The sequence below is a fragment of the Sturnus vulgaris genome, chromosome 5 (assembly GCF_052056855.1).
Source record: "Sturnus vulgaris isolate bStuVul1 chromosome 5, bStuVul1.hap1, whole genome shotgun sequence".
NCBI lineage: Eukaryota > Metazoa > Chordata > Aves > Passeriformes > Sturnidae > Sturnus > Sturnus vulgaris.
The window spans coordinates 56,487,294-56,553,005 of record NC_142247.1 but is presented as its reverse complement, the minus strand read 5'-3'; the positions used below and the strand labels follow the sequence as shown (position 1 = coordinate 56,553,005).

At 38.3% G+C, this 65,712-nt stretch overlaps 1 long non-coding RNA gene across 3 annotated transcripts; it reads left to right on the top strand.

Annotated features, from left to right (window-relative positions):
- The first annotated feature begins 14,355 nt into the window (after positions 1-14,355).
- On the top strand, positions 14,356-28,437 carry LOC148223725 (uncharacterized). 3 transcript variants are annotated; one of them, XR_015804051.1, is made up of 3 exons: positions 14,356-19,079; positions 25,856-26,019; positions 26,501-28,437. It is a non-coding gene; the product is annotated as an uncharacterized LOC148223725 (long non-coding RNA). The 3 variants fall into 3 exon arrangements; XR_015804052.1 differs by lacking the exon at positions 14,356-19,079 and adding an exon at positions 23,264-24,065; XR_015804050.1 differs by lacking the exon at positions 14,356-19,079 and having other exon boundaries at positions 23,264-26,019.
- The last annotated feature ends 37,275 nt before the right edge of the window (positions 28,438-65,712 follow it).

Genomic DNA, 65,712 nt, shown 5'->3' with positions numbered 1-65,712 from the left:
GAAAATGGAAAGATTTTTTTTCCCTTCATATTTACTTCTTTCTGATTTTCTTTTCCTTTGGACAATGAACTAAAAAAACCCCACAGAGAATGCAAATAAAATCTATAAGCCAAATATTTAATTTATGTTATACTGCCTGGTTATTGCACCTTCTCATAAACTGCTGAAAGAACCATAAACTGTATCCTCCCCCTCTTATGCTCCATTCTGAATAATAGTGTAGAGAGTAGAGTACCTTAATTATGACTTGGGTTTTAACCTAGTGATACAGCAAAGGTATTAGTTTACAGATCAGATTTATATTCTGTTCCATCATAGGGCATTTATCTGAGAACGTTTTTTTACCTCAAATTTCAGGTTATTCCACATGAAAATACTGTGGACAAGTAGGTACTCCTTGCCAGCAAAATATTTTGCAGCGTTGCGCACTGGTTCAATCTGTTTTTGTAGAAGGTTACCTCCATAATGTGAAATTGTAGGTTTAATATTTTGCTTCCTTTTAGGCAGATGACTAAGGTCTCAGATAGAATATTTTCAGGCAACAGTGTAGGAGAGAGGTTAATTAAAATGAACAATATTTTGTCAGTTGTAAAAGCCTACAATTATGCAGAGCCTTTTTCTATTTTTAAGCTACTCTCAGACATAGTGATTTTTGTTTATAGTCTGAAGAACAAGATGATCTGACACTTCCTGCACTTGCAGACATTCTGGAGCTCATACGCTGGAGTCATTCTTCCATAAAAGTTGGAGAATCAGATTTAATTCTACAATGTTATTGTAGAAGTGAGTAACTATAGATTCCAAAAACTAAAATGTTCTGTCAGGATTGCTCACTGTAGCCCAACTTGCACCTACACCTGGTTTCACCTCCGATAAAGACAACAGATATACTTGTCTCTTTACTGACCTTATATTATTATAGGAGAAGGCAAAAAAAAATTCCCCTGTTCTATGCACCATTTAAAATATTCTTCTACCCCTTTTTAAATTCCATTCTGATCCATAGATCTTTCAGCTATTCAGGGATACGCTTGGGGGAAATAGTGAGTCCAATTTCAATAATGGTGAGAGCTCCATAAAAATCACCAGAGCAATAGTAGTAGGCTCCAGCTGCTGCTTTATCATAGTAATGATCTGGAAGCAAAATAAAACCAAACAAACTCAGACACAGACATTTCTTATGGTACAGTCTACTGTAGCTGTCTATTTCTACCCAGCAGATCAGCCACATATTTTATGAAGAGAGTTCTTGCAAGACCTTGTTTTAGAAAAAAATTCTGAAGGAGAGAGTACCAACATAACACCACATTCTTAATAATATAATTAATTGACAAGTAAATTTCTGCTTGCAACTGAAAGATCTGTCTGATACTAAGGATTACTGAAAATCTACCTTGTGAAGCTTTTTTCATGCTCATATTTCCAGTGAAGTTATCAGCACTAAACAGTTTGGCAATGTTCATCTACCATGCAAAAGTTTTTGAGCATTTAAGAATTTTTAAGTTTTTTTTTTTTTTCAAAGATCAGGAAGTTTCCAGGTATGGAAGCAGATGTGCCTCTGTAATGTGTGACATTACCTCAGAGGTTTGGAAGATGGCAATGTAATTTTTTTAGACTGAAAGTTTTGCAGATGAACTAGGTTTTCAGTTGAATCAGAAGTTAAATTTTCCTTGCACTAGACAGTCATTATATACTGGTGGGTGGTTGTTCTAGAGAAAACAGGTAATATTGATATATTTTTGTTTCAGTATGCATTGCCATATTTACACAATTCTGCTTATAAAAGATATTTTAAAAATTATATGTTATAGTCAGATAATATCAATTATCTGTTTTATTAGTATTCTAGGCATGATATAAATCAGAAGATTTACACGACATTTAAGCAGCTTGAAATCCTAGTGAGACTGAACTACAAATACAAAATTATGTTGTGTTTCTGTTTTTAAAATGCTACTTGCTAAGAATTAAACTATTTCTCTTGTATTGGGAAATTCAACATCTACCGAAGGAAATGACAGAAAAAATCCAGTCTCTCTGATGTGGGCTGGGGTAAGACAAGCTGTCTTAGGAAAACTGAAACTTGCAGACAGGAAAAAAGGGATATATGTTTCAATAACTTTATAAAGACACTTCATTTCTTTGAGATAAAATTATGGGCTTAAAGCCAGAAAAGCCTCCTCACTTAATCTTCAGGAACTGACAGTCCTATAATACAAAGCTTGACCTCATTTTAATTAGATATTTCTGAGATGCGGCCATTGTGCCAGTCTGATCAGGTTTTTTCCACACACCTGAGGTTAGTTGGTGCACTGCTGGTTGTTGTGGGATCTGCCTCAGAAAAATGCTATGAATGAGAAGGGCTGCAGTGAAAGGAGTGAAATGTTCCCACTTACCCCACAATCCCCTTATGCTCACCTACAGTTTCACTTTTATTCATAGTTTTAACAACCTCTACCTCCACATCCCATAAGGAATCCACTGATTGATAGTTGTTTTAATTTCCAATGATAAAAATCCTCACTGATTCCCTTTGGGGAAGAAACCTGACCACCACAGCCAGCTTCCCAGAGCTCTGCCTAGGTGGTTTTTTACTATCTGCAGGGTGAGAGACTTCAACCTCCTCAGGCAATCTGTGCCAGTGCTTGGTCACCTGCACAGTGCACAAGTGTTCCTGTGCTCAAATGGCCCCTTCTCTGTTTCAGTTTGTGCCCATTGCCTCTGTCCTGTCACCAGGCACCACTGACAAGTGCCTAAGTCATTCTTCCTTGTAGCCTTCAGATATTTTTTCATTGACAGGTGAAAAAAAGAACTAATAAGCAATTGGTGAGGCAAGATGTAAATTTCCAGGCCAGCAGTGTAAGACAGAAAAACTGGGCAAAAGAACAGCTACTGGAAAAATCAGTGGCCAGCTGAGACACAGTTCAGAGATATACAGAAATTCCTGTATTCAGAAGGAAGGAGGAACCACAGAGGCAGGAAGTAATTCTTCACTGTAGCTACTGGACATAGGCATAGGAATAACATGCAACAAAATGCAAACTTATTTGTCCTGTTCTGCTGCTGCTGCACTAAGTATGTTGTTTCATTGCTGATGGTGGTGTGAAACAAGCATGAGCAAATGCTCCAAAATGGGCGTATTAGGAAATTAAAAGAACATTGCAAAATAAAACCTAGATTGTGGGTTCTGTAAGTCGATTGTATGGATATGAAATTTGTGAGAACGTGTTTTTGAATTCTTTTAGGAAAAATATATCGTAATATCTCTGGAGGGGCTGGTTTAATTGCAGTTGAGTATCTGATGCTTCATTAGGTTAAGGTCAGTCCACTTGAAAAAGAGTGATGAGCTGTCTGGATGAGATGAAATGTCATAATGCTGAGGTCACTCAAAACTGCTCAACAGCCAGTACAGAGGTGGTGTGAGATTGTACATTAAAAAGCTATATTCTGTTTGCTTAACTGTTTTAAACCAGCTGAAGAAGGCGTGAATATATACATTTTATTTAGCTCTTTACAAGACTAAATCAGTTGTTAAACTATGATACATAATGTGATTTTCCAGTAAAAACATACTGTGGTTAACTACATAAAAATCTGAAATAAATCACTACGCTTTGAATTTATTCCATAAAAATGCTGGTTTCTGATTCTATCAGAAAAGAAGTTGCACGCAGTCACAGCACATGAAAACTTACTTTGTGTAACATGGTGCATAACGCATCTCAGGGAAAGCTGACCTCAATGCACCCTTAGGCATGGTTACAAAGGATACTTAAAGGAGCATTTCTAGCAAAAATCACAAGCATCAGATTTAGGACAAAAATTGCCATGTGATAGCACCTAATTCTCCAAGTGTGAACTGGCCAGTAACATTTGTTTTGTAGTCATTTTCTTTGTACAAATAAGGTGAACTTCTAGCTTTATAGTCAGCCCTGTTTTGAAATTTAATACAGATTCAACACAACAATTTACACATAAACCTCAGAAGAGAAGTTAACTAGAACCAGATGTTGAGCAAGATGCCACATTTGGAGAAACCCATTTTAAACAACCACCTTACTGTAGTGACTTGAGTCAGCTCAGTTTATGGCAAGCAGAAAGGAGCTTTTCTTAGCTGCTATAAACTGGTGCACACACTTCAGCACGTGAAACCAACACCCCCTTAAAAGGCACCGTGATTGGCTGTAGGATTTAGAGCTTTGTAATTTGTATCCCGGGTGACCAACTCTGGATGACACAAAAGCAAAAGCCTGGACAATATTACAGCTTCACATGACAAGAATTGTGTTTTTGTTTCTCTTTAATCTGAATCTGAAAGATTATACCTTTGTTGTGTACATTCCAAATCAAAGTCTCTGATACTGTTAGGGAAAAAAAATAAACTTGAGAGATGCCAACTTCAAAGGTACACTTCAGCCTGAATTTTTATCTGCTATTACTACATGCAAACAAATTAGCTGAAAGAGACTTCAGGAGGAAAATATTTTTCCAGTTGCTTTTGCTTTTTTTCTCTTTTTTCAAGTACCTGGGTTTCTGAGAACAGGTTGGATCCAATGTTATTTTTGTCTAATTTTTGTCTGGATGTGCTTTACACAATACACCAGCTACTGCCTTTAGGAAGGAAAGCAGGAAAGACCAAAGAGAAAGCCTGAAATCCAGCATGGCTATGGCAGGCTGTGGAATGGGGGCCAGACAGAGCCATGGCAGTTCTTTGTCTGATGCCCTCTGTGCCCCCATCTGGGGTGTGATTCCATGAGAAGGACAGTCCTGTACCCAGGTCCAAGGAGTGCAGCCACGGCACAGAGGGACGAGCTCCCTGTGCTCAGGGAGGCTGAATCCCACACCGTGGGACACCAGAGGTGTCTGCTGGCCTCTCCCACTGCTCTCAGTGCCTCTGCTGCTCCCATGGACCCTGTCTGTTACAGCCTTCCAAACCTAAACTGTGGAAATCAGCTCCTCACCTGAAATACGGTGATTAGTTTGTTCTGGAGGATTCCATGAGGCTGCAAAACCAGATACCTGGGAGTGAACTTATTCTACTTGAATCACATCCTTTATGGCTCTTCCTTCCTCAGCTTTTCTTCTGTGGTCTGCAAGGCCAGTTTCTGCTCATCCATCAAGTGGGAAAATCCCCTAACTATCGGAGGAAACACAGCTTCTCCAGGATGTTTTAGGATAGATGTGTTACAGGCATTTTTATACTATAGAGCTTCAGAAATGATAAAAATCTGAAAGACAGTGCAGGTTTTGCTTTCTCTCCAAAAAGATGGACTCACAGTTTCCCATAATTAGATATTTCCAAGCCAAATTGTCATACCATGCTGCATAAATGTTTGAATTCACAGTCTTTAAGGACTTTCTGAAGAAAGCAAATGAAATCCATAAAAATGTTTAAAGTGACCACTTCAAGACATAGTGAGACCATCACTTCCCATAATGAACTGGTTACAGGTCAAATTAAACATTTTGCTTGCTTGTGACTTTTTAGGCATATGATTGAGATTATTCTTTTACAGTGATTTGTCTCTCCAGTTATATATTACCTCTAGAAATATTGCATCTTCTAGATAGGCCAGAAAAGGCAATTGATCCCTGTTTACATCGCTGGTAAAAGAGCACAGGACCAAAAAGTAATATCTGGAGGACTTTGCTAGAAAATGTCCTACTCCTCAATGACTTCACACTGACTGTGATCTAAGATTTCTCAGTTAGCCAGTGCTTTTAGTGTCTCAAACATAGGCCTTGCCAGTGCCATGTACAGTAAATGTTTTTTAAGTCAAATGTCCAGGTACTAAGTCAATTAACTCAGAAAAATCCAGGGTTAAAATAAGAACTCAGTTACACGTTCTAGCTAGATTTAAAATGTTTCCAGAAAATATAACAAGATTTTTGGGTCAGGCAGACACAGAAATAAATAAACTAACTGTTCTTGCTTATATTTATCATCTTAAATTCTTTGCTGAATCTCCAATCGGCCACTTAACAATTCCACATAGATCAATCCAGAGCTAATAAATACCCTTATTCTTTTCAAATATTGGAAGAATATTATTGATTTCTGACTGTCAAATTTTGTCTGAATTTGTTTAAGCCAGTTTATAGTGCTTCTCAGACATTTTGCCAAATATTTGGTGGAAGTACAAATACAATGTTCCAAACCTCCTTAAATGTTTCTTAACAGCCTATTATTTTTCAAAGACAAACTTTCTATTCCACTGAGATGATGCTTTTATTATCTCTTGTTTTCAGAAATAGTAGAATTTTTTTCCACTGGCTGCATGAAGTTTGAAATGTCCATTACATTATGGCTATTCATAACAGCTTTTTCTTTTCCTCCATGTTGTTGGTAAGTATTTATTGAAACATTCATATGACTGTTTCCTGAGATGTAAGCAATCTGTCTGGCACCACAGTGTATATCATTGACCTGTTACCCTGGAGGAACTGATGCCTTAAGCTTCAGTCTGGGCTTCTTGGGCTGTCTTTACACTTCTGCAACACCTTCCTCACCAGGTCTGCCACTTTCAAGGAGGGATTTAGAGTGAAAGGCAGTATGGCAGATATTGGCTTAAAGGAAATTTGGGCCATAGCGAACAACATGTACAAATAATCAAGAAAAAATTTGCATAGCAATTAAGAATGGGGATCAGATCATGTAGCTTCCAACTTTATTATTGACCCTAGGACTCTCTGTTATTTGGAGAAGAAAGAGGAAGAGAATGAAAAAGAGACTTGTTGGACAATAAAGAGCTTTTCCTTCTGATCTCTCTCGTTCATAGGAGAGTATTATCATGTAATATCCACACGCATACATCATGATCTATACCAAATTTTGAGATTTTTCATAATTTATACAGTGTCTGAAGAAAATTAATAAATCTATAACCCTAAAATGGAAACTCATGTAAAATTTTAGACAAGAAGAAACTGTTTACTGAATGCACTTCTCACTTCAAATTAATTAATTGTGCATTTTACTTGAATAATACTTGACACTCCTAATTTTGAGGATTACTGGCAGCAATGCCCTGAGAATGATGAGAAAGCTACCTCTGTTCTTGCAGATTTCAGTATCACATACTTACCCACATGTACAATTGTCATAGTCATTTTAATCTGTGATCTAGGTACTGCTGAGTGGTTGATTAAGAAACTGTGTTTAACCCATCAGTTTTAAAGGACATATCTAAAAGGAAAAACTGCTTACATATCAAACAGTGACAAACAGAAAAAAAGTAGTTTGCTTAGTAGGGAAAAACTCTCTTTTATATTATTTTCTCTGTTTTCCAAAATCAGCACTCATCACCTACCATCTGTTCTTGCTTTCTGCGTGGATCTTCTTGATTTGATTGACGTTCTTCCCAATGGCAGAACTTTCAGTGCATGTTAAGTTACACAAGAGAACCAATTTAAGCATCTCTTGTGTATAAATTAGCTAGAGAGTCTTAGAGATATACTGCTTATCTGATGGCATAATTGAGCCCAAAGCTCTATCATTGATCTTTCACAACTTGGCTGTCAAATATAAAAAAGTTAAAAGAAAGGTAAGGGAGGGAAATCTTTTCATCAGAATTATAACTTTCTCAGCTTCTCATAGAATTGCATTTCTTTTGCAGAGAAATTGAGAGAAATTTAAATGTAACAGTAAAGCTCATGGTATACTTCTGACAGAAAAGATGGGCCATTGAAGTAAATGCTAGGAAACTCTGTATGTGGAAAGGTTGGTGTATCACCCATAGTCCTCAAATGTCATTAGAATTTTCTTTTTCAATGTTTTGGTGTTGCAAACACATTTGTGACAAAATTTACTCTTACTCAAAGCTGTTATCTAAACAGTTAGGAGGACACTTCTAAGTATGTCCTTAGACAAAAAACTCATGAAAGTTCCCAATTTTGAAACAAGATTTGAGATACAGCTATATTAACCTTTGACTGTATTGCAAGAAGATCAGTCTGGTAAAATACCTGGAAAAAAAATTGTGATCATATTCCTTTCTCTCCATCCTGTCACATAATTCAACATTTTTGAATGCATCACTGTGTCCATTGTAAATGGTTTATCCTCCGAATGCTTCCATAACTTAAAATCTATGCTCTTGTCAGGACTTCTGACAATACTGTGTTGTTTATATTATTTCAAATGCACTGAATCAGGGAATAATCCAGTAACAGATATGTTATAAAACCACTATGGCCAAGTTTCTTCCGAATATGTAGTGCATATGAAAATAATAATAAAAATGCATATATATATATATATATATACACATACATACATACATACATACATATATATATATATATATGTATGTATATATAATTTCTGTTGTCCACAGTGTGGAATCTCTACCCAAAGGATCAGCTAGAGAGCAAGCATGTGACCCTTTTATAGGAAGTTAAAATAATAAGTGATGAGACAATGGTGCTGCTGTTGCATAAATGTGCCTCATCTTGCAAGGTAGTAATTTTCTGTAGGGTTTGAACCTATCATGGGGCTCAGAATGGTGTGACCACTCCTATTTTCCTACAAACTGACCTCAAATTAACAATAAAATGTACACACACACAGAGGAAAACATGCACATACCAGGGCATTGAAATCTTACAAATAAAATTAATTTGCCACCGCAAAATACAACAGATAATGAGATGATAGAAAAATTCAGATAAACATATAAGATACATTGGTACTATATTGCTAAAACTCTTGACATTTACCAGCAAACTTCCAGCATTTAATTCTTCTGGCCCCACACACCTATCCTCTAGGTCTGAATTTTCCCAGCACTTTATGAGTGAATGGTTGGATTCCAGAAGTGGATGACTATGGAGTTACACATAGTATATTGGGCATATCTCAAGTAATAACCTTTACAGATCACTCCAGAAATTTGTATTTAATGAATTATGGTGTCATTGACCTTATGCATGTCATATTTAAAATAAATCTAGCATCCAGTTTTGTCTTCTTTCATTGCATCCCCTTTCTACTACTTCCGAAAAAAAATCTAAGAGCTACATATTCTAGCTGTGACTGGGACAGATGGAGAAAGCCACCTCTGAACTCTGCTGGCTGGGTACATCTGCTGTCTTCAGCCACTGGAATACAGGAATCTATGCAGGACTTATCATCTGTGTAGCAGATGAACTCTGCTGCATGGGGTAATGTGCAGCAAAATAAAATGGAAGGTAACTCCTGCTCTCAGCAGATTTGGCATGTACTACCCTCTCACCCCATTTCTCCTCAATAATTCTGCCCTAATTGCCTTTTATTGGTGAACTTGCAATTTAATGTAGTTGTGCTTAGTTCCCCATGGAAAATGAATTATCTTTTTCAGTCTTTCTGCAGGACAGATTTTGCAAGTGTTGTTAATTGATGTTTGTTTTTTATTGTGGTGACTCCAAAACCCCTGCACTGTTTATTTTGAACTAAATTAATTTGAGGTAGTAGCAATTTTTTTCAGCCAGTGTTTGAATAATCTTGACATCAGAGAACACTTTCTTAATGTTCAAACTGATCACCTTTCCAGGCATCACAATTACTTCAAAATATTCTTCAAAATATAAAATAATATAATTCTTTGATATTTTTATCTGGTCTATTGTAAGGTGTCCATGTCCGTGGCAGGAGGATTAGAACTTGATAATCTGTAAGGTCCCTACCAAATCAAACCTTTCTAAGATCACTTTGTTTTTGCATGCCCTGTGTTCACCATACCTTATATAGCAGTGCAGAATGGCTTCTTTCTGCAGATCTAGACTGGGTTTTCATCTAGGTCCCTTCTCACTTCTATGGTCTGTAACAAGACAGATCTGATTTCACTTTAACAAATCAAAGAGGTTAAGTTACTAAAAAAAGAAATGAAAGGAGACAGAGCACTAAGGCTGAGACTAGGTTTGGTCAGAGGATGGAATTTCAGAAAGTGATGCATTTCCAGAGGACAGCAAAACAACCTGAGTGCTGGCTACATGCTATGCTGGCAGCCAAACCTCAAAATCCCCACTGACTCACACTGGTCTTAGAAGGTGCAGGTTTTTGTTAGCCATGGGCTGGTGATTGGAAATACGGGTGTCTGTCCTCTTCAGAGGCAGTAAACCCCGCATTTGTTGATGTCCTGACAGCTGTCTGTCTGTTCTGCCTTGTGTTTTCCTCCTCCAGCCAGAGCTCGTGGCTGTCAAAGTGTCAGAATCCTAATTTCTCAAGATATTAAGCCTGGAACTGGCCCTGCACCTATCCTGGAGAGATTTTATATATTATCTGTAAATCTGTTGACATTATTAGTTACAAGCATGTAAGGTCCTATTTCACAGAAGAATCTTTGACAGAAGTTCCCAGATTTCCTTCAGTCTTTCTGTCAGTCGTTCCTTAAACAAGGTCTTGTCTCTGCATCTCTCTGGCTTTGCCTCCCTCACTCAGAGTTCAACAGTTACTCCCCTTGAAGGTAGCAGAAAAATCTTTAAGCTCCACTGGCATTCATAGTATTAAGCACAGCCAGCTTTACAGTATGCCTTTGTACAATTTTGGAAGAAACAGGATTGTTCAGAAACCTTCATTTTTCCATCGTTCTTTAAAGAGAGCTGATAGCCGCACCCACTCTGAGGCCACTCTTGGACATATTTGGATGTGAGGAAGAATGAAGACAGTCTGTAGCAAATCTGAGGCAGATATGGAATGGGATGGGAGAATGTGCTGCACCCATTTGAAGTATGTTATATGAGTTTCCAAGAGGCCTCGGTAGAGCTCATCACTGTCCCTCCTGGAAAAACTAGCTTTTGCACTGTTCTTTGTGCCAGAAAGCCTGAACAGACACACAAACAGGCAATCTCATCTTGGACCCTTTGATGCGCATGATGCTACTAGCCAATACATCTGTTTATCATAGCTGTGTCTCCAGGTAAATTGTGAGGAAGGAGAGGAAGGAATTGAATAAATGGAAGGATCCTGTTCATGGGAAAACTCAGCTAAAGCTCCTCTCCTCAGTGAATCTAAATACATTTTACATCCTTCCTTAAAATCTTGATGCAAGCTTGTTTCTGCTGAAGTTTCCTGTGTGACAATCTGCTGGAGTCAGAATCCAATCCATGTAATTTGGACATTTGGGCACAGTTGCATCTCATGTACATCTGGGTGCATATGTACATATGCACACCATATGTACATATGGTGTCCCATAATTTTATGGGACATAAAATTAGAAGCAGAGTCACCTTGGCTTCCTCAACAGCAGGTGGGGAGAGACGCACACAATGAAAACATTTGCTCACTTACATCACTTGGCTTTCATTGACTCATCCATTAAATCAGGTCAGGTGAATCCAGGAATAATTGGGCTAATTTTCAAAGCAGGTAGCTACCAACAGATAGATACACCATAAAGTATCTGCCTAGGCAACTGATCATAAAGGATATAGCTCTGAGCACAGAATCGTGATCAACCATATGTTCTTGGGACAGGTACTTTTGTTTCCCATATTCATACAGCACATTTTTATCACACAAATTTCTTTTGGTTTCAGCTTAACCCTTCTGTTTGAAAAATTATCTTCTTATGAAACATATTTAAGAAATAAGAAAAAGTTGGTAAAGTGAATTGGATGGAGAGGTAAATCCAAAACTTGTATGCTCTCTTGGGCTCACAGAACATGAATCTTCTTAAGCTAGTTGAAAACCTAATTTTGGTCTTTTCTACAGAATGTTTTTCTACTTTCATATTTGTCTTGAAAAAAGGAAAATTTTTCATTGTGCACCATTAGCTAAGGAAAAAACCTACGGGCATGGGTATTCTTGCTTCTTCCTACTATCTCCTACTATTAGTTATCAAAGAATTTCCACACTGTAATGTGATAAATAGAAGGACTGTGCCTCAGGACTCTGGCCAAATGGGATTCTGCTTTTGCCACTGATCCTGACAGATATGTTTCCTTGGGAGGTCACTTTGCCTTGCTGTACTCTACTGCTTTCATGTGTAGCAAAGCCCAATTTCCTGAGAAGATTATAATGAGGTGAATGAAGTAGAAGTCCTGTGTCACAACAGATTTGTATTTATCACTCTTTGGCAAAAGAATTGTGCTTATTATGCAAGTTCATTGTAAAAGGAGAGACATTTCCCTTACAGGTTTAAAACACAATCTACATTACTCTTTCACTAAATGCTGGGTGTCCTCTTTTCTTGAAACATAGGAAGACTAACATTATGTGTTTATCTGATAATAAACAACATGCTGTTCCCAGCAACTACCAAGAACCTGCTCCTACAACAGCAGCATTATTGGGAATGACCTCACTCATTTACAATCCTGATCCTATTCTGACAACAAATCCCATCTGCATGTGTTTGTTTTCTAAAGAATGGTATTATCCCAGAGTGAGGTGTTTGGATAGAAGCAGCTCACTGATATTCACTGGTGTTATATTTACAGGACTGAAACTGTAGTACTTGATGACTCTATTGTTTGTTAGTTGGAGAGTGAGTTCATTACCATCAGGTTCTCAAATGTTTACAACTAGTTGCTACTAGAAACTATTTTGATTCTGTATTGGAAACCACAATCACATAGACAACCGTTAAGTCAGTAGCCCAGGGAGACCTGGATTTTCCGTTTCTCCCTTGTAATCCCTCTGTTCCCTCTGCTGCAGGCTGGGGGCGGGGTGGGAGGTGGGACTGTTTACTACTTTAGTCCTTATTTTTTGCCTTCACCATGCAAAGGAGGTTAAGGAGTACTAATTGTTTCTGGAACTGTTGTATTTTTTCTCATGTTAGCAGCTACTTTACAGGTGACAAAGTCTGCTTTGCTCTGTGTGGGAGCAAGACTGTCAACCATGTGCTTTTTCTGCCTCTGGACAGCTTTCACCCCTGCCGCTTACAGAGCGCATAGGAATGCATGGAATCATTTGTTTATGTTATTTCCTATAATTTATCTTAGAGGCATTAAAGCTGCCATAAATTGCTGTAAACCTGGTGGTCTGAAGCCATAAGGAGGATGAGCTTATTCTTAATACCCAACATTGTTGTAGGAGAAAAGCAGCCCAGCATGCCTGGAGAGGTACAGAGGTTTCTGCCAGGCTGATGAATGCTCTGCCTGCATCTACTTTTGAAAAAGAGAGAATTACTGGATGGGCCAGGCCTCTGTTGCATGTCAGTTAGGCAACAGTTTATAAATTTTCTGTTTAAAAATAAGCTATGAAATGTTAATGTTGAAGTGAATATAAGGTTGGCATTCATGTTTAGAAGTGTACAGGCAAACATGCCCAGGGTATGGGAGGCCCTGGGTGTGCTTGATGGCTTTTGAGGAAAAAAATGACATTTGACTAGGAAACTGTTTCTGTTGTAGGCAGAGGGCTTACTAAGGACCTTTAATTCTATTCTGAAAAACATCTGAAACCTTGGAGGGTGTGTGAGAGATGTGTCCAGCAGTTCAGGGTCTGAACAAGAACAGCTAGCAGGCCAGAGCAGAGTACACCTGTACGAGATGTATCACTGAATTTGTGTCACTTCAGCTGAAATCACCCATGGAGCCCTATAAAATGATCCACAGGGAAACCTGTCAACCTAGACACTGAATGAGGGGAAGAGAGCAGTTAGCTAACTTGGCTGTGGAGAGAGGGCTGGAAAATTAGGGTAGAAAATGGTAATCTTGCATGCTGTCGTCTAGTTCTTTCCTGGAGCCACTATGTTATCATGTTTTCCTCTTGTCCCCAATAAACTGTGTTGGTTTAAATCGTTATTAAATGTAGGGAAATGTCAAGTGCTGAGTTATAGGTTTAAGACAGTTATTCAAGTTTCTAACGATGTTCACAAGAGGCCTGTTGGAATGTTTGTAGAAACCCTTAAAAATTGAACACCATGACACAAACTTGGCACCATTTTTTCCATTGAGAATGACACAATCCCTTTCTTTCACTTTTATTCAGGAGAGTGTAGCACTGCAGAAATGAACCTCCCTCATGTTAAATGGTGTTTTTCTCCCTGACATTTCAGACAAGTTTTGGGGTGACAAAAATATATATTAAAAAAAAAAAGTGAAAAGAAAAAGTAGGTTATCTAGAAGGTAGAAACAGTGCAAGCTTCTGGCCATATTTCAGACTGAAAACTCTTTTGCCAATTAAAAGTGTCTTTTGATGTCTCTAGTTAACATCATCACCCCAATAACTCAAGGAATTGCTATGCAACCACTTTATGGACTGTGCAAGCACCATGTGCACCCTCCCCTTGCTCATGCCAGTAAAGTCTACTGTGTTGGCTCTGACGTCTCATCTGAACAGCATTGGAACTTGTTCTGCAAAATAATGATTCTACAGCCCGTTAGGGGAGGCAGCTGCTTCTTCCCTTAATTCTTCTGCTTCCCCCACACTGGGAGAGGTAAAATGTATTTCCCTTCACTAATAAAGATTGCATTAAGGAGTACATGGATGTAGCAAAAAAAAAAAAGTCAGTTTTCTGACAAAGTTTTGGAAAAAAACCCACCCTTTTCTAGAACTTTTGCAACATAAACCAATTAGTAGGAAAATTATTGTCATCTTTGCCTAGCAATTTTTGTATTGTAGGCAATCCTATCATGAATGGGTGCATATTTGTAGTTCTCCATTTACACTGTGACCAGTATCAGTCATTTAATTTCCAAACTGAACTGTCTGTTGTATTTGAGCTTGCTATTGTTCCAGCTGGTGTGGAAACACAAGTCTTTGAGCCAGAGGTTTCCAAGGATAAAAATGTCCATTTGAAGCCCAAAACAGATGTTAGATATAGGTCACACAAATCTCTTTATGAAACTTGAACAGGTCAGAGGAATTACATTTTGATATTGTAAGTGAAATAAATATTTTTTCTCTCACATTCTATCTTTGATCCTCAAAGTATGTGTATCAATAGGAAGAACCTGATGGATATACTGTTAAAAGACGTGGAACTGATTTACTCTCTCTCATGGAAAAGTATGCTGGAGGAAAGAGACTCGTGCATCCAGATAGATTCCTGATATTTTCACACAGAGTAGAATTGACATATTTTCACGGGAAATGAGTTTGCACACTTCCCACCCCGGAACAAACCTTGTGATAGAACCATCTGGAGCGAGCTGAGACCTGACGCTCCTCACTGGAGGAGACACTTCTCAGAACACTGGTTTAGCTGTAATCTGATTAATAGGGACACCAGAATTAGAGAAAAATAGTGGAAGTTTAAATCAGTCTGCCTGTGTGAATGTTTGTTTTTGGTTTTTTTGTTTCTGTTTTTTGACTACCTATTTGTTATTTTTGAAGCTGACAATTGCTGGTCTTCTGTTTCTTTCTGACAGTTTGTTGCTTTGTCTTATTTGTTTGGATTTTACATATTTTTCATGTTCCTTTTACAACTTTTATCTGTCGAATTTCCTTCAAGTCTCAGCTGAGTCCTCCTTTCCCATTGAGACACATATTAGCAAAGCATCTTGAACTTTAAAAGGCTCCATTGCCTAAATATTTGTTTACTTCTGAATCCTCCCTCTCCTTCCATGTGTGCCATTGGTTAACTCTGAGGATTGCTCATGCCAGTGCCACACTGACTCATTCCAGCAAGAAGTGAAGGTCTGCTCAGGTTACATAAGGTCAGTGCTGACATTCCTGCTCCTGAAGTCCACTGCCTATGCTGCTGCATGATCTCAGTCAGATGTGCCACGCAAAACCTGCCCCAGATTGGACATGGACTCAGGTGGGATGGTGTACAGAGATTGTAATTATGAGAAAAAAACAGAGATAACATAATGGAATCACAGAATCATCTAGGTTGGAAAAGTTCTCCAAGATCATCAAGTCCAAGCTTTGACTGATGCCTTGAGGAGCTGAAACAGAGGCTACACACAGAGTTAAGGAGAATAAAATGGGTATTTATTGTGAGGCCTATGAAAGACCTACAAAAGCCACACCCCAGCAATATAAGTGCCACAGTCGTGGCCCCTGCCTGGATGGCTCCAAGATGGAAGGAAAGGAGGGGGTTGGTCACAAAATCTTACACTTTTATAGGTTCTGGTTAATTTGCATGAACCCACCCTCCACCTTTCCACATAGTTTGTGCTTAGGGCCTGAAGTTTGGAGAAACTGTCCTTGAGTTCTTAACTAGAATAGGACTCTTTTGTCTTCATCACCCTAGCATATCAGAAAAACACTTCCAAGGAGAATAGGAAAACTTAAAACTAAAGGCATCAGACCAATCACCACCCAGACAACTAGACCCAAGCACTAAGTGCCACATCCAGTTTCTTGGACACAACCAGGGATGGTGACTTGCCACCTCCCTGGGCAGCCTGTTCCAATGCTTGACGACACTTTCAGTAAAGAAATTCTTCCTCATGTCCAACATTAAACTCCCCTGATGCAGCTTGAAGCCACTTCTCCTCACCCTATCACTTGTTTCTTGGGAGAAGAGACTGACCACCACCTGGCTACACCCTCCTTTGAGGCACTTGTAGAGAGAGATAAAGTCTCACCTGAGCCTCCTTTCTCCAGACTAATCAGTCCCAGCTTCTCAGCCACTCCTCATCAGACTTGTACTCCAGACCCTTTACCAGCTTTTTTGCCCTTCCCTGGACTTGCTCCAGCACCTCAATTTCCTTCTTGAATTGAGGGGCCTGGAACTAAGCACATCACTCGAAGCGCAGCCTTACTGGTGCTGAGTACAGGGAGTCAATAATTTCCCTGTTTCTGCTGGCCACACTATTTTTGAGAAAAGCCAGGATGCCATTGGCCTTCTTGGCCACCTGGGCACACGCTGGCTCATATTCAGCTGCAGTCAACCAGCACCTCCAGGTCCTTTTCCAGTGGGGAGCTTTCCAGCCACTCTTCCCCTAGGCTGTAGCTCTGCATGGGGTTATTGTGATTGAAGTGCAGAACCTGGCACTTGATCTTGTTGAACATCATACCACTGGCCTTGGGCCATCCACCCTGTTCAAATCCCTCTGCAGAGCCTCCAACCCTCCAGCAGATCAATGCCTAATTTAGTGTCATCTGCAAACTTAGCAAGAGTGCACTTAGTGGATGGAGATCAGCACACCTACAGGACACGTCCCCATGTCACAGCTGGAGGCTGTGAACCCCTTCCACCCAGTAGAGGGGAAAGAGTTGCCTGTGCTTTCCTAAGGTAATATACAACACAGGAAAAGATATACGTCTGTCCTCCCAGTTTTTTAAACTTTGTTTCAGTTAAGGTCTTTGAGGGAAATAATTTTTCTCTTATTATTCTTGGATTGTAGCTCTTGTAGAACAAGACCTTCTTGTGCTTGTGTAGGGCAAAATGTGGTGGGATCCTCTAGCCCTGGTTAGACTACTACAGATTCTATAACAGTGCTCCTCCTCCTAAATCATCCAAAGATTGGCAATTTTGGGGGCTATATTGGAAGCTATTGAACCTGGTGCTTCAAGGCATCTGGGAGACAGTGATGTGGGAACAGAAGAATGTGTGCTGACTCGATAAGGTTTTCTAAGAAGGTTTTTCTGCCTCTTGATTCAGTGGCTGGAAGAATGCCCACTCCGGAAAGTAAGGAAAAAACTGAAGCTTTTCCAAATGTTTTCCTGGGAGCTGCCACACACTTTAGAAAGAGTTTTTAACTTAATTAAATTAACCAGTTAACCCTCTTCCTTAATTATGTGCTTTGGAGAATTTAGAAGAAAAATTACCCAAAGCAGAATGTTAAAATGAACATCAGACAAATACCACCCCAAACAGGAAACCATGTGAGCACCCTGGTGTACACCTACTCGCTCCCATTTCAGAACAACACAGAGACTATGTGCTGTCTGCCCTGAAAACACTGAGGACATTTTGTTCAGCTGCCTGGGATTTGAGCACAATGATACTTTCTAAAGCAGAAGTATTCACCTGGGACATCTTTGCGCATAAGAGCAGGCATTCATTTAGGCCACTGTAGTTACAGTTGCAAAACAGTTTCCACTATTACCTTCAGCTTTCTCATGTTCATAGCTTTCCAAAGCAAGAGAAATTTTGACTGATTTTTGCTATGATGAATGTTTTCTGGATCAGAGGTTTTCTTAGGAGAGACAACAAAATTAGACAACTTAGTTTCACAAAGCAAAAAAAAATAAAAATTCCATGATGGAACAAGGCAAATATAGTTCTCACTTCTCTACTCAATACATTATTAAAACTATGCAGTAAAAATAATAGGATGTCAGAAAACAATAATTCCAATAATCACATTGGACATGCACCTTTTTCTTTTTCTATTCTCGTGATGAATATAATTTTGATGTTGATCTGGACACCTTTTTCTTTTCTCTTTGTGTCTCCTGAATGCTGTATTTTATTATACTTAAATTATTTAATTATTATATTTATTATACTTAGAAGTAATTCCTTTATTACTCAAGACGAATATCAGAAGAAATTGAGTGAATGTGCCACTAGCACCCTAGTTCTGATTAGATCAATGTCTTTTATTGCTTACTATTCTTGCACTACATTGGTGTCCTCTGTGATTGCAAGGGGTTGACCTTGAATGGGGGTCAGACACCCACTCATCCAAGCTCATATTTCCATCTGCAACAGGACAAGAGGAGAGAATAGAATGAAAAGCATGTGAGTCAAGGCAAGGACAGGAAGAACTGTTGGCAGCTATCATCATGGACAAAATGAAAATTAATTTAATTTGGTCCAAATTAAAATAGTTTAGATGGTCAGAAAAAAAGGAAAGTTAAACAATTTCCTCCCATCTCCCCATGTTTTCTCAAGCTTTGCTTCTTCATTGTTGACTTCTTTTAGAGGAGAAGAAGCTAAATCACTTCTTGTCTCCTCTTTTCTTGTGTCTTGTCAGCTGTAGACAATGCAAGAGAGAGAAGGATCTTAATTCATGACAGCATAATGCTCTCTAGACTCACTAGGTTTTCCTTCAGCCATGTTTACCACAGCAGACATATCCTTTGCACAGTCCTTTCTGCTGGCTAATATGCTCTTCCTCATACATCTGTGTTTATTTCCAACTGAGAAACGGAGAACCTTTCAGCTAATCTTTCAGCTACAGATGACAGAAAATCAGATGCCGAGTTTTAGCTACAAAGAAGGCTGATCCTGAAGCTAAGCATTTTGGATATGGTATGTGAATAAATGTTTCATATTCTAATGATTAAGATAGTCACTAAAAACTGCCTTACTAGTATTTTCTAATTCTGCATTATTTTCAAATAAATGCATTTTGATTTTCCTTTAAAATTGTTCATTAAAATGTTGTATATGATTATCCCTAATTATTCTATTATTTATTTGTTTTTTTCTCATTCATTGATATTTCTTAATTAGAAGGGTTATTTTGCTCCCTTGATAGGTGCTTCAAGATGTAAAATTTATTTCCCATTTCAGCCAAAATGTTTATTATTTACTATAGAATTGATTCTAATCAGCGTCTCAGCATCTGTTTTTTCCGACAATATGTTTAAAAAGCTTTGCAGTATGCAAAAATTTCTAGAAAAAAGTATAAAGTTAGACGAGTAAATAAATGGAACTCTGATTGAGGATTTTCTCAGCTGTAGTTTAATACTGTGGCAATAAACATTGTGTAAAAAATCTAGTCATTATTCCCTTGAATAAACAGAAACACCTGTTCTTATAAACAAAGAAAATCAAGCTATTTTTAGTAGTTGCATTTATTTATCCTTTACTACTGGACTGTGCCACTTCCTAGAATCTGAGTCTCACAATGATATTCTATACTTTATAAAAGGGTTTCCATTTATTTTCAAGTTTCACATAAACTCTATCCAGGAATGCTTTTTTTGACACTTAAGATGTTCTTTCCAAATATATAACAAAGCCACAGAAGAGGAATCATTAAAGAAAAGTACCCGAACAAACCAAACAAATTAAATAAAAAAAATAAAATCCCACTACCCCCAAACCTCAAGTTATTTGGGAAAATATTTATTTCTGAGTTGTACCCACTATGGGTACTATGTCAAAATTCACCATCTTATTTACTCAAAGTTAAGGTGAAATCCAAGTGAAAGTTGTAATATGTAACATATTTTGTGTGCCTTATCTTCATATTGTAACAATGAATAGATTATTAAAAAAGTAATTTTAAAAAGAGTTTTTTCTGTAGCCTTTTTCTGTGGCCACTAAAAAAGCTGCGTAATTTATCTTTTCTAGAAAGAAGACTGTACATGCAAAACTTTGCATTTTGGTTAAACAACCTGACAGAAAAAGTAGCAAAGAGCCCTCTCTCTTATGACCAACACTCTATATTTGCAGTGAATCTTTTTTGGTAGCTCTTTCTTCCTGGTGGTGAAACAAGGACCTGCCTCACAGCACCACTCTTGCCTGAGATAGGGAGGGACTTAAGCTATGAAGTAAACCCAAGGTGGGTTTAGTGGTTTTTGACACTAAAGTGTTTAGGTGCTTTTGCTATGAAGTAAAAATAAGGTGGAACAACATGGTCCACATGCCCATGAAAATACACCCTAGTCACAGAAAAATTTAAGTTGGCAAGGACCTCTGGAAGTTGTCTGGTCTAACTTTGAAAGGCAGAAGTGCTAACATCAAAACTAGATCAGATTGCACGGGGAGTGTCCAACCTTCAGCTTCTCATTGTACACCATGCCTGTGCCTCTGGCTGTCTTAGTAAACTTCTGCTGTGCTCTTTTCAGTTATCAGTGCCACTCCTCTACGAATACAACGATTTAACAAGATATCAAGTAAAATGCCATACACAGCATACATAATCCTCCCTATTCCAAAAACATATGCATAGCATTTTGCTTTTCAGTTATCCTTCATGCACTGCTCTCGCAGATGTAAGCAATTCTGGCTGAAAGTAACCATTATGTAAAATTACCTTTCACATTTCATATGAGCAGATATAAGTGTTTACTTTGTGCCTGCACTTTGTGCCCTTTAGGTATTATAAAATTTGACATTCACACAGATACAAATGTTATGTTTTCACAGACAAGCTCTTGGTGGAAAGGTAGGTCGGGATGACAAAATGTATCCCCCAATACATGGTAAACAGTTTGAACAACAGGAATGGCTGCTATTCTTGTAGGTGGATTAGTGTTCAAAGTGTCTGTGTACAATGCACTTGGGCAGTTTTGTCTTAAGATTTTGTAATTCCCACTTCTGTGACTTCTCAATAAGTACTTATTCTGTTGTGCTGGTTTTGACTGGGGCAGAATTAATTTTCTTCATAGTAGCTAGTATGGGGCTGTATTTTGGATTTGTGCTGAAAACAGGAGTGAGAACACAAGGATAATTTTGCTGTTGCTGAACAGAGATTACACAGAGCCAAGGCCTTTTCTGCTTCTTATATTGACCCACCAGTGAAGAGTCTGGGGCTGTGCAAGAATTTGATTGGGGACACAGCCAGGACAGGTGACCCCAACTGACTCAAGGGATATTCCAGACCATATGGCATCACATTCAGTATATAAAGGTGAGGGAAGAAGAAGGGAGGAGGATGTTCAGAGTGATGATGTTTGTCTTCCCAAGTAGCTGTTACACCTGATAGACCCCTGCTTTCCTGGGGATGGCTGAGCACCTGCCTGCCCATGGGATGTGGTGAATGAAGCCCTTGTTTTTCTTTATCTACTCTATCTGTCTTTATCTCAGCCCACAGGTTCTCTCATATTTTACTCTTCTGATTCTCTCCCACATACCACACAGGGATAGTGAGCAAATGGCCGCCTGATATTTCATTGCTGGCTGGAGTCAAACATGACATCTATATAGCCAATGCCTTAGTTTCATTTATCAGGCACAGCATAACACCATTTCTCATCTCTCATTCTTCTGGGACACTCACAGAATCTGATATAGGCTTTTGCACTGAGCTGAATTATCTCTCTGCTACACATCCCCAAATCAGCTTTTAAACAAATCTTTCTCATACAGCAATAGATGACAAATATCCAGGAAGACTTACTAAAGAACCTAAAAGATTCACGGCGAAGCGTGGCAGTAACAATGCATTTCCCCTGTGTCGCGCTCAGGCTCAAACCTCAGCTGCCGGTTGCAGGGCAGGGGTTTGATCCCCCGGGCTGTCAGAGGGTGGCAATGTAAGAACACAAAAAAGCCCAGGGCCAATTAGCGGTAGTGCTGCGGGCCGGGAGCCCCCGGCTTTCCCGACACTGCCACACTCATCCCTTTGTTTGCCACCGCCACACGCGGCACAGCGAACGCCAGCGAAACCGGGCAGGGTGGTCCCAAGGAAACACCGAGCTTCATGTGGGGCTGTCTCGGACGCAGAAACCCTTCCAGACAGACGAACACGCTCCTGGTAGCTAGAGCTCAGCCGTGCCTTGGGCAGCGTGAGCTCCTCCCAGGCACGGCTGGAAATGGAGCGGGCAGCCCGGTGATGCGCTCCGGAGCCGCTGGGCTGCCATCCCTCCCTCTGTGTCCCTCAGAGCCTGCCAGCTCTGTCAGGAGCTCCTCTACGGCGCTACCGACAGGGACAGGACTTGCAGGTAGATGTCTATTGTAACAAAACAAGGCAGAAACTGTCCAAGAGTGCTGGTGACTCCTTTTCATGTCACTCTTTCTTCCTTTGCTCATAACTAAACTCTCCCTCCTCTAACTACCTGTGCAGCCATGTATGGTCCCGGTGCTCCCAGCGTCCAGGTGTTCCCAGAAGTGGCTTCCTCCTGACCCTCACGGTTACTGGGCTTAGATACCTTCTTACTTGTTTTCAGCAAAATATTCCTGTGTTGGGCAGTGTGACAACTCAGGTGACAAGGACTGAAATACACTGCTTTGTGCTAATTTGGCTGGAAGGATTAAACTACATCTTAATTTACCATGACAAGGAATACCTAGGAAAATAAATGCTTTCTGTTCGTTACTACAGGTGTACAAGATATTAACAGTGTACAGGCTGGACAGTCAAAACTGCCATATCCCCCTGTAAATAATTGCTGGGCTTGCCTTTCAAAGTAAAAATGATCTTTCCTTGTCCTGACTTCTGCTGGTCGGGTTTGTATCAGTAGATGCTGCTGAGGTACTGGGGTGGCTGAGGGAACATCTGCAAGGAGCACCTGTAGGGCTGGAGTAGGTTTTCTGTCAGATCCCTGTGCCCTGGTGCAGAGGGAGGGTTCTCTTTCACAGACTAAAGCAAGAGAAATGTTCACTTATGTTTTTGGAGAACCTGTAATTGTGTAAAAATATTTGTTTCCGACCTGTAGCGTTATGACTGTTACTCTTCTTCCACTAGGTCTGAAGTTCAATGCCTAGTGAGATGAGTCATTATTCACTTCAGTATCTCTTTTGTTGGGTAAGAAAAATTTTGTTGAAAATAAAAATTTTGTTGCTACAGGATTTTCTTCTGAACAAATTCTGTCCTTTCTGCATTTACAGAAGAGCTTGCAAGAGGAAAGAGTCTAGTGCCATTTTGACCATAGCACCTTATCTTTTGTTTTTGAATAGTATATGTTGGACAAAAAAGATACAAATATAAAGGGAATTTTTCACAAAATCTTGCAATAAGTTCATATATTAAAATGTATTCCTTCCTCAGTCATGTTACTGTCATCATTTCACGTGCCACGTCTAATTTGTAGGGTGAGATCTCTTGGAACAGTGACTCATCTTTTCCTTATAAAGCACCATGCACACAGAACTGTATTAATAAAGGAATAATGATGGGATCTGCTCATCTCTTAGAGACAGGGGCAGAGATAACTGATTCTGTGTCAGATGCCAATAAGGTTGCAGTATAGTTCATGTTGTATCTTGGATAAAGCTGGGGACTGATAATGCAAGGACTATAGAGTACAGAGGCCCATGGATGCAGACTCAAAGCAATTTGGTCTTAAAATAGAAATCAAGGGTCAGGACCCCCAAGGAAGATGCATCATCAGTGCAAGCAATTTGCATTATATTCAGCTGAGATTCTCAATATGACTGGCAAGAAATCATGGCCTAAAACATGGTAGATCTCATGAGATAATGCAATAGTGCTATTCCACTGAATAAGGAGAGCACATAAAAACAGTTATCTGTCAAAGAAATTAATTTCACTCCTGAATGTGGAAATGAATTTCTTTGCTACTGAGAGATCATTCTACATTAATAGTTAACCTTGGATAAAATGTGGTAAGTTTGCAATTCTTATTTCCTGAACCTTCTGCTGATTATCTGAGGCATGAAGTTATAAATTTATTGAGAAGGGTGTGGGAATGATACAGTCTGGTGCTTCTCAACAATAAAACAGAGTTTGAATGCTAACTATAAGCTGCTTAAACCACAGTCTCTGCCTACTCTTACATATATACTACTACAGTATGGTGCTATTGGCATAGTATGCCAGTACTTAATGTTTGAAGCAATAAATACAGAGGGCTTTTAAATAATTGATATGAACAGATTCCAGACAAACTAGTTCACACATTTTCATTCTTGAACAATATAATCCTTAGCAGATGCTCATAATTAGGGATATAGGTATTTAAAAATACAGTAAAATCCTGATATTCATTCTCAGATCTATCATATTAACATAATTATCCGCTTTAGTTTAGAGTGATCCTAAAAACTTCACCATTTCTTTAGTTAATATCAGATATTTATAGCTTAAGCAAAATAGAAAATGACAGAAGAGTGGACAAGCTGTTTATATCAGCCAAAGAAATAATTATCAGATTATTCATGGCACTTTAAAGAGTAGGAATGATAAGCCCAGCCGTCGTAATGTGATTAGCTCATGTTGGTTAAGCATTGCGGAGACAGAAAGAACTCTACAAAGGTTAAGCATTATTATTATCACTGCTAATTCAAAGTGATGGAAGGCACAGTGAAACCTCTTACCATGTGCTGTGTAAAGCTTGCAGAAACTGAAATTTAGAACTGAGGGATGGGATAAAGAGCATTACCAGCTGGTGAGCTCTTTCTCTTTGTTCCTTGCTGAGGTCTGAGTAGCTGGCCATTTGAAAAGATACCTCACAGACAGTGACAGAGACACAGAATCCATCACAGTAGGAGGGACGGATGTGGGTCAAACTGTGTGCAGACTGAATCGCTCCACCCGCCCTGTGGGCTGTCAAGTGCCCTACAAGGAGCAGCAACCCTGAGAGCTGCAGGTTGCCACTCACAGCACTCCTTGGTCCTGGTGAGCTCTTGGACATAATCCATATAGGCATGACCATCCTGGAAACATTTCTTTGACTGCAGCCGTGTATTTCTGAGCAATTCTGCATTTGTGTCACAGATTGTTGCCTTAGGCAAGATTTCTTCTATGTTTTGAATAAAACAAAGGTGCTTCCCTGGGATGTTTGTTCCACCAATATTTTTTTATGAAGAGCTCGTTGAAAATAAGCATTTTTTTTTAAATCCTAAAAGAAATTCTGGTGTTCTAGAAGCAATACTGTTCCACCTTGGAAACGGAAAAAGCCACAAACTGTTGCTATACTAAATGCTAATTCTAATACTAATATTACTAATTAATCATTTCACATTATTGATATATTTTTCAGTTTGGATTTAAAAATATAATTGAAATACATTTATTTGACATATATGACTGTAGAAAGAATGCATACTTTGATAGAAATTAATTCTGTCAAGTATTTAACCTTCTTCTTCCATGCTAAATGTCTCTCTTATGAACAGCATTGGACAAAGGTCCAGTCTTTCAGAAAAATCTATTAAGTAACCAATGCTAATAAATGAAGACACAGTTATGAATCAGAGATGATTGTAAAACATGAGTGCAAGTTCAGATGCAAATGCTTCTTGACCAGTTTCTGTAAAACCGGTAAACTTCTATATTTTAATATTTCTGGGATGTGTTTTCAAAGAACCTGAAGGTACCTGGTCCATCTGGATAGGGAAGCTACATTCGCTCTTCAGACTTAATGCAATATCTGTGCTAAAGTGGGCATTTATAGTGTTTTGCAGATTCATTAACTAGAGAAACTGGCCATTCCAAAGTATTATGAATCTGACATACTGGAGAGGAGAAGCAAAGAATTGAAATCACAGAGGGAGGAGGAAGCAATAAAAAGAGGACTGCTGGAAATCTGATTTACCATGTGATATTTGGAGCCTATTGGTGAGTCTTACCACTGACTTCAGACCTTTTGGTTCATTGAGAGCTGACATTCAGAATAACACTATTATAATGGCTCTTAGAAGATCTCCGAGAGAAAATCTGAAGTGATTCAGAGGATGATTCACTTATATTGATAGCAAAACATTAGCAGTAGCTAAACATGACAGATACAGTGTGTACAGAGACAGCCAAGCCAAGTCTAAATTGGAGTTTTGAGCATGCATTTGTGATTTAGTCATCTAAATAACAGGATAACAGGCTATGAGCTGTGAGAAACCAGTCTTAAATAAAGGGCATTGCATTATCTCCACTGTGCATATTCCCAAAGGTACAAAATGTTTGTCCTCTTGAATTTAACTGTTGTCAGTTTTGGGGTGTGATTCAGACTTATATTTAAAATATTATCTCTGTCATTGTTTGCCAGCTAATTTGTATTATGAGAACTGAATTTAATTTAACTCAAGCTTCCTCTGTGTTACAGAATTTGGCATGCATACTTCTGCTGATTCATCACCTGCGATAACAAATTTGAGCTGCAGGAGCACCACAGGTCAAGGAGTCTGTACCAGCACTGCATGTCCTCACAATTTGCACTTTTGCTGGTAAAAGACCATGTAGGTCTTTTGTCACGTTTTGATGCAATGCACTATGGGAAGTGATGCATCACAAGAAAAGCAGGTCACACCACAGGCACAGTGGGTAGAGTTTTCAGTTTTTCTATGTGGCACAAATGAGGAATTTAAAACATAAGACATGGAGGAAATAGTGAGAAATGGACAATCTCCTTCCCAGTGTGTCATTCTGACACATTCTCTTCTCTTATGTTTGTCACATCTGTGGGTCCAAGTGTCCCCAGTCACTGTGTCAATGGACATGCCACTAGCTTGGATTTCAAAGACCTGCCCAGTAAAAGAATATCCGTCCTGGTGGTGAACCATGCCATCAGTTTTTAGTTATGCCCTGGCCTGCTGAAATAATGAAACTTATGGAGGAGGAATTGCTGGCAAGGAAGAGAAAGGGTGCTGCCACAAAGATCTAAGACTTGAAGTCATTTGTGAAGCTGTTCATTTGCCACCTGAGCTTTATTAACTGATTTGGCTCATCTGAAGACATTTCCATGTATTTGTGGATCTAAAGCAAAGAACAGAAGCTGCAAAATCTTCCCCTATGAAAGGCAACTTTTCCAAGTTCAGACAAAAAGATAAGAAGAACGCTGCCAGTGAGCCACCAGGAAAATTCCCATCAAACTCCATGACTTTGGACAGTGGTTGAAGGAGTGGTTGTGGTAGGCAGAAAGCAGAACAGGGTCCTAATTGAAGTGGGATAGTGGAAGGTGGAAGATTTGTCCACAGGCTTTGGAAGCTCAACACTGGACCACAAGCAGAGTTTACTGTGATGCTGGATAATGGTGGAATGCATTTCCAGTAAAGTATCAAGAGTACATTATTCTTGAAGTTGGTCACAGGGACCCTGATGTGTCAAGATGCCTGAGTTAAGTTTCTTGCATATTTAGATAGACATGACCATTTTGGTAACTCTCCTGGAAGCCATTTATTTCTTAATTAGAAATTAGATGAAAGTGTATATGAACTTTGAGAGTCTAGACAAATAAAACAATTATATAGAATGAAATAGGCCAAACTGGGTTATTAAAACACAGTATCCAAACTGTTGCTAAGATATAGACAGGCCATTCATTGATGATATGTTGCCTTTTCTTTGCATCTATCCCAGGATGCAAACAGGTCTTTGCATTATCTGTTCCAACGAAAGCTTTACAAGGCCATCCTCACAGGGAACAAGAGAGACAATTAGTAGAAGCATATATTTTTTGATTTAACTTGTATTTTTTATTAATACTAAGTTGCTATTGAAAAATGAGGTGAAAACCAGTCTGCTTATTAGAGGAACTTGATAATGAACATCTGGCATGGCATGTTAAACAAGCCTGCTTCTTCATTACAATGTGGAGCAGAGCTTGGGGAGGCACTCAGGACCCTCAGAAATAAAGACTGACTACATGTATACCAATAAAATGATAAATTCTGGTGTTCTTAAACTCTGCAGCCAGAGTAAACAGAATATATTGCAATATATAACATTGTTAAAATAAACATCTCCATCCCAACCACTGTCATTCCATGAGAGTCTACTGTTTGGTAGAGGTACCATCCCAGGGACCATACTGATGGTATAGCAAGATGCAGAGGAGCAGATTTCTATTCTTGGTACTTCTCTTTGAACTGTTTGCTCTGCTGGAGAGATCCTATCAAAGAGTGCAGAAACTTCTGAAGCTTGTTTCCACTGCTATTTCCTTGGTGTAGCTATGGGAGGATGATTTTGGATCTAAATACTTGTCCTTTGTTGTTCTGTAAGAGTGGGTCCAGTTGCCCTTTTCACATGAAGTTTTTTCCTGAATCCTTTTCTCTTCTATGATCTTTCTCTCTTGGCATTGTCCTGGGTTCTCAGTAAAAAGAACCCCTCTGATACAAAAGTCAGCTTCTCTGTTTTTTGGTTTGGAGATTTTCCTATTGTGTGTGTGTGTGTGTGTGTGTGTATGTGTGTGTGTGTACCTCCCAGGAGAAAAACAGGTTTTCCGTTGGGCATTATCTTTAGTTCAAGCACTGTTCATCCACTGCTAATGACATTTTTGTTTGTGCTGTAACATTTTCCAAAAGGTTGGGGAGAGATGTTGGAAAATCTTCTGATGGCTAGCTGTGCACTGAAGTGTTTAACAACACAGCAATTTCATAACAACGATTGGGATTATTTACATTACCTAACAAATTCCCCTAAACAGCAGGCTCATGGCCTAAGTCACATGGCCTAATCCTGGTTTAAAGAGCAGCTCTTCACTCTGTTCACCAAAATGTTCTTTCATTGTTTATTTTGAAAATTTTAGCTTTCTTGTTTTAAATAAATATGTTCAAGTGGCATTTCACTGGGAAATATTGAGCCAGTATATATTGGGTTTGCCATGTTTTGGTAGCAGGGGGGTTGTAGGAGCAGCTTCTGTTAGAAGACTCCAGAAGCTTCCCATTTGTCCAATGGAGCCAATGGAAGCGAGAAACAAGACAGACCTGCTGCTGGCCAAAGCTGAGCTCTTCCACTGGAGAGGAAGAGCTGGAGAAATTTGGAATGAATTTGAACTCGGAAAGAAGGGAAGCACAGAAGAGGATGTTTTAAGATTTATTTTTCATTCTCATTATATCAGTCAGATTTGATTGTTAATAAATTAAGCTTATTTCCCCCAGTATGTTTTGCCCATGACAATAAGTGGTGAGGGATCTCTCCCTGTCTTCATTTCTATTCATGAGCCTTTCATTATATTTTCTCTCCTGTGTCCAGCTGAGGAAGGGAGTGACACAGTGGTTTTGGTGGACACTTGGCATCCAGTCAAGGTCAACTCACCACACAGGAGCACAAAGAATACTGGCAGAATTGCTTCTACCAGCTAACAGACAGCTTCCAGAAGCATGAAAGATTTATATTCTTTGATATGAAAGAAGAAATTTCTTGTGCAAATTGATTTCCCACAAATGAGGATCTTGATGCTGATACATAACTCTGATGGCCAATCAGATAAATAAGCATTTTTATTTAGTACAGACATGATGTTAGAATATTTGAGTAATAGTCTTAATGAACAGGCATGTGTAGTTTTGCAAGAAAATGTGGTGAAAATTCTCAAATCTCTCATTAAACTATCATGAATCTAAATCATATAATTAAATCCCTGCTCTTCATCTTCTGTGAAAAAGACATGAGTGGCCCAGGTTAGGAATATGAGCAAAAATACAGAGTTTGTGTTCTTGGGATTTCTTCTCCACCAATACTGAGTGAATTCCACACTGCTCTTCAGCACTTTTTCCATTTCCTTTGTATGAAGAGTGCCTTTGCAGCAGCTGGATCCAGCTCTAATCCTCTGAGGTTCTCTGAGCTGGAACCACTGCTGAGCAGCATTACACATGCAGCGAGCTGCCAGCGTGGGGTCTGCAGACTCCAAAGCAAAGAATGTGTAGAGCTCCTTGTACTGCTTACACACATTATTTGTTTGACTAACCCATAATACTGAACAAGTTTTCTTTAAATGCAGCAGTTTGGTTTAGGCCCTGTGGGTTTTTTTCCTCCTTGAATGGTGTATTATTGAAATCAGTGCTTTACATTCAGTTTAAAAACAAGCAGTGGAATAGGCCACAATCTCTTTTCCACTTAGCAGTTTTGCAGACTTTTTTTACCATATAAGGAAAATAGTCTTATTGATAATTTCCAGGAGGAAGGTGGATAATGGTTTTACATCCAGCCCAATCTCCATTTTTTTTTGTGCCAAGTATGATATAGGGTAAATTATGAAGGGTAGTAAGTTTTTGTTTACCTCTGGCAGAACAGTCAATGATTAATGCAAAATTATTTTAAATGATGCTGAGTGTCCTGCAACAGTAGATTCAGTATCTCACGTATTTTGGTTGTTTATAAAAATTTAAAATAACCCAGTTAAAAAAACCCTCATAAGGTCAGACTCTTAGTATGCAGATAGTGAATTTATGCTCTTTAGAGCAAGAATCTGTTTCAATGCTTAATCTAGTTGAAATTCACAAAGCACATCATGATGTATGTTTTCAGCCAAGAAAGCTGAGGGACAGGTAAAATAATTAGACATTACACAAAGATTTTATAGGATTGAAGACTGAATATATAGAAGGCAAGAAATCTGAAAAGCCTTACTGCTAAGGTAATGGACTACAATGCTCAACATTTACAATTCTTCATTTTAAAGAAATTTTATATTTTTTTGTACATTTCTGTAATGCTTAAAACTAAAATATCTCTGAATGGATTAATATTAAAAACCTTTTAAAAGCAATAATAATAACACCAATATTAAGGTTGAGGCAACACAGAAGAAATATTGCAAAGGTGACAGTTACTAAGATGTTTCACAGATTCATGTCATCTTCAGATCATTTTCTCCACCACTTCAGAGAAGTAAAACAGAAACCAAAATGCAGTGACAAATAACAAACAACAGTAAGATGATCTATTTGTACTTGCAGATCTGTTCTGCAATAGATCATTTTCAGGTTTAACTTTGCTCCAATAAAATGGGATTGATATGATGACAATTTAAGCAAGGAATTTTCATAGGCTGTATATCAGTTGGCTCTGTAGATATAATTTGCACTGAGATGCTAAAATGGACTTGCACTCTACAGTCAGCATCAGGGTTAGGAAGATTACTCTTGTGTGCCCATTGCCTGTGTGAAAACCTGACTGCCAAGAAATTCTGCTGGGAGAAGCAATTAATGTGCTCAGAAAAATGATCAAGACTTGGAAGAGCTCTGAAAGCTGCTGAAAAAAAGGGTTTATAATCAGTTGTCTCTTCAACTGTGGGTGGCAGCAGTGTCCAGGCAGAGGGAATCATTTTTGGAAGTCTCCCCCCGGGCTTTGACCTCCACTGAGTGTTTCAGGAAGAGGCAGCGTTAATTGCTGCCCCAAGACTGTGAGGCTGAGCTCACAACAGGCAAACACATTACTTTGTAAATGAAGGATTAAGTCAGAAAACCTTGCTAATAACCTACTTCAGAAACTCCATAATCATTGTGGTGTGATGGTGAGTAATTTGCAGTGTTTGTAAGCATGGGTTCAGTGGCCCTAATTGACTCAGTTTCCTATTCTGGATAGCTGTGCTGATTCTTCCTGGAGTCATTCTGTAAGATACTCTTTAAGTAGTGCTCCATGTGTCGTGTCACATGTGGCATTCCTGACTTCCACTTCTAGCTTTCCTTGTTTGGACGATTTATGGGCTTGTGTAAATCACTCTCAAACATAAGTGGGTGCCTGTCCTTTGCTGATTCATGCTCCCTCCATTGTAAGCAGAGTTATGCCCTTGGACAGTCTCCATAATTCACAAGCTTTGCCTGCCTTGAATTTGAATATGAAGGGAAGAGTGTAGTTTTGCAGGGATTTTCAGCTCCAGCCAATACTTTTATATTTTGTCTGCCTGAAAAGCAATATTTTATGAATAAACAGGTGTACAAAGTACAGCTTCTGGCGTAGAATCAGCATTCCCACTTGTCCTCCTGGTAAATAATTGCAGAACAACTGGGGAAAGTTGAAATGAGCTGAAAGTGAAGATATCCCTGATTCACCCACTCCAACACAACATATGCAAAAACACTTGAAGGTCACCTTTAAAGATTCAAGTTCTGTTTAACTGTGCTTTCACATGCTGGTATCTAATAATGATTAAAACACATTGACAATGACATTTTTGCAAGGACACTATGAAAGGACAAGGCAGTATATGCAACAAGTATTTTATAGTGAACACCAAATTCCTGCACTTGTAATGAACACTGCATGCAATGAATGATCCACAGAGTACTCTATACTTTCTAGATATAAAATGTAAATAGATATTTTAAAAGTGTTTGAGGTTTTCAAACTCATTGAGGGGATTTCCCTCATTAGCTTTGGAAATCTCAACCACTGTGTTTGAATCATGTAGTTTAATCCAAAGTCATGCTTCATAACATTTCTCCCCAGACTCAGTGGAGCTGGCTGTGACACAGGAGGGTAAGATGGTTTAGTCATGGTTTTTCATTGAATCAACTCCTCTCCTGTACTGGAACGTTGACCTTTTACTTCTAAGACTTGCTGAAATCATCAGACCTCAGAGTCTTCTCAGATGAGCACAAGAATGAATAATAGTGTAGAATCAGCTTAACAAACTTGAGTAACAGGAATAGTTTGCAAAAGCACTGTTGCCTAAAAATGAGAAACCTAATGTCAACTGCAAACTAGGTTGTGAAAGTTTGTTTCTTCCTCTGCTGAAAGCAATTAAAGTGAACTGGACAGGGGAAAGGAACAGTGTAAACTGGACTTATTACTCCTCATGTATAGAGGGTTGGAATTTTTCAGAAATGTTCTATATGACTCATACTCTTCTCACGAGGAGTTCAGTGCAAAATGCCCATTGACAGCAGTGGGAACAGTGTGAAATTCTACCCTACAATTTATTGATATGATCTCCCTGCAAAGAACAGAACAAAGACCCAGATCCCACGCTAGACAGTTCACAGCCTTAACACAGCAAATGAAAGGTGAGAGTTGCAAAGGAGAATGATGAGGCAGTGAAAAACTGTAGTAGTAAAATATTAGTGTCCCACTTGTGCTGTGTTTGCGTGTTGTGAGGCTTCAAAGTGTTTTGATTTTCATTTCATTTTACTTGTTTAACCCTCATCAATTGATGGGTAGAGTTTTACATCATTATTTTGAGAAAATTTCTAGTTACTACATAGTGAAATCATTTGAGTTAATATTTGATTAATGGGGAATTCAGCCATAAATTAACAGTGCATCTCAAATCCCATATCCCTCCTCTAAACTTATTCTATGAAAGAGTGAACTTCAAACCATTGTACACACTCCATAATTTATCCAGAAGTCGTTGTTAAAGTCTTGCAAAACAGAAGTTAATCACATAATATCTATTAAAAGTGAAGTAATATAAAGGAAAGAAAATAAAATATTTAAAACTATCAAAAACCACCAAGTTTTAGATACCTTCCTATTGATATTGAACACTAGAATTTTAAAGGAGACACTGGGAAGTATCTATCAGTCACATTATGTGAAGGTATGTGGTAAATGTCTTCTCACTTAGGAGTCAGTCAGCGAGCACAAAACATCTCTTCAAAGGAGATGCTGTAATTCAGCACTTCCTATCCTATCCTATCCTATCCTATCCTATCCTATCCTATCCTATCCTATCCTATCCTATCCTATCCTATCCTATCCTATCCTATCCTATCCTATCCTATCCTGCCATATGCCACTTTAAGGGAGGCTCTGGGCAGCTCTTGACAGCTTTTTGCAGAACTGTATGTGAACATCTGTTTTAGCTCATTTACAAGTGATTTAGTTTGGCTCTTCAGCTGTGCTCTTTAGGGGTCAAATGTTTAATTGTGTTCAGAGAGTTAGCTTCATTCATTTTCATGAATGTAAGGTGCCTTGCATTAACTGGGAACTGGACCTGACCATAGGGTTCCAAAACAGCTCTTAATTTCTTGAGATAGAAGTGGTAATAAAAATCTTACAAGAAAATGTCTGAGAGCAATTCTATTGTCTGAGCTACAAACCATAGCAGGTTTAGACTTGTCATGGAGAGACAACTACAATCTTGACAAGGCAGACCCTCCAGTAAACAGATTTTGATGGCTATGGTACTACTTTGTTTCTGTCTTTCCTATCCTAAAAACAGGACAGTTGTTTTTACCTACATCCAGAAAAATCTGATAAATAACAAGTTAAGCTGGAATTTTCTGTCAGCTATGAAGACACGTGGATTAGCCTTAACCCAACTCAAAACTTGAAAATGTGTGATGGAAACGTGATGTTAATTTTTTGCTTGCTTTGAGAGATTTGCAATATCTATGGTGATAGAAAGTCAGATAAGAAAACGTTGTTAATTGATAGTTTTATCAATAGAATGGTTAACTATAACCTGTGAGCCAGATGCAAGCTAACCAGAAGAGAAATTTCGAAAAATGTTTCTCTCTTTTTGATTTATTTCTGAAATGGCAAATGAAGAAAGTAATTTCTCACTATATTTCTCTCTCCCTTTATCTTTTTTTGTCTTCCTCATTACACTCTTGTTGTGGATAGTTCTTGTGGGCAACTTCAACAAACCTGCAGTTGTCTTTTCTCATGTGCCTAAATAAAAAGTGAAATGTGTAAATATCTGTATGTATTATTGGGTGCCTTTGGTCTGTGAAGAGTTACATGTGTGGGAGTGCAGTGTTTAAAGGGCTTGCCAGCATCTCATCATTCCCAATTAGTCAGAAAAATTGGCATAACTATGGCTCAATTAAATTTATGAACCAAAGAAACTTCCTCATGCCTTTACTCTGCTCTTTGTGGAAGCAAAGTGCCTGCTTAAGGATAGCTTGTAAAACATGTTTTTAAAAAGTAGCCTTTTTTATTTTCTATTTTCTATTTGTTTCATCACCTTCAAGCTGAGATCTAATCATAAACATTAAGAGATGTGGTGGAAGAAATGCTCACAAGTCTGCACTCTTGCTAGAGTCACATGATACTCGCTGTGGGGACATGCTCCCTTCATGGAGCAAATGATGCCTGACTCAGAGTGCCCAAGAAAGACAACAAAAATATTTAGATCTCATACAGCATGTTTGGGGAGTTGGGGAAGAATGCCTTCCTGACCATAGATTTGGCAGTCAGTTCACTTTGTATATGTGAGCAAAGAATTGCTATATTTACAAGCAACTCATTTATACTCCAAGGTATTTTGTCCTGGTAATTTTCCATTCCCATTTTCCCCTTTTTTGTTAATTTCAGTGAGTCAATCCATTTGCTTCCAGTGGCACAGAATTTGAAGCCTAGTGTTTAAGGATTTGATATCCTTAAGCACTCAGGCAGTAGCATTTGCATGTGGGACTTGGGTCTGCTAAGCATAGCCATTTCCAAAGGAGACCTTGTCACAAACTCTAATTATTCTCAGTGAAGAAAATAAAATAAAAAAAAAAAAGTTAATCCAAAGGGAAACTCACACCTTTCTAAGATTTTAAGGGAGATATAACTTCTTTCCCTGCTCAAGATCCCTGTCACTCACTTCTGGTTGTATTGCAGTTACTTAGAGCAGATGCATGATTTTCTGATGGCTACTGATGCTGGATGAGCCCTATCCTCTTTCTTATATTCCAGGTGCTGTGGAGTCTAATCAGAGTGACTGATGAGCCCTCCTGACTGAGCAGTGAGTTAACATATTTACTCATTTCTCTCTCATGCGACACAGAAATTATTAAACATTCAAATGCCAGCCTGTGAAAATACAGTGCCTGATATTCAGAAAGGAGAGCAGCTGATCCAAAGATAAAACTGATCTTTGAGTGGAACAAATTCTGCTCCTTGGTACACTAGTGTAAACCCGGAATAACTACATTAACAACAGTATAAACCAGAAAGGACTTTGGATCAATGTACCAGTACTTTGCTGGTAGTGTTTACATTGCCAGGAGTGACCATATTTTACTGTTCTTTGTTTGTTTGTCATGCAATAAAACTCTTTTCCTTCCTAACTCTTTGTGTTTTCCAGTGTAGGTAAGGGAATGAAAGGCCTATGTTTATTCAGATGGATTTTTAGAAAAAAAATTATGAGGAAAAAAGCCATCATGAAGAACAAAACCCAAAAATTGGTGTATTTCTCCTCAATGACTTAAAGTATCCTTTCTATAAGAAAGTGGAAGTATTTACTTCTATCTGTTAATTTATAGGTAATTGCACATTAAAATTATGTTTACAGTAACAAAACATGCAGTTCTTGCTTTTTGTTACTATGTAGCCTTAATTTCTTGCATGTATTGTTTTTAAAGGGACTCACTCTGTTCTCAGGAAAGTATGGGTTAAGCTTTTTAGCTTCCAAAAACTAGACAATTAAAAGTACTATCCACTAAGAAAAATTCTTCCACCCTCATATGAACATTCTTAAATTATGCTGCTGATGGTATTTACAAAATATCTGTGGCAAGTACAGTGTGTCTGTGCTAAAGTCAATGAAGCATACAATGAACAGGACATAGTCACATGAGGCTTGAATTCATTCCAGTTTGTACTCTGGCTTTTTTTTTTCTAACTCAGATGATTGCAGTGACCAACATGTGATTTGGAGCAAGGATCACTGGGGTCAGGCCTGCAGAAGCAAGTGGCAGAATGCCTGAAAGCAGTTCAGACCAGGAGAGTTTGTGTGTGGTAGCTCAGAGGGCATCAGGTGAAGATAGAGCTGAGAGTGCGGGTGCAGCTGGGTCTGTCTCATGCCTTGTCACTCTAACAGGGTGTCCTCTTGAGTGCTGAGCACCCCGAGATAAGACCTGAAACTGGTTACCCTTTGCTGCTGAAAGGAGGGAAACTGTTCCCTCTCAGAGGCATTGTCCTGGGTGTGGGTCTGTCCTGTGCACCTCTCAGGGCAGGGCCCAGTTTCACAATGACCAGTCAATTTGCACAGAATTTCCTCCTACTACTTAAATACATTTTGTGTGTGCATACATTTACAAATGCATTATACTAACGTCTATAACTGTTTAAATCAACAACATAGCTTAACATAGAGTCACAATGCTGTCACAATTATGGAAAGAGAGGTCCTTAGGAGCTCTGCTGTTAGCCTGTGTGCATGCATTAGACCACAGCTGACTTTAAGCCCTGTTCCATGTGTATGTAATTTGCTCTGCCTGGGTTTTATGCACCACTGCTAATCCACTGCTCTCTCATTTCATGTGTTGCACAGACCACTGCAGCCCTAACACAGCTTTCTAGAGAAGAGTGTCGAAGTGTTTATCAGAGAGAAGTCACTGGTCATGTCTCCAGACACACAGAAACTGCAGAAACAGACTGCAGAAACAGTAATACGGTAATCTGGGAACAGCTTTGGTGTTTGGATGCTCCCAGGTGAATTGGCAATAGAGATATCTTAAACTACTTCTGTCTTTCTGTCTCATCTTATTCTGGGTGCTTCCTGAAAATAAAATTTGAAAGCCACTGAAACCATTTCTCTAGCAACAGTGGCTTTTTTCCCTTTTCCTTACTTTTCAGAGGCAAAATCTGTTGTCTCATCAAATGTCAATGGTGAAGAATCCTCACCCACATATATGGTAGAAAGGGCACTCAAGTCTAACATTTAGTATAATTACTTAATAGCTCCCCTACATTAGTCAGACCTTGGATATAGGAAGATTGCTGGTATTTAAAATGAAGTTGCAGCATCCTTGTCATTAAGTTGTCCTTCTGAAGGAAGCCACACTGGAGGTACAGAACATATAAACAAACATAATTTAAGCTGGAGTATTTAGGGAAGTGGAACTAAAGCACAGGTGTACTGACACCTTCCCCTTTCTGCCAAATACTTGTAGAAAATAAATAATCACTGGAAAAGGCCGTGGTAATACGAAGGTAAAGGTATATCTCTGAGCCCTGCAAAAGTATTAAGTACAGTAACACTGCATGTCAGGTGGCAAGCAGGCAGATTACCTGTGAGATGGGCTGCCTGCTCCTGCTGAGGCGTGGGAGAGAACAGAGCCATAACACCAGTAAATGATGGTATAAGCAATTAACATTGTCTCTTGTTGCTTATATGGGACTAAATTTGTAGAAACCTGCAATCACTTGGCAAGTAGTTACATTGAATGGCAGCCTGCCTTTGTATAAGGCTGACAGACATGTCTGACAGTACACTCCACAGAATCACAGAATCAGAGTCACAGAATGGGTAAGGTTGGAAGGGACCACTTTAGTGTGTCATCTTGTCCAACCTCCCTGCTCAACCAGGGTCATCCCAAAGCACATGGCACAGGATTGTGTCCAGGCTGTTCTTGAATATCTCCACTGAGTTAGATTCCACAACCTCTGTGGGCAGTCTGTTCCAGTGTGTAGTCATTCGAACAGTAAGGCAGTTCTTCCTCATATTCAGGTGGAGAATAACTTACTTAAGTAATATTAATAACTTACTTAAATTATTGCTTACAATGACCATTATATGCACTGCTACTCCATTTAGGTAACTTATGTACTGGGAGGATCTTGTGACTAAGAGTGAAGTATTCTCATTTAGGGGATAGGTCACTTTTGGAAGTCTGGCAGCAGTCTCTAATATTGTGCTGCAACTTTACTCTCCCAGCATTCACTTTCAACTCATGAAATGAAAGAAAGATGAACTCTGTGAGGTGCATTCAGATTCCATGGAAATACTAAGGGCTTAGATTCTTCTACTTAAAACAAAAATTGGAAAAGGAATATTTTGTTTTAATAGAAATCCACTGTCATCTATTTCTGTTGTTATCTAGCTAAGTGCAGCATTCTTGATGAAGAAATGAGAAGAATTCTAAGCTTTCATTGAATCTTGAGGCATATAAGGCTTGAAACAAACTAAAATAGAAAAAAAAAAAAAAGAAAAAATATGATACATTGGATCTGTTCATCACTGTGGCATAGCAACCCTATGATGTGGTTGCTGTATACTACATTTGGCAGAAGGGAAGAAATTAATTGAAAATATACTACAGTAACTGTGTTTGTATTGCATTCACAGGGTTATGTTCATTCCAGTGTCTAATTTACTAAGAAAAGGGTTTTTAAATGAAAAATGTAGGGTAACTTGTTAGCCATAGTTATTGAGCCAAACATTTCCACCACTTCATGGTCATGAAAAAGTAAAATGGTGCAGAAACAGGTGCTGGTGATAAAAATCTTTTACTCACTGAGCTGAAAAAAGTTATTTTATTAAGTAGGAAATTCTAACTGATAGGAGTTGTTCTTGCAGCAGTTTACTCAATAACTGTAGGTAGGTGACAACTAAAATCCACTGGCTTGAGTTAGTACGTTTTTATAAGATGTCCATTTGTAGCATTTGGCATATAGAAGGAAAAATTAATTTTAAGGTAAATGAGATCCATGCTCACTTTCACTTGTTGGTTATATTTATGTGTACATTTATCCTAGTTTTGGAAAAGAGTTAGAGAACTGTACACATATTTGCCTGGCTTATACTGACAATTGCTGCTTTGAAAGGCTTGTTTAAAAATGATGAAGAAAATAACGTTGTTCCTGAATTTGTTTATTATTAATCCTGGCATAGATATTCGTACTGCCCTGCTAACATTTCACACTGTTGTCTTCAATTAGACTTCAACCCATTATGGATAATGATAGCTAGTCCATCACAGGGCATTATTCTCACTTCGACTTGCATGTTTAGGTGTCTTTAGAGCAGTCCATAAGTCTGCAAAGTCTTTTAACAGAGTACCAAAAAAAAAAAAAATCTGTTCATGGTAAACAAGTACATAGAGCTGATTTAACCAGAACTTTTTTCAGGCTTTAGCAGACACCAGTGGAAACCCACAAGTCTAGAGATGATAGTCCCAGTGCCAGAGTGCTCCAAGCCCAGTGTTTACTGTTATGGTGCTCTTAATTTGTCAGATGTCTAGTCAGGTGTGAATCAAGTTATTATTTTGCAACAAAAGGGTCTAGGAATAGCACTTTAGACTGCGTTCTGGCAAGCTGAAATTAAGATTTCATTATTGTTTCATTCTTGTATTATCTGACATCTTAGTTGTCATTAAATGCAAGGCTTACAAAGCTGCGTGCTACATTTACACTGTACACATGAACTCCCTTTAATAGCAATAGGTCTGAACTTTCAGGGTCCTATTAAACTCATCCAAATTAGTTTCCTAACACACACTAAATCAATCATGATGTGGAAATGCCACTTATGATTAATTTGGTACAAATACCTCAGACGTTGCTATTATAGAGAAAATATGCTTTAAACCCCCCCCCCCCAAAAAAAAAAGAAAGAAGAAGAAGAACAAGAAGAAAAAAATAATTATTGTGGTTTTAAATTACAGTTTCCTTCTGAAGCATTAACATTTACAAGGTGAAATCTTAAAAAACAGGGAATTACAGTTAAGATCTGGACATTGACAAAACTCTTTTTTTTCCTTATAGATGAAAAATGTGTACATGAAGTTGCATGTATTTTTCTCCATTATACTCACTTCTAATAGAAGGTGTTACCCCTTCACAAAAATCTGGAGTAACCATAACTGCAGTCAAACTAAGTTATTTTCTTCATTTTCCATGACATGAACATCCCAGAGGATGTGCTGGGTACTCATGAGAGAAGTTGCCATATTTTCAAATTTATAAACTTACAATAAGTAAAATCTTGCAACCACAGGTCATCCTGATTTTTTTTTTTTCATAAATAAGAGTAATGAAGAAATACCGAAAAAATGCTGCAGTTTTCTGAGGATCAGGGGGGAATTCCTAAACTGCATTAATCATTGCTTTTGCTGCGCAAACTGGTCAACAGCTAAATTCTGATCAAAATGCCTAAATGCCAGTTCTGATGTGTACTATCCTGAAGGCAAAGCTAGGCTGGACAAAGTTTTCCTCCAGGAAGAGAGTTGTCTCATTTGGTTCATTTCAATTAACAACTTCCTTGAAATATTGTTGACCTTTCTGGCACAGTACACTTTCAAGTAGAATGCAGGATGCCAGTCTAATCCACTTAGCTCCAGAACAGTTTAACCAATACCCATAGGGCACACATCCTGTGACTTGATTTAATCTTATGATCAGGGGAGTGTCACTTGATGTGTTAGGTATTGAAGACTTAAGAGGTCCTTGACCTTTTCTAGAGCTGTGAGATTTCCTTGTTTTCAGAAAGAAAAAAAATAGAAGGGAAAAAAAAAGTGATTCCTTTTGTTTGTTTTTTTTTTTAATTTCATGAATGAAAAGCAGATGAGAACCAGCAATGACAACACTCATAGAAAAAAACACTATATTTTAAAATTGAAGATTTTAAGAAGTCTCTTTTCAAAATTAACTTGGATACGCTCCAGAAGCATACAGTTACTAATCACTGCAGCATTTCATTCAAATAGCCATAGTTGCATAGTGAACTGAACATTTCCACAACTAGGATAGAGAATTGTTGCTACCTGTCACAATTTCTGCTATTCAAAGCAGCTAACTGCTCTCCAGGAGTAATGTTTTCTCTGAGATTACTTCAAATTATGATATTTGTAGGGAATGCTATTAGCTTTTATTTTATTCAGACAATGCAACTGGCAAATTGATTGCAAATTTCTAAGTCTTTTGTTTGAGATATCTGGTAACATAAAAAAACTATGACCTATGTAATAATTAAGCTCTCATAATCTCTGTGATTCTGAAGAGTGTTGTATAAGCATAAATGTGTGTATTTCTCTGCACAAGTGCCTCCACATAAATGAAATGTTTCAGCCATTGTTCAGAGATTGATCCCAAGTCTGGAAACTCTTCACACCATTAAGTTCCCTCAACATAACACTTGCTCTGCCTTCTGGAAATTTTAGAGCTATTGGGAAAAACAAACAAACAACATTAAAAATGCTTCTTCTTCTTGTTGTGGTTTCTTATTCTAAAATTCAAAGTAGGTGCCTGAATAAGCACTGTATTTTGGATTGTTCCTGAAGCCAGTGAGACTTTGTCTTGGGAAATGGAGACTTTTTCCATGGCTGGAACACAAAGACCTCTACCTCCTGAGTGTCAAAAGCAGAGATTGAGGGTTAGGGCTCTTTCCTTCATGCCTTTGTAAAGATCAGGAGTGTTTGTGTCTGTATGTTACTTTAGAGTGTTTCAGTCTCAATACTTGTTCTGGGTGGTGCATATTTAGCTTAAGAAATTCCCTTTATGGGATTGCAACACTAATGAATGTATTGATCATTTTCAGTTAATTTCAAGAGTGGAGTAATGTCTCAAAGACCGTAATTGCTATTAGAGACTTAGGCAATGTATGACCCATGGCAAGGGCACAGATAAAACAAAGCTGGAGGAATCCATCCAGAAAAGTTGAGTTACACAATTCTGGTGTGGTAAAGCAAGAAATAAAGTCTGAATAACCTGCTTCATTTTAACAGATACTTTTAATTACGAAGTTGACATACTGAAATATCTTAGCTGTTGAAACTTTAATTTTGATGAAATAATTTCAAATTTATTTTAAGGGTCAAGATTTTGGTTTTTTCCTCCCATTTATTTACAGATGCTATTTCACTGCTGATAAAAACACACAGTGATCTGTCTTGCTAAGTAATCTAATATATAAAGTAATCATTCTTGAGAAATCTTCCTGTAAAAAACTCTCTGTACTGCTGCTTTTTCACTTTAAACGTAATCAGATACGTAAGAAATCTTAGACTGTTTCCAGGCTTCGTTATAACACTAACTGTGCTTGTAATAGACCTTGTAATGATTTACTCATTCACTCACTCACTCACTCATTCATTCATTCATTCATTCATTCAACCATTCATCTACTGAGACGACAGCAGTCATGTGGCTTGGACCTCACTTGTTCTAGCAGCAGTGTGTAATCTAACTCATTAAAGAAAGTGATTCAGCTTTCTTGGACACCTTTTGGGAAGTCTTTGAATTTCTATATTATTTTCAGATTTATATCTGCAATTTGGACTCTCGATGATGTTAGGAGGCACTCAGCATTCTGAAAAAGATTAAATTCTAAGCTATTATTTTATATATCCTCAAAAGGTTCAGTCCTATTTCTCCCAAAGGCCAATTTCAAATTTTGCATGGTTTGACCTAGGAAATAACCTGAATATATAAGAAGGTTTTCTTACTTTTGATAGGCCAAGGTATAGATGTACCTTGCACGGATGTTTATGTTTGTCTGCTAATACAAGTGTCATGCTTCAGTTTTGATGCTGGTTTTGACAGTGTCTAGCTATGTCTGGTTAGCACCACGTAGAGACTTGACACGAGTGAATCCCAGAAAAAGCTGCATCAGCATAATTTTATGGCCAGCAGAGCTTTCGTGCTGCTACAGCTACATGGCTTCCAGTTCGAGACCCAGCTTATGTGGCACTACCTGGAATATCTTCTCATGTTGCAGCATAGTGAAATGCAAATATAACCCTCTCAGTTCTGATAGCTCCTTACTTAGGCTCAGCACAAACGCTTTACCTAAACCATCCTAACAATAAACAAATTATCAAAAATACTTTATTCAGAAAGTAGACATTAGGATACAACTACATGCCAGAATGTAGCTCACTCATGCAATCCCTTGGCAAGTGTGAATGGTGCTCTGTATTTCATTAAGCAATCACCATAATTTCATAAGGTCCTTGCCCCACTCATTTACTGACAAATAGAAACATGGGGCATTTGAGGGAACAGAGAGTGGTCGTTGTAATCAAAATCTTCAGAGAATTCTGCTTTTAGCTGTCAAGGCTCTGTTGAATGGAGATTTTATAATTACACAATAGAGATTAGATTAGGCTTGTCAGTTTATTTGGTAGGAAAAAGTATGCTCTTGCAAATGTGGTCACACTATACTTAGGACTCTGCTCAGAGGTATGGTATTTCAGTAAGGAGGTTTAAACAATTTTTAAAGATAAGCAGACATTTTTCTCTATTTTCTTGGACTTGAAATAGCTGAAAAATATTAGTTTAAAAAATTAATCTGAGAAGAAAACTTTTCCTAGTAATTTTGGGAAAACTATTGAAGATAAGCTCATGAAAACTGAGTGTATAAACTTTTGAGGAATCTTATTAACTCAAACAACTATGTCATGGAATTGTGTCTATTTGATCATGCAGAGGTAAAATTCCTGTTTTCTTTAAATGCTATTTAACTGTGCTATGTTTAACTATGCTATTCAAAAATACTCAAGTTATATGTATGGTTGTAAAAAAATCTTCCCAGTTTGTTGCTGTTGCTGATACGTTCTGTGTAATAACACTTTTTGTTCCACTCAGTTTTGAAGGAACAAGCTATTTCATATGGCAGTTTCTCAGTTGTTTCCTCTCTCCCTACTGAGCGTTCGTTTGCTGCTGTTGCAGGATTTCAACAAAACTGAGTTGCAACATGTGGAATTTGACCTTTAATACACAGCTGCCCATTTAGAGAGACATGAATTGAGTACATCCTGGGGGGGAGAGAAGGGTAGAGGTGCCGTTTGGCACCTTTTTTTTTTTTTTTCACTATGCTCTGGTGACTGCATTTGATCTTTATAGTAGGGACTTACAGACCTTTGCTGGCCAGAGACCAAAGTTCTTGGTCTAGCACAGAGGGTACCTGCCAGGCTGCTGGTGGAAAGGAAATGACATGATCACGCTGCCACCTGTTTCCAAAGGGCCACACTAGCAGCCAGGCTGCTTGTTCACCAGGTCACCTTGTTGTAGCGAGGCCAAATCATGCTGGGTGCTGAGTTCATTGCCTTTCCAGCACCCTGGGTGCCTTGGGCAGAGACTGCCTCAGGCTGGCCAAACAATTGACACTGTCTGTAGGCAATGTGATGCAATCTGCTAAGAACAGTAGTTTTGAAATGTCAGGTTTTTACTACTTTTATATGTAGATGTCAGCAACAAAAAAGGGAAAGAGGTCAGTGGTTCCAAGGAGAGTGTCAAGTAGCTGTCCTGAACCACAAACTGAATTCAACAAGCTGCATAGTTTTTGGGTCATACAGCAACAGTTTTTAACAGACTACTGTGTGAGTTCAAAACAACTTTGTATCATGAGTACACTGGAATGAAGCTCTCAGCACAGATAATGGGCTTTCCCTAAGGCATGGCAGATGTGTCTGAATGACGTACTAGGAATGCAGTATGCAGTATGTACATTAGGTTTAATTTGCCAGACCTCCTTTCCATGAGGCTGGGAACAAGCTCTGGCTTTTGTGCCCATCTCTTGTGACAGCCATATCAGAAAACCAGCTGATGAAGAAGGAATGGTAGTTTTAACATTAAATCTGTCCTGATAACATAAGGCAGAACAAATTTCCTTTGAGTGGCTTTGAGGAATTTGGCATCCTGGAGTTATGCTTACTTAGAAGTAGATGCATTTAGAGGTATATATGGCAGAGTAAAAGCAAAGTATGAGGAGGAAAAGATGGGCTGTGCAGTGGCTCTTCTACTTTGAAATTTGGCTCACTCCTTGGATCACACAGTGGAAAACTCTGAAGATCTTGAGGTAAATCTGTTCTTGGTCTCCTCTACACTGAGAACAGGAGGGATATTCTAAAGTATCCTGTCAGTGCACTGACACTGCAGCAACATGCAGTGCTGGTGGGATGCAGCTGGTGGAGCAGAAGAGCTTCCTCTGTGGTAACAGCTGCACTTCACACCTTCTCTAGCCTGGTGTGAGGCTCAGCCATCCAGATTCGTCTTGCAGTGACAGTCTTGTTTGCAACACACACTTATAGACACTTTTGCTGGTACTATTTGGCCAGAGCTTGCAGACTGCAAAAGTAGGAAAGCTCCTCAAAACTCTCAGAAAGAAAGTCATTTGACTTTGAGGGTTCCCTTCAAATGAAGCATTTTGCACTAAAGCAGAACAAAACAACATTGCTTGCACATTGCTGGCTTCCCCCCTCCACAACATACACAGAGACAGAACTTTTGACTCAGCAACCATGCTGACAAAGATCCATTATCTGTACAGCTCTAGAATTTAGACCGAGATCCACAAGGGACTCAGGGTACATCCATGCCTGCAGTACAGGCAGACATGAGCAGCCTCTGTCCGGACTCTAAGCTCCCAAAAATCCCACATGACCACAGTTTAGTGAGTCACTGAACCTCAGCTAACATGCTCTGCTGAGATGAACAAACATATATTCTAACTGCAGGGCAAAATATTTTAAAATGTTTACTGCTGTCACATTTCTTGGTATCCAAACAAATGTTTATCAGTACCATTTTGAGCAGCAACCAGAGGCCCCTGGCTCCTGCTGTGTTAGGCTGAAAACAAATATATGAGAAAGACATGGTGCCTACACTTTACAGTTTATCTTCTAGCAAAAGAAGAGATAGCCAGCAGGTGGAATTTTATATAAAATGTTGATGCGGCTCGGGAAAGGAAATTAAGGAAAACACTCCCTTTTTGGCCTTGGTAATTAAAACTTATATTTATTTTAACATAACCTTAGTGGAATTGGAAGGTAAAATTTACTGTGCACATGCACTTCTGCAACAGTAGAGTGGACTGCAGAAAATGCATCATCAAACTCCTGAAGCAGAGGCAGACCTTTCCCTTTACACCTTAGTCTCTTGTTACATATTACATTACCTATTGACTGGATTTGTGGGGGATTGTGGAAGGCTGCTATCCTCTGGGTTAAAAAGAGTGGCTGTCTGTGGGAGAAGACACCTGAAGCTCCTCACAGAGGGTATTACTGCCCAGTAAGAGTATTTTTTGTCAAATTGGTGGGTATTCTTATGTGTGCAAGCTAAATTCTCTTTGTAAATAAAGTGAATAGTGTTTTTGGACGTATAGCTCTCAACAAATAGAAAGGGATGGGCAATTCTAAATTCCCAGTGCTCAATACTTTCTTGAAATGGGCCTGTCAATGAGATCCTTGAAAAAGTCCCAGGCAATCAAATCACAAGTTAATTTAAAAATATCTTTCTAACTGAATGTACATTTTATTACATCATTTAAAATAAAGGCTGCATTAAAGGATCATATGTTCCAAAATTGCTTGGATATTACAGGGATAAGCTCCTGCATACTTATTACCAACACTTGCTTCTCCAGTGCCCTCTAATCCCAAGTAGACATCTGTTTTATTCTGCTCTTTTCTGAGCATACGGTTTCATGGCACAACTGCTCCATTTGTCTTCCAGGGAGGTTGATACCTGTTTCAATTCTGTACCTATTTACAAATCTTGTTCATTTGCCCTTGGTAAAGAGTATTACATTCCTTTTAGCTGCTTCGGGTTTATGCTGTGTGGGTTTTCAGGAAGAGAAAATAAAACTGGTTTGAAACAAAAGGTTTATTTTACTTTTGTTTCATGGAGGTGGCCAGTGAAAAGCTTATTCTTCTTCATTTTTATACTTTTATTTACTTTGAAATGGAAACTTCACAATAAGAGCCATCATGCACTGAAACATCTTGTCTGAAGAGGCTGTCTCATTCTTGGGATTTCTTTTAAAAATAACATAACTGGACATAACTCTGAGAAACCCATTAAAAACCTTGAAATTAACTTTGCTTTGAGCAGGACTGGGAATAGATGGCCTCCAGAGGTCTTTCCCAAAAAAATGTATTCAGTGATCCTCTGATACTACCATTTGGACCATGAACTTTTTGCAAATCTTTAGGTATGTTTATACATTGCTGCGGATATAGAGTACAGATCTAAAACTAAAACAAAAGCTTTGCCAGTAAATCTACATGGCACAGAGCTTCACATCATAGAATACTGAATCCAGTCTCAAATCATTATGATCTGATCTGATCGCTCAAGGCTCCTTTAAGAGGTTACCTGTACAGGTAACATATAAGGCATTATACACGTAAGGCATGATGCTCTAGAACCTCTCTAGGCCTCCAGGAACCAGGGAGAAGTCACTGCAGTAAATACAGCCCAGGTTATTTTTCATCTGCACTTCTTGTCAAGGGTTGCTAATTCTACCCTCTCTGTTCAGTCTTCCTTTTGTTGAGGCAGTTTGCAGTATAAGATTTGACTTTTGCATGACTCACTCTACTCTCAGACTAAGGAAAATCTCTACTTTGAAAGATTAAGATCTCAGGAGGAGCTTGAGGATAATCACCTGATATCAGTATTAAATGAGGATACCTGTTAACAGAGTAACAAATGGCAATCGGAAGGATGGTTTTCTTTTTTAGCTTACTGTGAAAGGTATGGCGTTTAATCAAGACATTTTGAGCTAATAGTATTTAGTATCATAGTATAGTAATGTAAGCTGTCATAAAGCTACTGGCCAAAGCACGAAATGGCTTTTGGAGAAGTAAAAGCTTAGTCATGACAGTTCTTTGCAATCTCTAAAAAAGGAAAGTTCATCCTGCAATTTCCCATCACTTCTCATGTTGGTACATCCTGGATGAGGACACTGAACCAATCAGCCAGCAATATTCAGTTTTACTCTGCTGAAGACAACAGGAACCGCAGGCACTCAGCACTTTGCTTTTTGATACCTCGTAGTGTAGGGCCTTGCATTACATCATGTATTACATTACTTCACTGTCAGGAAGAACATAATTCCATCTCTTTTCAAAGAATGTATATTCTTAACTGGTAAACAGAGATACGCAAAGGGTTTGAATAGGCTGCTTAATTTTCTCACAACCAAGAAAAGATTTCATAATACAGATTTGCAAAGAATCCTACCTACTTGCAATATGTATTTATTGCTGGTATTTGATTATTACTGCTGGTATTTGAATATTATTTTACACATAATTTACAAGGTGCTTTAGTTTACTAGATTTTTATAGGAATTGAGCAAAGTTAGCAGGATGTAACATGCTGGTTTTAACTAGGATCATGGATACTAGGACTCTCATAGTTGGTCATCACAAGAAATAGAATTTATCCTGCCTAAATTTTACCATCCAGAAGTCAGGAATATCCTCTATGTTAACCACTAAGCTTCTCCAGAGTCTGTGAGAAGAAGGAATCTGAACTAGGCAGAATATTTATCTGCAGGTACCCTATTCTCTCCCCTGACTACAGAGAAAGTGTTGACTATCTTAGACCAATATCTAACGATTAATTCAGTGGAAAATCACTTAAGTTTTTACATGCATTATTTGAATGTGCTCAGATGAAAAAAATACGAAATACAAAGTAAGTTAAAGAAGATTTAAACATGCAAAGAGATTTATTTTTCAGTTTATTAAAATATTGAACTCTTTACATTAATCTTTACATTAATCTGAGTGGAATGCCTACACTTCTGTTAATACACAGTGGAAAATAGCACTGCAGTTTCCAGAGTTATTGCTATTTTAGGAGACAGCGAGAGCTGAGTGTCCTCAATAACTTCAGGATAAGTCCTTTAAAGTAGTTATTTAAAACATAAGGTTCATGAGGTTTCTATGGAGATGACTCTTTTTGTGTAGGTGTATCAAAATAAACATTTGCATCAAAGGAGTGTTCTGGAAAATGGTTGTTACAAATTCTGTGTTTTCAATCCACAGCTTGTCACGCCATGTAATACATTATCCCTGATCTAAATATTGAAGCCAAAAAGAGTAGCAGGATTCCACCACCTATGCAAATTAGATCATAGAGAATAAATCCAATCTTATAAAATCCTGCCTTACTAGAGAAATGCCTTCGCTCTACTTATGTCCTAGATGACAATCCACAACACAACTGCTGGCTCTTTTCTGCCTTGATCTGAGATCCTTCCTTCCTGCTTTCCGCAGTTTCCCTTCACACACACCACACAGCACTTGAACGTGCTCAAAACTGTGCTCCTTGGTGGGACCAGCATTCCTGTCCTGTAACAATTTTGGTAAATTCCCTAAGTCCTGCCTATCATGGAAAACTTTCTGGCATTGCTGGGACTTTGAAACTGAGCCAAACGTCTAGTGGTGCCTGACACTCTGTGCCTACATATTGGGGTGAGAGTGTGGACGTGCCTTGGCATCCCTCACAACTTGCAGGATCCCAGACTTTCAGGATCCATTTCCCTGATATAAGCCGCAATTGCAAAAATTCAGGGAGCCCTGCTTGGGCAGATGTTCCACCTTGCTGATGAGCTGTCCCAGAGCTGAGGAAGAATGGCAAGTGAGACTCCCTAACAGGGCTGCAGTGCCTGGTGGACACTGCAGTGTGGCCACACGCCCTCCAGCACCAGGCAAGGCTGAGGGTGGAGCTTGGAGAGAAGCCTTTGTCTCCATTAGCAGTGAGTTCAGATGCTTCTCTCTCCCTCCTGGAGATCCTCTGTGCTTTTTCTGACTACTTCTTTGTCTCTGCTTTGCTTCTCAAGGATCCTCTGCTCCTTTTCCCACTCTGGAGTTCACATCTCTGTCAAGGTCTAACTTGAAAACTTCCTCTGCTTCTGAGTGCTTGCAAAAGTCTTTGTTTGGGATGGTGTAACATGGATGGGGGCACACTTGGGATTGAGGCATCTACTGCTTAAGCTCTCAGAGTCCATTCAGAAACTTAAATATTTGAACAACTATCTTCATTAAGGGCAAGGGGTAACACCCCTCTGTTTTTCAGAAAAGAAAATGTTTTCAGTCTGCACTGTTTTTCTAAGCTCTATTAACCATGCTTCCTAGTGAAGTTAGATAGCCTGCAGACTAAAGTTCAAGAATGTGTATTTGTTGAATCCATGAATATATGAACATACCCTAAGGTATTGATTTGCTGTCATCAGATACTGAAAACCAGAAAAGAATTTTACTTTTTAAAAAACATGCTTTTAGTAACTTGCTATACCTTTAGACCACCTCCCTCTCAGTTAAAAATTAACCACTGTAGTTAACAAATCTTTATCAGCTAGCAGCAAGTTCACTTTGCTGATTCTCCAAATATTCAAATAGAATGACATCTGATCCACAGCAATTTCAGCTCATGTGATTACAGACATCTACCAGATCAGATAGGTTCAGCTTTCACTGTTCACTGCCACTTGGCTAAGAGTTACCCTTGACCCACATTTTTCATCTGCTCACACAGAAAAGAAATGGGCAACTTATAGTAGAAATGCAAATGAGTACTACATACCTATGGTTCAATGCATACATACGACTTTGCAACTCAATAAAAGGTGAAAAATCCATATATCAGCCCCAAATATGAAGAATATAAAGCAATGCTCTAAATATTTCACAAATACATAGATGCCATAGTAAGCATTCTCCAAAGAGCACTAAGGGAAGTACTTAATGAAATGTTCAGTGAGAACATCTTGTACATTTTACTGGAAGAAATTACATTGTCTGGAAGAACAATATGAAGGAACTATTAATACTATCACTGGATTCTGCAAAGAATAATTGCAGGAGTCTAATTTTATTACCTTAAAATGGCATACACAGTATCTAGACAGTATGAAAGATAATACAAAGAAAATAATGTTATATATATGCTGGAAAAATTGATTACTAATTAGCAGTCAAAATATATATTATAATGTATAAGTAGTGCTTAAAATCACTTTTTTTGATAGCAAAGGTTTTTTGCATTTTACAGTAATCATTAAATGAAGTTACACACCAATATATGGAGTCCCTGTTTCTTTCATATAGCAAATCAGAGCTGTAGAGATTATTGCAGTAACTATGTTTTCCAGTGTGAAATAAATAAGTCTTATGAGTCACATTATTTCATCTCTCTATGTGGGGATTTATGCACATCCTTCCTAGTACCATTAAAAGGGATATGACTTATGTATGCAAATCCTAAGTTGCACAGGGAGACTAAATCAGTAAATTTTGCAGAATAGCTATTAGCCTGAAATTATAGGGAAAACACAAAAGGCACTCTCGTGTAAAAAATTAAGTATTCTGGGCTTGATCTTTATGCCCAGAGTACAACTAATGAAAAAAAAAAGGTATAAATTGTAAGATTAAGATGTAAGTAGTACAATAGAGAATGTTTCTTCTTGTACTCTCTGTCAGGGGCAGGCGGTGACAGAGTGTGCTGTGGATGGGAACTGAGAACATGTAAATCTGAAGGTGTGCTACGAGTGGGAACAAAGAGCTGTATTTGGTGATGTGTCATAGGTACCTGATGTAGGAGTTGGAATTGCTCTGAGATTTAAGGTCAGGCGGGTGACAAGTGATCCAAGCTTAGACTGGCATAGTGTCCTGCAGGAGCCATGTGAGGGCACAAGTATAGCAGCATTAGGCAGCCCTGTCCCTCCCTATAAACTGCAGGGTACAGTTTGGGCCTGTGAAGAGCAAAATTGTAGAAAAATTTTAGAGTTATAGAGATAAATATGTTAAGCACCCACATCTCTGTAGGGCCTTTTCCCCAGAGCAGTTCATGAAGCTCAGGACTCCCACTATCTCTGTGGTCTCTTCTGCTTTGCCAATTCTGACTTATGGGAGATCAGCTAGCAGAGGCCTTCTATACCTCTTTTTTCTCCTTTTTCCCCCTCTGGGGTTGAGCAGGTACTGAGATCCTACACCTCATTTTTATTTTTAGAATAGCTTTATGTCCAAGATCTCACTTTGCCCATGACTCAAACTGTGCATGCTGTATCTTTCTGTGTGTACTTAGGTATTTTCCAAAAGATGATGTGACACGTGGAACTGTTACACAAGGCTGGATAGATACTGCATGTGTCTTTCTGGATCACAAGTTAGTAGCTGATGCCAGAAAGCATCTCTGACACCTTCTGCTGTATTAGTCATGGTTTCATGCAATTAATGTAAATAATGTTGATTTTTGTACATCATGTAATTAAAGTATGTTTTTAATCATCCCATCTGGAGAGCTATTGAATATGAAAAAACATATGGTGACTTTGTTTTGTTGATCAACCAAATAATTTTAAACAATATATGTTTAGAAAACCTGTGGTTTAGGGAGGTTCTAGTTCTTGTTCTGTTATGATGATGAAAACTCAGGAAACATGATAGCCCCACTAGATTTTCTGTCATTACACTAGTAAAATAATTAGTCTTACAGTAGACTAGAGGGCCCATTGACAGGTACTAGAGCTCAGTTGTACTGGGAATGATACAAACAGGTGATGAAAGTTCTTATTCCTTAAAACCTAAATATGTTTTCTGATATGAACACAGCCATGTGGACCAGCTAACAGTTTTGGCAACTCTTCGTCCTTCTATTATGTTAAATCAATTAATATTTCTTTTTAAAATAATAATATTATTTAGCAGGAGACAATGGCCTTTCCAGTTTTCCTTTAGCAAGAATAATTTTTCAATTTCAGATATCTGCTTCTCTACTGCTTGTGCTAATGGAGAAAGCCCCTTCTATAATTTTGAGCTATGAAATTTAATTGCCCAGAGTGGCTGATACTTATTTTTAACAACTGCTGAACAAACTCTTTAAAATGCTGTAATTGCATAGAATTAAGGAATCCTTAATTTAATGTGTGCCTTGTGGCATTAAAATGTGAGCTTATGTGCGGGAGATAAAGCGCTCATAAAGGGCCTTCTGAAGCATCTTCTGGGGAGGGGCACACCTTTTGCTTTATTCTGCTCTCATATTTATTATAGACAGAAGTAAAGTAAATAATTTACATGAATTTTTCTCTTTTGCACAGGTAGCAGTGAGAGTCTGTTTCAGCTCTCCCTTTCATTAATGGTGTTTCCAGTGAACCTGAGCACCCGAATGTGTCATCTCATCTTTGGGAGTCACTGCATAGTACTTGTTTGTGTGACAAGAACAGCATACTTTCTCCACAGAAATATTTTTATCTCATAATTTTTATTTCATATACAAACTTTTTCTCTGAAAGGAAAAGCCTTTGGATGAAGGGGGAAATGAATTGAAGGTAGGTAAATATAGAATTAGAAAGATGGTCTTTACTTATACAGTAATACTTCAGTGAAAGAAGTTTTACTGAGCTGAAAATCAAGTATTTTGGTTTCCAATTCTGTCATAGCCACCTACCAGATATTTTTTTGTCCTTCACAACCACTTCTGCTTAAACAAGATCTCTTATCTTACATGAGGGAAAAGATTATCTTATGACCTACGTCATAAGTAAGATAACTAAGGCTCTGCTGTAAAAACATGGAAGGGATCCGTCAGCATTGCTCTGCTTTTCAGTGGACTGATGAGTGTGCACACATTCTGCTGGCTCAGCTCCACTTGAAAGTGCAGAAGGTATCTCCTCAAAATATGGTAACTGGATTGTTTGTGGGCATGTAGGTATTTCTTCATAGAGGTCCTAGACTTTATTAAATGTATTGCCTTTGAGTGTTTGAAAGAATTGACCTAGTATAAAACAACTAGGGCTGCCTAATTACCTGAAGGAATATAGAAAGCATTTGTGCCAGCATCTGATATCTCTGTTCCTCTAAACAACTGGGTTCTCAAGTGCTTGTACTCACACTAGGAACAAACATATTTCTGCTATGATTTGGCAGCTCCTCAGAGCATCTTGTAATGTTCTGAGGACATCCCTAGAAAGCTCTTTTCCTTAATTAGAAAAGGAAACAGCAATTCAGGGGATAGAATGCAAAGCTTGTACCCACTTGCTGTAGAGAACATATTACAGAATGTTTTTTTTCTGGTTTAAACTTGTCTCAATTTTCATGCAATTCTTTAATGCAATTTTATAGATTTTGTATGGGTTTCTAAAACTTTTGTTTTTATTTATTTTTTATTTTAGTTTTCTGTACTCTTTATTGACTGCTAACTACTCATGATTCCCCTAACCTCATCCTTGAAAGGTCAGGGTACATTTCAGGTGGATATTATTATAATCAAACAATTGAGGGTGGATAAGAGCTGGAATATAATTGAAACAAAATGCAACGTATGTTATAAAATTTCAAAGACTTTGTCAGCTTGAAATTCAAACATGGTTCCAGGTCATATTTAGAAAATCACCTCTAGCAAAAATAAGGGCAAAGCCAACCTCCACTTTTTGCAGGAAGTCTTCCTGGTAAGAAGGAATCTCCTTTCTTCTGTCCTGGAAGCAGGAGCTTCATTTGTCTCCTCTGGTAGAGGTAAATCACTCCAAAAGTTCAAATATCTTGTCAATTTCTGCAGTGTTACAGAAGTCATTCCACTTTGCTTTATTCCCTGCCTGCAGAACAGCTGAGGGAGCAAGTTGGAGAGATGAGAGATGCCACAAACCTCTAAGTGTCTGGAGTCTGTGGGCAGCAGTGCCCAGGCTGGAGGCACCAGGACCATTAAACTGCCCATAGCCTCATGCCTGATAGAGACCTAGTTTATGCCTGGCAGGATTTCTACCTGCTTTCAGCCAACATATTTTGAAGGAGTTCTGCAGCCATGAGATGGCAGCAGGTTTCAGTGGTCACTTCTGGCCTAGTTAATCTTCCAAACAGGGAGTAAAAAGAGAGGTTAAAGACTGCATAACCCCTCCGTTCCTACATAAATCCCATTTTGCAATTCAACTAAAGCCACAGCATGAAAAGATAAGTTGGGCTTATTTACATTGTAAGGTGTGAGACTGAAGTCCCCTCTAGGGGCTCATTCCAAGCCCTGGGCAGTGGAGTTTGTTGTATAGCTGTGTCATCATCAGCTGAGTTTTGGTATTTTGTTTTCCAGAATTACTTGTGAAATAGTAATGAGCCCAATAGTAATCTTGCAAAATCCTTCTCATTGCCTACTATATTGAAGTAGAATGAAAACAGATTGGCAGCAGACATCTAGAAAATTAGATATTAACTTTCAAAAGGGCATGCTAGTTTGCCCTGTAATAGCTGGGAAGCAAGAACATTATGTTTCAGCACTGAACCTTTTTGTGGAATCAAAATATTCTCTCACTATAGCCTGGTTCACATCTGCTGTGCGCTTTAATGTTGTTAACAATACTTGTGATTGCAGTAATAGAAATGTAGTCAGGAAAAAGAAAGGGAAAAACCCTCTTATTTGTATTCAAAACTCTAACTCCAACAATGAAGTTAATCCTACTGCAATTACTGGAGAAAAAAGAAAGGAACAAATCTGAGAAAATAAATTAATGTGAAAAAAACACTCCTCTGCATTTAATTAATATTAAGGATGTGAAATAAGCCTACATAAGGAAAGAAGTGCACAACTGTGACAGAAAATTTGGATCAAAATCAGGATCTGGAGAAAGACTGTTATTATAGAAATAATGTAGTTGACCACAGAGAAAGCTAAAGGGAAAAAAACACTGCCTTTGACCATAAGGAGTTTTAGGGCAACTCAGATAGCTGAGGCTGTAATTAAAGGGACTCTAGGTTACAGGTTAGAGGTAGCAGTGTTACTGAAAAGGAAGTTGCACAATATCAGAGTTGCTACTCTGCCTCATGCCTGGGAGTTCAGATATTTCACTGAGCAGTGCTCATGGGGCAGAGGGCTTCCAGCCTCTTTGCATTTTTCTTTCCAACAAACCTTACAGAAGAGCATAAATCATTTCCCTTGAAAGAAGCAAAATAGAAGGTGTGCCCAATCTCCCTGTTTTCAGTAAAGGGATACTTGCTCATTTTATCCCATTTTTTTAATTTCACATTTTTCTTTGAGCGTTTTGCTAGGCTCTTCATTTCATTTCTTTCACCACTGCCTGACATGAAATTTCATTGGCCATTTTCTGCTTTTGTCGTCTGTGGCTTGAACTCCTCATCTCAGGAACTTAAATACGAACTTTCTCTCCCAGATTTATTCCTTCCTGTAACTCTTGTCATGTGGAAACTCATCCATCCTGCTTTCTAAAGTCTCTTATTATTCATGACATCTCTTTTTCTTTCTGGCTGCTGGTGTCACCAGACTTCCTGAATAGATTTCATCTCCCTCAAGTTATTCACAGATTAGAATTCTGCAACTGAATTGCTGACCAAGGCTTCCTTTGGCAAATGTTCACAGGAATAGACACTCATGCTATGACTCATCTGACTCATTTTGCATCTCTTCACTGGGATGAGATGCATTCTGGAAATGCCCATATGTCTTACAAAAAATAACAGGAAGTTATACATGTAGATTAGGTGAACTTGTTGGCATTGTAGCTGTGTACAATGAGGTGAGATGAATGCCTCTGTTATACTTCTTCAGAAGGTAAGATAGAGAAAACTTATAACAAGAATTTATTTGAAACTTCTTATAATTAAATCTAACGTCAATTTCTGTGAATTATTAAGGAACCCAAAAACCTTTGCACAGTACCTGATTGTTATTGCAGAAATAAGTGTACTATTTTCAGACTACTAGATAATAAGAAGAATGATTCAAAAGTATGCTTTTCTTTATATGTTGGTTTGTTTCCTACTGCCTATAAAATATATGCTTTTAATCATAAAGACTGAGAAAAGATTGTGATTTAACAGTACCTTTATGGTATATTGTTAAAAGAATATGTAGATATAGGAACTTAATCCATACATTACAAAACTATCTTCAGTGCTGTGGAATAGGATATTGAAATTGTCTGAAAACTACCTTTGGACATTCTTTTTGATATATACAAGTATTTTACAAAACATATTTTTGATTGTTAAGTTACAGTCTTTTAATATAAGAGTATAGTGTTTTATGTCATTCCCCTAAATCAAATATATCAAAACATTGGGCTACGCCATTGCTCACTGCACACCAAGACACAGAATAATGGATTTTACATGACACAGTGTTGTTTTACAGTTTCTCAAACACCTGCAGTATAACACTGCTTACCTTAGAGTTATGATTGTTATGTTTTGGGTGGTTCTGCAAACACTGAGCTGCACAGCTCATGCACTGTAAATGCATCTCCCTGCCTTTTCCAGTGACCCACTGATGGCTCTTTAGGCATCACTACTGCCCTGCCACTGGGGGCTCTTTGGTCTTGCCACTAGCGAGGCCATGTTGAGATCTCTCTGCTTTACCCCAGTTCACCTCACTGAAAAGATCATTGTCTGGCTCATCCATTTGACTCAACTCCCTTTCATTTCTTTCAGTGGCTTATGCTTCACTGGTGCATCTAATCAGTGTCTTGCCTTGAGGTCTCCACAGAGCTCATCCCTTTCCTATGTGACCATTCTTTTCTTCTGCTCGATCATTCTTATCCCTGTTGCTGCACCAGTGACTCCATATCCAGTTTTCTCTTCATTAATTCTTCTGTCTTCTGTTTGCACTGTCTCCCAAGCCAATTGCTTCATCTGGGACTCCTCTCCTGACGTGGCCTTCAGCTTCCATCATCTGCAAATCGCTTCTCAAGATGAGATTTTGTCAAGATGTCTACAAATTCAACCAAAATTCAACCAACTAAAAATTTCTGTATAGAAGTGTAAATAAGGGTATATCTCACTTTTACCATATGGAAAAAAAACCAAAATCTGAAATATATCTCGGATGTATTTGCCTTTCTTCCCTGTCTTACTACCTTTTATCCTCTGTAATAAGTATTTGCAAAATGTACTTATAAAGCCTATCACAACTTATGTGTTACATTAGCAAAATGTTAAAAGTATAAACTATAAACATTAGTGCTGATTATGGCACAGTATTTGCTACAGCACTACATGCAAAAACCAGATGTTTTTGAAGGGTGTTGTCTTTTTATCTTTTTATCTTGAGTACTTCTATGAATCATTGCATCTCCCAGTTATAATGCATAAATTATAGAATATTTGTCTTCCTAATTTCAATCAAGCACAGATATTCTTCCCATTTACCAGATAGAGAACAGAGAAACCAAGACACAATAAAGAATACTGACAGCCAAAGCAGAGCAGAATTAAGAAGACTAGATTATTAAAACTAGAATGAAGAATTGATAAACTTTGCTCACAATAATCATCATTGTAACTATCTGCACATTTTACTCTAAGTAAAAAAAAAAAAAATCAAAATATGGTTATTTCTAGATTTATATCTCAGAATTTAATGCATAATATCAGATGAAACACTAGAGTTAACCAAGAGCCACCATGCAATAGTGGGAACAGAATATTCAAATTTCATATCCTTGTAAGTGTGAAAAAAATGTAACAACAGTAATCAACAAATATACTAAAAATTCTCATCATATTCGTGTAATATGTATCACTAAAGAATAGTATGTGTTTAACTGAGAAAAGTAGTTAAAAGGAATATTCTAGCTAAAAGACTAAAATACTAATGGTTTTGCACCACCTTAGAAACTTGGAAAATATGCACTACTCATCAAAAACATTCCTAAAAGGACAATGTTCATCAATTTTTCTTCTCTAAACTAGTGATTGAACAGCAGAGGAAAAGGGATTATATGAAGAACAGAAAACTACTTCCCTCAGAAATGGAATAAAGCTTTTCCCAAAAAGAAAAAAAAAGGGGGGGAGAGGGAGAGGAAGCATTTAAAACAATTTAGAAGCAAAGGAGTCTGCTAAAGAAAGGGTTAATTAGTGAATAAGACTGTGATAAAGACTAGCACAAACCTATACACTATACACTATTTTTTTTTCTTCTGGTTTTATGGTCATTATGGAAAGATTAAGGAACTGCCTATCCTGCAGATTTTCTCTATAGAGAAAAATTTGAGTGCTGTATCATGGTGAACTGGAAAGGGTTCATGGGACAGATACCTTGCAATTTGACACCAAAATAATAGAAAGTGACAAATGGGCAATCAACCGTCAAAAAGGGCTCTTCCTTGCTCTAGCAGGTCAATAGGTCAGATGTGATTATCAGAAAAATTGGTAGAAATTATAATTACAAATAACTAGTAGACAAAAGGGTAAATAAAATATATTGAACTAGAATCAGAACAACTTTTGCAGAAAAAAGCCATACTTTGCAAAACTATGGCAATTCTCTGAAGAAGCCAATGATTATTTGGATAATGGTGATTCAAACTTACTAACTTGAATTTTCAAAAAGATATAAATAACATTAATGAAATGGAATTGTCATAGGGTATAGGGGTAAACACTCTTCCAAATTACTCGGCGAAAAGATAGGAAAAAAAGGGTAGAGAGAACTGTAATTTTTCACAGCAAGGAACCATCAGCACCCTAGGGATGTGGATACAAAAAAGTTGTGGGAAGGTGGTGAGCTGAAAGATAATTTTATGTGTAATGATACAGAATTAATCAGGATAATAAAAGCATAATCTGGATGTGAGGAGTGATAGACCAGTCTCATGATACTGAGCAATGAAATGACAGATGAAATCAATGTCAATAAATGGAAAGTTACGCACTGAGAAAAAATAACCTTCACTGTTCATTCTCAGTGATGGACTCTCGATTAGCTATTGCTGCTCTTGGACGCAGCATTAAGGTCCCTGAAAACATCAGTGAAATGTTTGGCTGCTGAGCCTTCAGCAAGAAAAAAGTGACAAAGTAGGAATTATCGGGAACAATGAGGAATCAAGAGTCTCAATATTTAAAGCGACCACAGAACTGTGTTTATCATACACAGAGCTGGCAGATCACTTGGAGAGAGACTCCAGGCAGCAGATCACTTCTCACAACTTGTTTTAGGTGCAAAGTCAATGTGGACTGAGGAGCAGACATACAGCTTGCCTGGGCTCCTGCATTCCCTTCTGGAAAACATCTGCTGGAGGCTGTTGTCTCTCCAGCCCTCCTTATAATTGCCCAGGTGTCACCTACCTCCACTTGCTATTTTTACAATAAGAATTAATTTTTTTTTTTTTTCCACAAGCCCACTTCTCTGATACCAGTGTGATTATGGCATTATTATGAGGCATAAAAAAAGTTTTAAAAAATTTTAAATATGGTTTAATTGCATCTTTCACTGAAATCAGATGATTTCAGTGATGATTAATTGTTCTGGAAAAATAAACCAACTAAACCAGGACAAGAAGCTCCTTCTCAAAAAAAAAAAAAAATTGTACGAAGGCTTTAACCTTTAACTATATGTTTATTTTTCTGGAAAACAAAGGCATTGTTAAAATTATGTTGATGCAAGTTTTATGTTGATTTGTCAGGAACTGGTCGTATGATGAAGATATACTTGCAATTAGAAATGAAACAAGTATCAGAAGTGAGATTATAATCATGACTATTTAGATAATTGTGTAACAATGTACGACTGAATTAATTCTGAGAGCAATCATCTGAGTACATATTGAACTGAACAAGAACACTCCACATAAAAAATTAAGAGATTTTAATTATAACATAAATAATAATGTGGCACAAAGTGTTTGGGTATGCTGTAAGCAGAGAGGAGACAAGCTGAGATAAGAAAGGAATCAAAAGAATTTTGCCAAAGGACAAGAAGTATCATTCTCAGGCCCTAATGTTATACATGTGATTAGGGCTACATTGTTAAAATAACATAAGGTGTTTCGTAAGTCTGCACTGTGGTATTGCTCTTACATAAATTATATCCATGGCTCCAGGGAAATCTAAGCATTTGACCTTGACACGTAACACAGGTATGATCCATTGATCTAATTAATACCTCTAATGAAGTAAATCCATTTGTAGTTAAACATTGCATCCTCATCCATGTTCAGGAAGGTTTATCTTTTATTCAGTAAAGCTGATGTGATCTGCACATGCATGAGTGTGGCTCTGGGTGTTTTCTTGAGGCTCATGGCATCAACTCCATCCCCAAAGGTCTGGAGCTTAGTCCAAGCTTTGTGCCTTCTCAGAGCAGTATGGAAATATGTCCTGGATATGCACATTGGTTAAAAAAAAAAAAAGTACCTTCTATTTTATTTTGTAAAATCTTTTTGCCATTCTTTTGAATTGGGGACTTACAGTGAATAATCCAAATTTGAATTATGTTGTTTGGCCAAGTCAGGCTTACAAAACATGTAATACTCCTTCTAATTCAACATTGTGTAAGGTGTTTTCAGAATAAATAATCATTCCTACTTAACTGTTCCTTTTCCACAAATGTGTGGGAAAAGGATCATTTCCAGTAGGAAAGGTAGCTTCACAAGGTAGCCTTGGTATTTCTACGAACGTGTCTGAAGAAAATTATTTTATAAAAAAATCATATATCTCTTCACCAAGTCTGCATGGATGTGTAACTGAGTAGATGTAGTGAAGACTTGACAGGCACTTAAGAATGACTGGATGGTCATGGCCAGTTGAGTTTTAAATCTGGTGGTCTAGGAGGATGACAGATGTGATAGTGTGGGCCATTTACTGTGACTCATTCCTGGGAATCTAAGTGCTCAGGTGGCTAATCTCAGCAATGTCCCTTGTGGCAGCTATCACTCTTACATAGCTCACTTAAATTGTTTTAGTTGACAAAGCTATAGATGCCTCAGTGGCAGGGCACTATAAATGTTATATACACCCCATGGAAAATTGTGGCAAGTGTTCACCACTGCTTATCTACTTATCTGCTTATCCTCTGCTTATAGAGAAAACTATATTCATGAAATGTTTCCCTAAGAGAACCCTCAAGGGCGTGTCTACACTAAGCTCTATCTGAATCCAGAAACAGTGTGAGAACAATGGAAGAGAGTCTAAAGGAAAGGGACAACAATGATCAGGTCACTGACTAAAGGACTCTGGCATGGAAAGAAATGTTGAAGCACCTGGTGATGCTTACTCTAGGGAAAAAATGGTGGGAGGTAGTAATTTTCAAATATATAAAAATCCTGTTGTAGAAAATCAAGGGATACATTCAAAAATAAATATTGCCAAGTCTGACTCATCTAGGTCAAGAAATAATAGTCTTAAACTGAAGCAATGTTTAGTACAGTAGGAACAGTTCACTGGTGTAGGAGGCTACTCAGAAAAAGCATGGGATGTCCATCATTGGGAACAGACTAGAAAGAATGGAATTACTATTCAGATAGAACTTGTCCTGCCTTTGGGTAGAGGGATGATCTGAGTGACCTCTTTAGGTCCTTTTTGGTCTTATTTTCCTTGATCTTATAACTATGGCAGTCTGCCAAGACTGATGCATTTGACTGCAAGATCTTTCTAATATTACTGTGATGCATTTCAAGGCTGAAATTTTTCCTCCACTGAATTAATGAGCCACTTAGTGGTAGTTTGGGGATGCCCATGCCAGAGTCCAATATGTCCTGAAGATCTGCTGTTTAGATTCAGATAACTGCCTTAGACATCCAAAAGATGCACTGTGAGAAGGCTGGGTACAGCTTTTATTGAGAGCACCTTTGTGCTCCGGGGTCATCTGGGGAGACGGCTCTGTTAACTACTGTCAAACTTGTCTAGGGGAAGTCACACAAAGTGACACTTCTCTGTCCTAGGCATCACACATTCTTTCCACAGTCCAGTGCATGTGACCAGTTGGTTCCATCTGTGGCAGCCAGCAGTGCAGGAGGGTGCAAGCAGCTGCCATAGCTGTCCTCAGATTCTCTTTTTAGCTCCTTCTCTTTGGGCTTCTGCTTTAGGGGCTGCACACCTATGTGCTGAGTGTTGGTGACACATGACACTCTGCATGCAGACCACAATCTGCTGTTCTCTATTATAGAGGTTGGCTTTCCAACCTTGCCACTTTTCCTTTGATAAGCAACTAGCATTGCTGTGCTATTTCTGATCTACAGGGAGCTCCTAGGAAACACTGCAAATGCCGTGGTGATATTGCCTAGTGTCAGCTGAAGTGTGTGAGCAGGATCAGTTACCTTGCTGGGGAGAAAAAATTGGGTCATGTTAAATCCAGATGGTATGTCAGCCATTCTAAATTTGGTATAACTGCAGAAATCCAATGATGGATGAAACACATGCTACATGCACAGCTAGTGTGCAAGAAAAGCTATGGATTTAGGGTCTGCCTGAGATCCTTAAACCATATCTCCGGGGAGTAGACAGATCTACATGGCCCTCACTTCCTCAAATTCCCACTGTAAAATCATCCTTTGGTTTCACACCATACATCAACTCTGGCTAGTGATAGTCACCTGTGAGACATAGTGATTGGATTGTAAGTGTCCCAGTGGCTTTCAACCTACATCCTTGGGAGCACTTCAGTCACAGTTTCTGTGTGCTCAGGGTAGGTGGAGCAGCCTTCAGGGTAGTCATCCTTCCCAAGGACAGTTGGATGATCTTTAAAGGTACCTTCCAACCCAAAATATTGTGTGGTTATTTAAATCCCCAACTGTTATAAGAAAGAGCTCAGCAAAGTTTTCTGCTGTTGCAAAGATCACAGGTTTTCTTGAGATCTGGCAGCAGAGCTAGTGGTGTCCAACCTTGCTCTGCAGTGTTTGGGCCATAACAAGTTTCTTTAGGAGAAAGAAACTTGGTTTATTTTATTATGGTAACTTGTCTAACTTATCCAGAGAGGAACTGCGGGCAAGAGAGAAATTTAGCATGGGGATTTCAAAGCACTGCTTAATGCAGAATCTGTGATGCCCTAGAGGACTATTCCTGCATGGAGAGAGTAATGCTGGTGTTCATCTGGTAAGACAAGGGACCTTGAATCCTGAGACACCTTAAGTCCCTTAGGAAAAAGAGGAAGACCCACATATGAGTCTCTTAAACCTTTCAACAGAGACCTAATAGTGTACTAGTAAAACAACATTCAGATATTATGAGGAATTTCACAGGGCAAAGTTTTGTCTTCTGTCTGTAGTTCATTTAAAACTACTGAGTTCTGATTTACTCAAGAGATAGCTATTTTTACTGTTAAAAAGCCTAAAGTGACTAAAAGTGACACATGACTTCTTCCTATTGGATTCTATTAACCCAAGTGAAGGACTTTAAGATCACATGTTCTCATTCTAGTTCTGGAGTTACTTTTGTTTTCACAGCTCCCTAATGATTGTGGCAAATGCCAGTTCAGGTTTTCATGACAGAGCATATGATGCTATGTTCTCCACTCAACAGTATCCAAAGTTTCTTACAAATCCTAATAGACTTGCATCTATGCATCAAACACAAGCCTGCATGTGTCTGTGTAAAAGAGTTCAAGAAATCAAATGAAGAATGGAAAATAACATGAATTCTGAAAAGTGAAAAAAGATTAAGACGTTCTTAAAATATAATTATACTCCAAAGTGTACTGACACAAATTTTCAATCATTTTTGATTTTTACTTTCAGTTACTAAATGAGTTTTCTCCAAAATATGCCACTATGCTCCTGGTTGCTGCTTTCTTGTGATGGTCAGCTGGCCTACCTCAGTGATAATGAGATGGATTGATCTTTTGCTGGTATCAACCAGACAGCAAGTCTGTAGCTGTTACGACACAGAGAGAGAGAGACTCACACTCTTGACTCCGATGATGCCTGCAGGATAAGAAGCACTTTATTTACATTACATGTTTATTCATATAATTTCAACTACAACCATAGATTGAACAATGAGGGTAATTTCTCTTGACTCCATAGGTTTCATTAACAGTCCGTCAATCTTCTCTTCCTCCAAAGAGGAATGCAAAACAATCATTATTTATAAGAAAAAGTGAGAAAAAGTGTAAAAGAATTTGTCAATAGTCAAAAAACTGTAACACAAAGCAACACAAGTCTGCAGAGCAGTGAGCTTTCATAAATGGTTGCAGTGATTTTCAGAGGGACTTTGTATATTCAATTCTGGATTTTACTGAGAAATATGTTGGTCAGAATGAAATGTCCTCCCTCTTCAAGGAATTTTTTTTTCTTTAAGGTTTTAATAAGACATTTATACTATGTCCTATTAACACATTATTATCTTTATAGAAAAACTTCTATTTAATACTTTTTGGAAAATGTTTTTAATGTTAATATTTTTGATCACTAATGATGGTAAGCATTATTTCTTTTTCCTTAGTCTTTTAAAGTTTATCTACTTCATAAGATGATAACAACATGTTCACTTCCCTTTTATTTCC